Below are 67,187 nucleotides of genomic sequence, written 5' to 3' on the forward strand. Positions count from 1 at the left end.
GTGTATTTCCTTCTTATTGCTTGAAGTGAGCCTTATTTTCCTTAGTCTAGTTAGCTTTAGAATAAACATCCCTGGGAAATGCAGGTGCTGTTTTACATCTTGGCACTGTTTGCAGATCTGTACCCATCATTATCACTTCCATCTAAGTGCAAAAAGCCAGCGTATGCTCCAATAATCGGTGTCTAACCTACTAGGTTAAATCCTTGCGATGCTGAATGGTTTTATCTCAAGTTTTGCCCACACCTTTAGTTGATACAGCGACAAGATTACAAAAGAGAACACGAAGCACAAGGCAGCTTTCTTCCTTGCTTGTAGGAAGCATTACATTAGGCTCCAGTTAATCCTCATCAGCGATCAGCGCCGTAAATCACTGAGCACACGTTCAGTGTTACACTTTTGAGACAGAAATCTATCAGCATCCAAACCAAAAAAGTTTAAGATTAAGGAGACTACTTTCACTTACAACTTTGCAAGCAGTTTTAAGGGAGTTCTTTCTTAATCTAAGAAGGGACTCTTTAAGTACAGTTAGTATTTTTTATTGAAAGACTGCCGCACTCAGGCAGTGTGCCTGCAGCTAAGTTTCATAGACAGTATGTAGAATTACATAAATTGTAGTGCTACTCAGACTATTTTTCTTCTCCTATAAGGGAACCCTATAGTCAAAACCGATTATTTTTACTTAAGTACAATAGCTAAAAAACCACATGGCATCAGGATAACAAACTGACATAACTGCACGGACAAGAAGTTTAAAGTTTTCAAAATTAGAATGATCAAGAAATACGTTTTCCACAGCACCAGATCTTTCCAAGGCCATTAGTGCAAGTTATCAGATTTAGCAAAGCATGATAACATACTTTTTTTTATTTAGGATTTAAAGACACAGTTTAGGCATAAAATTGTCTGTCTTATTTACAGGTATACTCTCCAGAGTAAGACCCAATTTGTTACAGTATTTCAGCATCACCAAACCTAACTGATAATAGAAATGGAAAACTCTTCCTCTCTCCTGCATTTAAGGCGAATAAGAACTTTCTGCATAAAAAGGCCTTCGGTGTATCATACCCCATACTACAAATTTGCTGCCTCCTATAACATACTACACTCCTAGCAATGAACTAAACATTTTCAGTGCCACTTTGCCTAAAAGTACTCACAAACATGGTATCACAGGCTAATCTATAGCACATAGTAGTGCTATAGATTGTATGTATGTAAAACAGAAGCAAGGGCAGGCCAAATTCTGCAACAATTCCTGAGCAATGGTTAAATACCATTCAAGGGCAACCCACAGCTTGCCAACGTCCATCCCGCTGTCCAATGCTTTCTAGTGTAAACAAGGCTTTATAGATAACTTCAAGCATATTTCACAAAATTAAGTACTTACTGCTACAAAATTTCATTCCTGCCACTTTGGAGCGGCACTCCAAAGTAAATCACAATCTTCAAACAAGAAGAGTGGAATTAAATGTTTAAAGATAGCAAAATACTCTCACGATCCCTCTGAAATATCTTTTCTATCCATGCTGATCTACAGACTGTAAATACATGTCAGTCCTGTTGCACATTCAATGTTATCTTATTCACAGTCTTGAACACGTAAATTAAAATGAAGTAACCAAAGAATCACCTTTAGTTATTCTCTGTGATGATCTGGTATTCCAGCAAAACTCAAAGCCTTCGTACTTTTTAAGTGTCATACACAGACAATGTGCAGCCTATAAAAGTTAAGCTCACAATTCATTTAAACCAGCAGAATCTCAATCATTTTAAATAGGACACATTTAATGCTGCTGCACACACTTCCTGACTTGATTTAAAAAAAAAAAAAAAAAAAAGTAAGAATCGGTGCCTATGAGAAACGTAAACACTGACTCCCGCGCACAGCTGCTTTAGCTGCAGCAGCAGTGGCTATAGTTATACTCTTTGGTGTTTTAAGGTAATATTCTGAAACCGTAAAGCCGAGGTAGGCTAACCTCCGCTGCAGGGTGTAGTCTTCAGTCACAAAGAGGCAGCAGCGTCTTCCTGGCTGTATTTTTTCATCACAGCTCAACTGACAGAACCCAGAGCATCTCACAAACATATAACCAATATCTCCAAACACTGTTCTCTTACCAGTAACATGAAAAATGACCACTGCACACAGAGATTATTTTTGATTGAAGGTAATGGCATCTACACATCTGTATATATTCTACAACTCTGTAAAGTCAGTTTAATAGCAAATACTACGGGCTGACATTCGAACAGGTGCACTATTATAGCTAAATTTAACAAGTATCTAGTTGCACCACAGTTAATTCCCTAATACAGTTACATTTAAAGCAGTTTAAACCTTGTTTACATCTGCGTAGCTCAGGATGACTTGAACTACAAATGCACCTGTATTACAGGCTTGTGCATACTGGTATAGTTTTCTCTCACCAATTTAATATTTTGTTAGCGTAAATATTTCAGTGCCCACTAGACCTGTAATCCAGTCTCAAAGAAAACGCCAGTTCAACAGTTTAACTCTTTGCTTGGTTTACTTTAGTCTCAGAGATCACCAGACCTTGAGCTCTAACAGGGGAAGGAGTCATGAGACTCACCTACTTCAAAAAAAAAAAAAGAGTCTGATTCAAAATACAATCATAACTAAAGCCACAGTCAGCCAGCGTTCCCCAGGACACACTCACACAACTCCTTCCAAGAGTTGAACTATGGAGACAATAATAAACAACTTCAGCAAGGAGAAAGAAAATTTTCTACTGGCACAGGTATTTGCAAAGCTAGCGTGTGTGCTAAAACTGTAGCTGTACGACTTCAGTGCATGTTGGTGCCCATGTGCTGCCATACACATTTTTTCCCAGCAAAGGTGAGTATAAAGATGCGCTTATGCTTACTTTAAAAAACCATGGTGGTCACAACCAAGCCAAACCCACACAAAGGCACTGTAATTAAATGCAAAATGCAATTATGAGATGAGTTATAGAAACTCAAAGGAAAACTCCTCCCTCAGCAATATTAGTATTACTGCCCTGATAGGAAAGCTTTAGTGCTGTGTGTTTCCTAGACAAAGGGAAGGAAAAACATTTAAAGGCTTTTCTTGTCAAAAGAAGGAGAATGTATTTGCAAACTTTCCAACAAAAACAAAGAAAAGCAAATCTCATCGTATAGACAAGATCTTTTAATTAATAAGTATTTTTGTACAGTAATCCACAATAGCCACAATGACAAATACTGTATCAGCAAGTTGCAAAACTACTTCTGCTTCAGGCAAAGTCAAACAAGCTAGTTCATACTTGCCTTCGCTCGATTTTAAGATGGTCCAACTGACTTGGCTTAAAGGCGTTTAGAGAGTACTTACCCTGTCCCTTCCACCAACAAAGCTGCGGTATAACAGTCTCCCACCAGAGGTGGTGACAAATAGCTGTGAATACCACTACCTTCAAGTGGCTCAACTGTCAGCAAAATTAACACCTCCTTGGCTTAAAACGTGCATTTAAATTGTACCTTCAATTAGACAGCTGTAACAGGCAGATAATACCTGTAGCATTTAGGCATAAGGACAAAGCAAGTCAAGACCTTTAAGCAGCACTATAAATAAAAATAAATAAAAAAATAAATAATAAAGGAATGTAGCGGCAAGAAGGGAAGATACCTGGCACAAGGTATCTGTACAAGGGAAAACAAGAAATATGGCCAAATTTAGGGTAGCTCATGAAACCACACAGATAAGTAATTTAATACCCTAACAAGTAATAAAAAAAATCTGCTTAATGGCTAGAATTCTTAATTAAAAAAAATATTGTGGACACTTAATAATTCTTCGGTGTTGAGGACTAATACTGAACGTTACAAAGAGCACAGAGGAGAGTTTTCATTATATCGTGGTAGTAGTACATACCAAGAAACGTATACTGAGGAACATCTCCCCCTTCTCTCATGACTGCATAAATATCACCAACATATTATAGATGTACAATAGCTATATAATAAATACTGGATTGATTACACAGAACATTAAAAAGCAAAAAATCCAGAATTTTTCCAATTTAACATCAGAAAAATGGAAAACCATATCACATGACCTACCACTAAAAAACCAGAACATTTTAAAAAATGGTCTGGGAAACAGCACCCCTAGAGAAAAGCCTCTCAGCTATTCTTTTCTTCAAGGCAACCTTGCAATTTACTCTAGATAAAATGCAACAGTGAGATGGAAGCATTATTTCTTCCCTCAAAAAGCATCACAGCCCTGAAGACAGAATTAAGAGGATAGACTGACAAAAGGATTACCAGCTTCGAGTAACATTGGCATTTACGCTGAAACCACATGTCTGTGCCTGCTCTGTGGTCCAACAGCAGCACTGACAGAACCGCACACACACAAAGAAGTCACCTATTACAACCTCCTGCTCAGAGAAGCGCCAAGAACAGCAGGTTACCCATGGCTGTGTCAACCTGGGTTTTGAGCACCTCCGGGGACGGAGACATCTCTGGGCGGTTCTTCCAGCGTGTTGGCTATCCTCACAGTTACATGAAATCGGAATTTCGATCTTTGCAACTTGAGTCCATTGTCTCTTTTCCTATTGACAGAAAAGCCTTACTATACCTTCTCTATACTCTTGTTAGGTATTTGCTCTTCTTAAGCTGAACACATCCAGCTCTCTCAGTCACGTGCCTCAGCCCCCTAATCATTTTGGTGGCCCTCAACTAGACTCACTCCAGTATGTCAACACATTTTTGTATTGAAGAGGCCAAAATTTGACACAACACTCCAGATGTAGGCCTAGAAGTGCTGAACAGAGTGGGAAAACCCACCTCACTCAACATCCTTCCCACATTCTTACTAATACCGCCCGGTATGAAGTTGGCCTTCTTCACCTCACGGGCATGCTGCTGACTCAGGTTCAGATTACTGTCCAGCAGGTCCGTGGGATTGTTTTGTCACAGATGAAGGACCTGAAGTTTGATAAAGACAAATACTAAGAGGTTCCTAGCAGCCCATTTCTGTCAAGATGCCTCAATGGCAGCCCTATCCTTCATAATACGATAGGGTGGACATTCCCCCAGTCTGGTATCATCTGGCAACCTGCTGAGGATGCATGCCATTCCTTCATCCCAGGTTTTTGGTAAAAGTATTAAAAGTAACAGTATTACCAGCCCAAATATCAACCCCTGAGCGCCTCTATCAGCAACCAGCTACCACTGGAACTTTGTACTGCTGATCACAACCCTTTGAGACCAACGGTCCCGCTAATTTTCGAACCACTTTACAGACCACATGACAAGTCCGTATTTCACCAACTGGACTACGGGAATAACACGGGAGACCGCGTTGAGGGCCTTGCTAAAGCCCAGCTAAACAACACCCACTGCTGCCCACAGAGACAGCCATCCCACTGTGTTATGAATTTGTTACACAATGCTACGGTAGCCCGCACCTGCACCGATCTGAAATAGCTCTGCTCAAATTTTCGTAGGCATGCAAAAGAGATTTTGAACTCTGTCCTCTCACAGTCCTTAGAATCAGCAGCAGCTCAGTTCCTCCGCGGCAGGGGAGCACGAACCGGTTCTAATTACTGACTGGAGGAATAAATAACTCTCAGGAAGTGATGTGCTGCCAGCAACCAAAGGCAATTTGCAGTGTCCCAGCTAACACAGTCAATTATTTCATCTGCTTTTTTCTTCTCCTAAGATACCGCTCACTAATATTGTTTTTCTCCAATACTTCACAGCCTCCAAGGCTGTCATGACAACACTTTGAAAGACAAAACCCAAAATATTAATAAAATGCTATAGCAATCATCCTCTACAATTTGTTGTACCACTGACAGTACTGTTAGCCTAAACGAGAGAAAACTGTCAATATCTCCTTTTAAAAAGTTCTTCCCAACTAGCATACGTTTTTGTTTACAGTAGCAGTAGAAAGACAAGTACCACGTTTAAACACCTGTTTTGCTAAGACATTTTCATATTGCTGGGACAGAGACAGAACCTCTGATGTTAACTACTAGCCCATTCTTTTAAAACAAATTTTTAAATACACATGAAGCATTTCCTCAAATATATTCATTTTAGCTCAATGTGCTAGCCTACTACTAAACCAAAACAAGCACAGAAACGCATACAAGTATAAATACAACCACCTAAGCATGCTTCAAGGTGCAATCCTATTTACAGGAGTTAAACCAATACAGTTATACTTGTGAAGGTCTTTACAGACACTCTTAATAAAGATTGGTTTTAATTAATATTTTCCCATTTTAGGTTTATGAAACATTACCTAGTTTACATTACTCAGTATGATACTCTAGGAACTCTTTATCATGAGAGTTTCAAAATTTCCTCCCAAAATAAACCTGGTGATTTTTAAGATTTCTTCTGCCTGCTGCCTGCAATCACTGCCCACCAAGAAAATCCCATGCATACATCAAAAAATAGTTTACAATTGGCCTACCTTCAAGACAGTAGCAGGTGACAAAGTAAGGATTTAGGCATTGCTGCATACAGTTTAAGTTCCCAATCCCGTAGCTATTGCATCCGGGAAGAATCTTACCTGATGTCTCAAGTGACTTTGTGAAACTCACCAATCCAAAAGGAGCTTTCATGACCAGGACCAGCAAATGTGCCTTTCAATGTGCCTTCTGGTCCCCTCTTTCAGGTAATATCCTAACTACATCAGCACAAGACCAACTACAAACATGCAGAAACTTACGCTGGTTTCATCAAGGAAAACATCTTTGGACTGTTTCCTTGTATATCAGTGTAGCACATCTACATTATAAATATGCACAGGCACGTCCACGTGTAAGAAAGAACAAAAATGTATCGCTCCCCAGCAGAAGTTTCAATCTACAAATATTATATCTTATATCAAACAGCTCTAAGCGGAAGCTTAACATAAACATATAGGTTTATGGGAAGGTTATAAAGACTTTTCAGATAATTGTTTTTTCTCATGATTAAACCTGCTTGTATGAGTTTAAAAGTATAGGAAGGTCAAAGTTCTCTGACACTTTCATTTGAATGGTTAATTATCAAATAAAAAATAACAAAAAAAGTTATTTTACTCTCTTCTCCTATAAGTCACATTCAGAATCTTTGAAATATCTATGTTACCTGGATGAGAAGACCACTATTCCAGGCCAAACCAGCACATGCGTGCACACGCAAGCGCAAAACTAAACATAAAATTAACAATAGGAACATACAGGTACTATACTAGAAGCTGTTTAATAAGTCAACAATGTAAACACTCATCCATTAACACATCCACACTAGTAATTCCAATCATCAGTCTACCTAAATGACTAGGACAAACCAGCATTTAGAAGCACTGGGGCCGCATCCAGGAGATGAAACCCAGATGCTGGCCACAACAACTCCCTCACTTGCATGTGCTTAGCTCTCGAAGCTGTAATTTTAACCCAAGTGCCTAAGCTCCTTACACAGTACAGAAGGAGGCTAGGTATTTCACCAAGAGATGGCTGAGTAAACAGGTAGCGTGCTAAGCTCAGCATAATCTAAAGTCAACACATTCAGCGTGGACCTGTCAACGTTGAGCCACCAGGAAAGCACTGTGGCTTTCAATGGGCAGGGACTCCTCAATTCTAATCCCGGGATGCCCAACCTAGAGATACAAAAAAGCTCTTTTCTTTCTGTGGATTCCCACCCACAAACCTTCATGATGGGTGAGTCTACACCATCTTTACTTAGCAGTGCTGCTACTTTTTATTTGTTAGTTTGTTTTATAACATAGCTGCTGACAGCGCGCTTTCTGTAAGGCAGGATGGTAGCTCAGAAGGGAAAATACCAGGGTTTAGTTCCTTCACTAGTGTGGGAATCTGTACCCATACCTCCATCTTCCAAAAGAATATGCAAGCTGCAAATCAGTCTTCTCTTCCAGACAGCGTCTGTTCACCTCTCCTATTTGAGTCTGGTTTAAAAAAAGGCTCTAGATTTAAAAAAAAACACACACACACAAAACTATTGAAGCATGGCTTTAAAGTGTTATGATCAGGCACTTGGGGAGAAAAGGGCAGGAAATATTAGGCTTTCCGTGTTTGCTCCAAGGAATATCTAACATAAACCAAGTAACTTCTGAAATCAAGGATCAGAGCCTGCATGTCTCCAGTCCTGGAGGGCATCTTCTTCTTCTACATCCTCTTTCTGGCTAAGTGAATCATGCATTCTTTTTCTGGATAGTAACACAGTTTCAGACAGGAGAACTGAAGACAACACACAGCTTGGAGACTAGGATATTCGCGCGGAAAGTGGAAGATGTAGGTTGATCCATCCAGGCAAAAAAAGGAATCTGAAGCAGGGTCTACCACATTCTGGATAAATGCTTTAGCTAATAGTCGTTAAACAGCAGCAGGACCAGCACCTCCTCTTCCAACTGTCTTCTAATGCTGTTGCTGTACTTTATAGAAGACTGACTCTGCAGCACACATTGGGCGTGACTGGAGAATTCTCACCTGACTGAACTCCCCAGGAGACTGTGGCAAAATAACAACATCCAGAAAGCAGACAATCGTGAGCCAGGCATCATGTTAATCACCTCTCATGTAAATTGAAAAAAAAAAAAAATCTGATATCCTAGGATCTTTAAAGCTATTAGCTATACTGGGTACAGCGCTTAGACACCTTCAGAGCTTGATGATAAGAGACCGAGTGTTTTCAGGACCTCAGTTTTGACTGCAAGCACCTAGAACAGTTCTATTTAAATACTTCTATGAACCTACTTACTGATAATAGTTAGGGGAGAGAGGGATCAGAATCAGAGGTATAACCTCATGTCAGGATTGTACCAAGCACTTTCATGTCTTTCCTAACTCATTACTGAGAGATAATTAACACCAAACCACAGAATACTTCTGCAGAGTGGACATTATAGGGAAAACATGAACACCTGTCAATTAATTCCAATTGAAGTTAGCTATCTACCCAGAGCTCATCTTTTTATGTAATGCAAGTTAGAGAGCTGCAGAGGGTTAAAAAGCTATCCGTTATGACAAATGCACATGCCTGACATCTGTCAGTTCACCTACTTTTTTAATCATTACAATTTTTCCCCAATATATTACTGTTAATTTGATCTATGATTTGCAGCATCCATTCTCTGTGCAGAATCCCACAGATATCCCCAAGCACGTGTTTGCTTTGGCACATTGTTTAAATAAACCTACTGGAAAACGCACAGAGATAACAGACAATAGAGGAGTCAGAAAACCATCTACACTAATTATTTTAAATTCACGTGTAAGGTTTCAGTTATCTACACAGTATGAACACAAGCAATGTGGTAATTTCAACATTATTCTACCATTCGCATAAGAGCTTTCAACATTTGCTCTCTAAGTGCAGTGATCCTTTGTATGAAGCATCACCGTGCTAGCTATACAAGGACAACACTACTGATCAGTATGCTATATAAAAGACTAAGCATAGCACTTCCAAAATAATAAAAACTAATTGAGCAACAACTCATGCGTAACACTCCCTCAGTTTTGCATATACTATTCAAACCCCTAGCTTATGTTACCAATTTAATATTGTACAGGTTTTGGCTGAACAGTCAGCTTCAGGTTCATAAATACACGTGGAAGGCATTTCCAGAGCACTGTCTCTGGGCACCTTGAAATTTTTTAGCAAACAGTAATTGGGAAAGATCTCTGCTTCTTTCCCTCCAGCCACTGTAAACGGCATGGGATTTTTGTGTCGAAATTTACAAACTGGCTTGGTTTTTTTTTTGTCACGCATCTACTCTATCCTACAATATGAAGGAGAACAAACGCCTTATGAATTACATTTCGCTTGCACTGCATCAGCACATTTAGGCACGGGCAAGCGACTGAAGAAACTACCAGACGCAGACCTGAGGGTTCTGCATGCAGCATCATACCAAAAAAAAAACAAAAAAAAACAAAAAAAAAACAAACAAAAAAAAACCCCACACACAAAGCAAACAATCGAAGATGCCAAACTTACACAGCACCCTCACCAACTCACTTTCAATTTGAGACTTGTCAAGAAAAGCAAAATATTCGATGCGATGCACTTAAATACGAAGAGTAACTCACACTTGGCAACCCAGCATCATCAATTTAACCGGGGGGGGGGGGCGGTCCCGAGAGGGCTGCATGCAGACAGCCAGCACAGATTGCTCTTTCTGGTGCTGGCCCCGGGGTCCTTAAGGGATGGGACAGCCCAGCCACAAAACGACCACCCCGCGGCGAGGGAGCCGGCCCACCCCACCGGCGGGGCGGCGAGGCGCACGGCGGGGGAAGGGGAACCGACCCCTTCCCTGCCGCCTCCTCCTCCTCCCGCCTTTGCTCCCTGCCGAGCAGGGGAGACAAAAGGGAGGCGAGGAGCCCCCCGCGGCCCAGGACTGCCGGCGGGGGCGGGAGCGGGGCGAGCTCCCGGAAATCCCACAATCCCCACGGCCCCGGCGGGAAACCCTTCCAACCCCCCCGGGCCGTTCTACCGGGAAACCCCGGCCCAGAACCTCGCACGTGGAGGGGGGGAGGGGGAAGGGGCGGCTCCGCCTCCCGCCGCTGAGGGGGCGCCAAAGGAAGGAGGGGGAGCACCGAGTAAAGGGCTTCCCGCCCGCCCGGGGGTGACCCGCAGCCTCCCGCCGCCGCGCCTCACCTGCTTGCTCCGGGCATAGGGAGGCTTCGCGGTGCCAAGGTGGTACCGCCGGGTCCGGATCTTCCCGCCGCCGACCCCCCCCCCCGCCACCACCGTCGCCGCCTCCCGAGGCCATGCTGGGATCCGGCCCTTCAGCTGCCCCCGCGGGGATGGGTCCGGCCTGTCCCGGGCCCGGCCCGGCCTCCTCGCCGCTCCCTCCCGCCCGCCACGCGCGGCGCGGCCTGGAGCGGGGGCTCCGCGGCCTGCCCCTCCCCGCCGCGCCGCCGCCGCCACCCCCCCCCGCGCGCGCGCTCGCTCGCTCGCGCTCTTTCCCTCTTTCTCGCGGGCGGGCGCGCGCGCTGCTTCTCACGTCCCCTCTCCGCCCGCTCCCGGCTGGCGCCCGCCGGCCAGTCCCGCTCGCGCTGCCCGCCCGCTCAGCTCGCTCGCGGCCGAGCCGCCGCACCCCTCCCCCCCTCCCTCTCTCTCTCTCTCTCACGGCCGGCCAACCAACCACACGGCGCCCGCCCGGGCGGCCGCGCGTCACTAAAGCGCGCGAGCTGCGTCAGAAGAGCGGGGACCTCCCGGCAGCCCCCGCGCGCTTGGGCACCGCCCGCTGGGGGGAAGCGGGACAGGAGCAGGCCGCGAGGCGACGCTGAGGCGGCCGCGGCCCTCGGCGGGCAGGGCCGGGACCCGCCAAGGGACGGGCGTGGGGGCGGAAATACCCGCCCCCGGGAGGCCGCAAGCGAGCGCGGCTCGGTGCGGGCTGGAAGGTCGGGAGCAGAGGTTTGTGACGGTGGAGGCCGCGCCGGGTTGAGCGCCGGTGACGGCCCTGGGCTCCTCTGCCTCCTCCCTGGGGCGCTCCGCTGACGCCGGAGGCACGACTTACCTACGCCGTGCCGGGCGTAACTGGAGTCGTCCCGTCCCCCCGAGGGATGGGGGTTCCCTCGTCCCTGCCGGGGAGGGGCAGCGTGGGGGATGGCGGCGGGAAAGCTGGAGAGCGGCCCTGGGGTCGCCGCCCTACTTTGGGGCTGCGTAAGCGCTGGGAACGACGGCCTGAGGGACTTGCCATCGCTCATTCTGGGCAGATGGGAAGCAGGTGGGGGGAAAAAAGGCTTCGACATAGATGCTTCTTCCTCAAAGAGGAAGAGGGCATTACTATTACAAATTTTAGAAATGTAAAGTATTTAAGTTTCTCTAGACTCTTTTTATTATTATTCTACTAGAAGTACAGTTGAGAAAAATCTATGGTTCTACATCTTGCATAGAGCATTGATCTGCCCTGGGAATGATGGGAGCAGACCACAAACTCACAACCACCTTCCCTGTGTAAAGTCATTAAAAATGTTCACCCTAAAAAAACCAAAACAATGTACTAAAAAATTACTAATTAGAATGAGATGTAGGTAGAGCTGTGATGTAGCATGCACTTCTTCCACCAAAAATAAAAGCGTGTCACAGCATGCATCTGAAGGAAGAGTATATCAAGCACAGGGGCTTGGGGGAACTCAAACCAGGAAGGGCGATTCTAAAGGCCCGAAGAAATGCAAACCAGCAGGAACAGTGGCGAGGGAACAGCTTTTAGAAGGAATTTTACTGGGGAGTATTGTACTGCCAAGTCTTTGTTTCATGATGGCTTTTTTTAACCTCATTGGTATCTTCCCAGCTCTCCTACATGACTTGCTCCTGCTCAACTTCTTAGTCCTGCTTTCATAGTTATCTAAAGGAGATAACCATTTCCAAAATCCCAGAAGAGTGGAATTGCTTTCCAGGCATTTCTCCTCATGAACTGCACACCTTCAGAACTCCCACAGTCTCTTCCTCTCCTACCCTACCCCCGTGAATAGAGCTTTTCATGCAGTGGGCTGACTTGCAGTGATAGATGATCCCTTCCAGGATGTGGAACACATGGATTTAGGAGTCACCTGCAGGAACCACCTCATCTTGTGTAATATGCTGGTGTGTTACATCTGCAGACCAATTTTAGGGTGAGGCTGTGTTTCTACAACATGCTTGTTGAAAGAAATCTACATCAATATAATACTCAAAATACACGAAAAATAGTATTTTAGCCTGACCTGGTAACTCTCTGTCCAAGAAACAACTAATCATGCTAAGTTTCACCTTAGGGGAGGGAAAAGAAGGGTATCATGATGTATTTCCATCATGGGAAGAGCAAAACTTCGAAAGGGATATAAACCATGCCCTTTGGTAACATTCATTCATCAGTAATAATGCTGCCTTCTGAAACAGCACCTGTGTGGAGAACTAAAATTGCTCCTGCACTGGATACGTAAGAGCTGGGCAAATTTAAAATGACTCCTGCACTGGATACGTAAGAGCTGGGCAAATTTTAAACAAGATACCTTCTTTCTGATGCATGCTAAGGATATCAAGGTAACCTGTAAACACGATTTTTTCTTCAATGTATGCGTCAAAGGCAGCTACACTATGTTTGCTCTGTAAATTCAAGTGCTGCTTTATTTACTTATTTTACTTCCATTTTACTTATTTAGAACAATTTCCATATGGTGACATGCCTTTAATGACACTCATGACTCAGAAATACTTGTCGATGTAGTCAAACAACATCTACTGACATGAGTCACTGAAGTTAAATAAATGTTATTTAGAATGAGACAAAACAAAAGGCAAATATATATATATCCAGCAGAATGATAGGGATCATCACCATTTGATCAATCTTCCCTGTGAGTTATATCTGCAAGTTACTTTGAGGTAGCGCTAGAAAGAAGCTGTTGGTCCAAGAGCATCCCTGCAAAAAGAAACATTCATGGCTTAAGTACTATTTAACCTTTTTGTACCCTTTTAAGTACTCCCTACCCTTTTTGGCCTGTTTCTTTCTCCCTGTTCACTGACTGCAGGATTAGTAGCACCTCATACCACCCTACTAAAGCCTTTCTGTTTAGAGAGGTGATAGAAAACAAAACCACTACTACTCTTGAAGAAATTATCAGGTTTTGAGTAAAGGCACTATCTATTGCAGCTAGGCACAATGAAGAGTTTCTAAAACCAATACTAGATATTCTTGCAAAAAAACCTTCATCAAGCTTAAAAAAAAAAAACAAAACCAAAAACCAACTACATTTCAGCTGGGTAAAACAGAGACAAAACAACTGGAAAAAGTGAAATATCATTTTGTTGAAAAAGTTGCTTCTAAGACTTTTTTTTTTTTTTAAATGCTCCCACTGCAATCGGACCTTTGTAGAACTGACAGCAGGCACCTGCATGATGCGTTCAGGTCTTTGCATAAGCTAGCTAATGCAGGCTGATAGTTGTAGAACGACTGTTAAGTACTCAGTAAAAAGCCTCAGCAATGCATTCTAACAGTTCTGATGCACGCACTTTCTCCTGTATTTGGCATTCACGGGGAACACACCGATAGGAAGAAATCCTGCAGTCGGTATCCCTTCACAGTAAAGAACGTGCACATCACCTTGATCGCACATATGCCCTCCTAACTGGGAAGAGGAATTGGCTAGTAAGGCTCAGGAGACAGAAAAAAGAGGTCAGAGAGCTATTTTAGAAGTGTCACATGGGCCGCAATCAACACACTCTCTTCCCTCTGTTTTTCTTGTGTATTGACTGGAAGAAAATACACCCCCAATGTTTCTCAGGTTTGGAGAACTAATGGCCCAAACAACCTCTTCCATTGCATTACATAAACAGTGTTTTCCCTATACATAGGCACTTTAAAGCCCAAAACAGAAGGTGCATGCCTGTTGGGAACACAGCCTCCAATGCAAAGACCTTGTTAATAGGTAAAATCTGCATAAATGGGGTGGCTACAGACTGTGGCTTTTTTGAGGTTTATGTACTGTGGTGATAATAGTGTCAGACTAAGTGAAAACACAGCTACATGGGCCCCTCATTACACACTTCACACATTGATCAACCTCCTGAATGCCAAAAATCAGCAGATAGTCCACAGTATTTCTGCTGAGCCAACGCCCATCCTTAGCATAACATTTTTAACTGATAACACAGCAAAAGGTTTCCACAAATTCCTTGCTGCAACTTAAGTACAGTGTTAGGTGATGCTATGCAAGCCACTTCAGAGCAGGATATAACCCAGGCACAGACCTGGAAGCTGTCTTGCTGCTTGCAGTGATGGTACTTGCTAGATACAAAACCCTTTGCTCAGCAGACCAGTTTGTACTACCAAGCACCAGAGCTATGCACTACAACTGAAGTGGCATCAAATCCCATACAGTTCCAAAGCATTAACACTCCCATCCAAATTCAAGGGGCCTGCATCTAGTATCTTGATTTTTCTCCCTATTGCAGTCCCCTGAAAGAATTACATACATACACACAGGTACCCCCTTTCCCACCCAGATTCTATTTGCTTCATTTATTCCACTGTCTGTCACATTCACATTAATAATCTCCCTATCATCACCCTCCAAAGACCCACCAGTTCACACAAGGGAAACATTCACCCAAGAAATCCATGTTTCTACCTGCCCTGCAACTAGCTCTCCCCAAAGCAGGGGAACAGTTGCTAAAACTATGATGCTACTCCCCCCACCTAGATGAGGGGGTTGTTTTCTATCTCTTCCTACATGTACATCTGCACAAAATCCAGGAAGAATGAACTTCCTATAGTACTCCAAAAGCTTTTTCTTTTTTAGAGCATCTGCATTTCATGGGTGGAACTTTGAAAATATTCCTATCTGAAACTACACTGCGAAGAGAAAAGAGGGAGATTCTGGTCAGCAGCCAGAAGTGACCTGCTGGTGCCGAGTCATCACTCTGCAATACAGTATTTGTTTTAAATTTAAGAATAGCATATAGGTTATGATCACCACTTTAATTACATTAAGTCATAAAAGAGCCAGAGAACTTTATTCCTATCTGCCATCATAGCAATTATGGTTCAGATTGGCCCCAGAACACACATGGCAGTACCAAAGTGTTTTGACCAGCTTTAGTAGCTTCCACAGCTATTAGCTATGATAAATCCTGCTATTTTCCTTGGAAGAGTATTTTTCCGTTTCCAGCCTCACTTATTTTATCATTATGTACATGAAGTAGTAAATACTTTTTCATACACATGGGCTTAGGTAGTTCCTATGACTGAAAAAATGCTATCGCCCTTTCAAGATGAGAACAGTTTAGAAGAAGTCACTCAGAAGTTGCTAGCTTAAAGCAGAACTTCCCACACTGCCATCTCCCCTAGCTCCTTTAATACTGAAAACTGTCATCCTACTGAAATTTTATAACATCATCATAAAACACCTGAACACAAAGAGTGAACAAATTAGAGACGTAACTTAGTTGAAGAGTTGTTACTAAGATAGTTTTTTTTTGTTCCTGATGAGTTATTTTTCCTCCTTTGAGCCAGAAATTTATTTTTACAAGAGTTTTTAAGGTTTAAGAACATGTATTATGTTACACCGGTTTCTTTGCTGTAAAGTGTCTGTTGAGAAGACTAACAGTAAGAAGGGCAGGAATAAAATTGTCAGTAGGGATCAACCTTAATCTTTGGAATGCTTGCAGCTATGGCAGCTGAAAGTGTTTAAAATAACGTACTGATAAAGCAATTCTAGCTGACCTAGCAGATCAACAGTAGTACAGTTAGCACCAGATGACTGCAGGAGAAAGAGTGGGCCCAAGCATTCCTATAACAAACCCCATGAGTCTCTCCCAAGTACACAGATAATCTAAGCAAGCATACCAAGAGAGCAAAAGATTACCTAGGTAACTTGGAAATCCACGAGAGCTAGTTTTTGCTACTCTCCTGATGCCCATACCAAAGACAGATGAAATACCCCTACTGCCTCAGCTGAATTCCACAAGCCAGAAGAGAACGTGCTTCACATATGTAAGTAAAATCCCTTGCTGGCAGGTTTGCAGAAACAAAGTTTTATTTACACAGGCAAGTCTATCTTTAGACCCCATTGAACTCTTTACATTTCTAGAATATTTACATGATTTCAAGATGCTCCAAGAGTAGAGTGATGATCAAAAAAAAAAGATTACAGAAACTGTCAAAAGCATAGCAAAAAAATCCAACCTATCATTGTGCTTTAAAACTTATGATCTAGAGTAATGTAGAAGAAATGTAGTTTTAGCACCTTGGTCATAACGGTCATGCTATATAAGACACTTAAATAGCAGGGGGGATGTCAGAAGTGACCGTATCCAGAGGTTGCCAGTGACAATTCATGAGGGAATCATAGAGTTCTTCACTTGTCTCCATAAATTGTCTGTTCATTTCATCAACATCCAAGTAAAGCTGTGGATCTGAAAATAAAAGCCTGGTAAGTACAAGTGTCAGGTCTTGAGGCATGCACACAAAAACCTGCCATAAATGACTAATAAAATGTGTTTTAACTAAATTTAATAGATTTAATAGTAAATGTAATAAGACGTTTATTCACCTAGAATTTTAACAAACCAGAAAAGTCCTGCTTCTTTTGGAATTTGTGTATTAGAATGCTAGGATTATATTAGTATTTCAAGATAAAGAGCAGATTTAACAATAATTAACCATGAAACTCTCCCAAATTACATTTAATTCATTTTTACTACAATTTGTGTTATGCGGGATAATGTTTCTGAACACTAACAAGAGATGTCTCTATGCAAGGACCTATCTGCAAACCTTCCAGGCCAAACAATTCAGCACAACTTGAATCCTCCTTTTAGGACCCGCAACATAAGCGTTTACCTCAGGGTTTGGAAAATGAAGCTTTTGCCTATTAATGACTTTACCACTGAACATGCTTAGCAGGATCAATACAAAAGATATGAAAAATCCTGTATTAGAAAATTTTGGAATGAGAATGAAGGCAGAGTTACAAGAAACCTACTGTGAAACGTGTCCCATTCTACTTGACATGGTGTACACTATCAGCTTTAAAATCCTGTCTCATCTCAGCTGTAACCCATAGAGAATCCCAATACATCAGCTGAATTTCCAAGATATCCTTCATCCAATAGTCATTGGCTTGTATTGTTAAAGGACACAAGTATGGCTAAATTCAAGTTGCAGGATAGAAACATTACCTTCAGTTATTAGGTCATCATTGATTTCAGTCATAGCTGCAGTTTCCTGAAGAAAAAACAAAGAGAAAAGAAAGTCTTGTGAGTGTCATCATAATCCATTTCAGAAAGCATCACAAATCCAAAATAAGTCTGTAGTCCCAAATCATTCCCTCCTCCCACAACTACATAAAAGAGAGGGGATTTTTGTGTTTGTCGCGGAGGGTTTATTTGTTGGTTGTGTTGGGTCTTTTGGTTTGTTGTTGTGGTGGTTTTGGGGGGTTCTTTTGGTTGGTTGTTTTTAAGAAAATTGTAGTATAGTTCAGGTTGGAAGGGACTTCTGGAAGTTGCAATCTGTAAGTTGGGTGATCTAAGATAAGACTATCTTACACTAACTTTTTAATTTGCTTGAAGCAAAGTACAGCAGAAAAACAGGAGGAGAGGAAGCCTACACAATTATGCTGTCAAAACTGTAATTTGGCATATATGAACAAATAATGGCGTATAAACCTGTAATTCTACAGAGGGACTACTTAAGCACTTAAATCAAAGATACCTCTGAATGAAGCCTGCTATTCTAACCTCCACACTAAGCAGAAAGCATGATTTCCGTTTTAGGACATCTTTTTGCTCTGACTTACGAGACTTGTATAACTTATTATTTGTTTGTTTTTTGTTTTTTTTCCTTTAAAGCAAGCATGTAGTATCTTTACCTCAAAAACAGCTGGAGCCATAACAGCATCTCCTAAAGAGCAGTCTCCAACAGCTTGCATGCTGTCATAGGGAGCATAGGAGCTGTAGTTGTACTCAGCATAAGGATCATAACCCCACTGTGAGTAGTAGTTCTGATAATCTTGGTAATAATCATTATAGTTGTACGACTGGTACCGCTGGAATTCTGCTTTAAGTCTGAAACATGAAGAGTTATATACAGTTAGTTTGAGTACAATAAACTGTAAACCCAGTTCTGAAGTTAAACAACTTGCCAGTTTACACACTTCAAAGTTTAAAAGGAAGATTTTCTAAGTAGTTGCCTAAGCAACAGTCAAAGTCAAGCACAAGATCTCATGTTTATACAGAAGCAAATGCTCTCACCTGGGCCAATACCAAAAGTAATTATTTCTGGATTAAACCTGAGCCATGGTGCCTGTATTCGAGTGGTTTTGCTATCTGTATAAGCAAGCTACTGATAAATTAGTTTTTAGCAGAGCACAAAGATGTATTAAGACCAGAGACATTTATCGAGCACAGCTGCTTTAAAGATGCATTCAGTCTTAATTATCCCTTCTATCATTTGTTTGGTTAATATGAAACCTTATTTCCAGAAACAAGGGAGTGAAGTCAGATTGTCTGTTTCAGAGGAGCATCTGACACTGCCTGCCAGTTCGCCATGTCTACCTGCACCTGCTATATTTTTAGTCAATGAAGCATTCAACAGTTGTCAAGAGTATAGCTGTCAGGTGAAGTCAGCACTGCCATAACTCAGTATGAAGCCCAATCAGTAGGAAAATGACAAAAGTCATTGGTTCTTAAGACCAAAGGGCCAGTTGATTAGTTTTCACTACTTTCCCTCTCCTGAGTAGATTTTTTCAGGGAAAACTTCACACGAAGGACAAGAGTCAATGCACAAGTGTTATCTGTACTAAAACAGAGATACGCTACATGAAATACATTCAGATAACCCAGCTGCACGTTCAAAAAAATCCTCTATGCTTAGACATTTCTACACTGATCATGTACAGGCAGACCTCCTGTGTTTGCAAGAGTCCGATTTGTCTGCACCTCCACTTCATCTGACTTTTCACAGAAGAGTCAGATCTAAGCTTTTTTGTCAAGAACACAAACTGAAGGAGCTCAGAAATAGAGTTTCCAATATAAACAACTTGGTGACTAACTACTCTGACAGCTGGGTGTTTTGACACTAGGAGAGCGTAGTACTCAGCCATTCAGAAACAGATAGATTACTGATGTGTATTTTAATACCTACATTCCATTTGGTTTATTACTGTAAAGCTACACATACATTCTAGTAAATAGGTATTCTATTGTCTTGCTACTGTAGTAAACAAATGACTAGACATCTCAAAGCCACCTGCTTCCAACTTCTCTCCTACATACATCTCTGTAGAAAAGAAAAATCTGAAAATACTGTTTACATCCTTCTTGGTAGCAGAAGTGAGGAAACCTGTTTCTTTGTGACCTCTTCTTGTTTTCAAAATAATTTAGAGCAATTCTGGACAGTGCCCTCCTGGGTAAGAGCATTTCCACTCTAAATCAGAGAGGCAACATCTGCAGAATTATATAGGGTAAAGAGAAACAAAAGCTGTTATTTTTACTATTTAACAGAACATACAAGCTAGCCTCATGAATACACTGAAATTGTTTTATCTAAAGTTCTATTTTTTCTGTATCCTGGATCAGAATTTATGAAATTTGGGATTGAAGTTCAGAGACTTGAATTACCTTAAATAACTGAAGGAACTGAGCCGGCAGAGTAAAAAACCCTCTCAAAGCCAATCAACTTTAAATTGCCCGCTGCACCAATATGTTGAAAAGCAAAGAACTGTACTCTCAAACTGTCCCAGTAACATCTCCTTTGGCTTTTCCTCCTCCACCAGCCTACTGTAAAACTAGCTATGTGCTACCTTGCCTGAACTAGAGAGAAAGGTCTAGAAGAAAAGCTCCCTAGCATACAAACCCACTTGTCCCTTCTACCGTCTCTTCAGGCCCAATCCTGGAAAATATTTATGAATGCACTCAGCTTGGCTACTATAAGAATTAAGGCTGGTTACAACAGCAGCTAAGCCCAAATTACATTCTCTGGCTAGACTCAAGAGTTGGATTCCCGCCAGCAATCCTGAAAGAGGTTGATGAATCCAGGGAGTCAAAACATAATGCTTCTGTATTTTTGGTTTTGTAGAATGCATCGTGTGTACAGCCATTATTAGCAAGGGCCACAGACTTTACAAAGGCAAAGCTACAAGAATCTGATTTATTTAGAATTACTGAATCAATGCACAACTCATTTGTTACCTTTTAGAAATTCCTATGCTCAGACGGATTCGTTTTCCCCCCAGACCTGGTGCATTCTGGCAGTCTTGCAGTGCCCTCATCTGATCACCTTGCTCACCAAATCTGACAAAGGCATACCCTCTACAATTTTCAAAAGGGAAAAAACAAATTCTAGTATGCATAACAGTTACAAAGCTAATGAATTCAATTTCTGTCTTCTACAAAAATAGAAGATAGCAGCTACTATAGCTTCTATTACCTAAGCAACCTCTCTGGCATGTGCAAACGCACAGAAGATGTTTTCACCAAATTAAAAACTTGGGCCAGAAGCACAAAACCTCGTTCTTTAATAAGCACTAAGATGTAACTTGCTGAGAGACAGCAAGACAATACATTTTAATGGCTATCTGCTTAAGTATCATAGAATTGTCAGGGTTGGAAAGGACCTTAAAGATCATCTACTTCCAACCCCCCTGCCATGAGCAGGGACATCAGATTCCATATTTCTGCATTTACAGCAGTTAATTTATCAGTTAGTATCAACCCACTCCTACCACTGTTTGGCACTAACATTCTTTTTATACTCGTTTTAAGTTTCTCAAATTAGTCTATGACAGCCAGTATTTGAACAGCAAACTTGCTCATCCCTGCTTGACTCACTGCCTTGCCAGTGCAACTTCTGCAAGGCTTTGTTTACTTGTATTAATAGGTTCAGTCTCCTGACCCCCCTAAGACTTCCCACGCCTTATTGCTTTTCTCACACATGTAAACAGGGAATTATTTTGTCTTCAGTAATGCAGATGACTAAGTGGACATGCTGCTGTAAGTAAGCACAGCAGCACAGATTTTAGTGCACAGCACTCCCTTCTCCCACTGTCTAACTTCTTACATGCAGATATGCATATGGCTAAATTGAAGCTTATCACATTAACTGCTTAACTAACCAGAAAGTTTTAGAAATGCAAGGATTTGTGTTGTTAAAAAAAAAAGTAATGCTAGAGACTAATCTCTCTTCCTGCCTCTGAAGAAGATACAGAAACTATTCCAACACAAGCTCTTATATATATTACTTATAGAAGCAAATATATTGACAGCATTACAAATTTTCACAGGCATTACCTGGAATATCCCAGCAGGTCTGTTGCTATTTTGCAGTCAATACATGAGGGGTACCTCTTTAGGAAATAGTCATAGAGCTGGAAATCATCCACTTCTGGAGTAAGCTCCCCAACAAATATTGAATAATCTGGTCTTTAAAAAGATGAAAGAGAGCAATTGTCAAGTTTGAGACTAAGGTAGCTGACTGCAATAGTAAGATACCTAACATAAGGAGATAGTTATCACTGTATAAATAAGGAGATGAAATCTGAAGAGAGTTACTAACTGCAAAACTGCGCGAGTAATGTACAGAACTGCAATGCCATCAATCCAGCATAAAGTTCTCAATTTCTCTGGGTCCATTCTATTACTTTTGTAAAAAAAGCATTTCAAAGACCCATTTTATAAAAAAAAAAAAACCCACACTTTTAGAAGTTGTTTTTTTAAAATAAGTAATTAATTGTCGGAGGGGAGGGGAAGGGCAGGGGGGTGAGCATGGGGCACAAGAATACCAACAAAAACTATTAACTCAAGTTCCAGCCACGGTTCAATATCTTGCCACCACTTCTCAGTGATTATGGGAGAGATGAACTACAAAAATGACCTTCATTACTCTACTGGCAATACATTTCCATAAGCGATACTTAGTGTATAAGCACCAGACGTGCTATTTCAGGATTTTAAAAGTAAGTCATGGCACTCACTGGTCACTATCAACTTAAACAGATAAGGCATCAGAGCTTCTCTTTCCAAAAGATCTTTACCTGGCTGAGCTACTACTAGGGACAAACTCTATTCTTCCTGGTTTTATTTTGTTCTTTTTCTTCCGTTTCTTCTGTGGTGTTCTCCACCAGCTGTAGGCCTGGAGACATTCTCTTTTTTTCGCCATTAAGTCCTGTTGGGAGAAAAAAAATCACCTTTATAGTATTTAGCCTCATTTACATTCCTCCCTCCCACTCCCCATCACCACAGGTGATTTCCCCATATTCACCTTGCCCTTGAAAGAAGCCTGGGGTCCCATTTCTCCCTCCGCCTCCCATGAGGGAAAGCAGCCTCTGGGGAAAACGCCTGGCAAAAATAACAGAGCCAAAGGATTGTATGAACAGCCATATTCCCCTGACTTGTCAAGCTGGCTAAAGGATTGACAGCTTCCTCTTGGAATTAGGGAAAAAGCAGACAGCCCTTCGATGTTGGCCAATCCTAGATGTTAGTTATCTTCATGATGGGACTGTGTTCCACTTGAGCTCCAGGACTCAAAAAAACCCTGCCGCAGCACGGTGCGAGTGATGAAGAGGCAGGGAAATCACCACTCTTGCCTAGAGGGGATCTCAGCTGTCCCTATCTCCCCTCACCTAGGAATTCTTCTTCTCCTATGTGAGATGCCTCTCCTCACTACCCAGCTGTGAGTCACTCTCCCAGGCCAGGAACAACAACAGGAGGCCGATTAATGGAACGTAAGGAGAAAGCAGACCAGGAACAGGCACTAGAGCTTGGCTGAGGGAAAACTCACACCCAGACAGAAGGCCAGGAAGAGAGAGGCATAAAAAGTGCCTCTCAAAAAAAAAAAACCAGAAGAAAAACCAAAATCCCAAAAAACACCATGAAAAAAGGAAGTGGGTCAACTACACAAAAGAGGAGGGAAACAACAGCCGTATTAACACAGGTTGCCTCCCTCACTTAAGATTCTGAAGAACGAGGATTTCCAAAAATAAGAATGGCATTTCGCAGCATTTTTTACTTACGCAGGCTTTAATGTTCTTCCTCTAGAACACCTCTACATACATCTTATAGAGAGTGTTACGTGCAAGGTCCTTCAGAAGAACTCATGCTCAAATAATCCAAACTGCAAAGCTTAATGTTATGCCCCCAACCTGCTTCAGTTGATACAATTAAGTGTCCAGAGGACAGCCACCAATTACCACATTACCAGAAGAAATCATAGGACTAAAAGAATACCCAACTCAGAGAAAGCTAGCTATTTCAGCTTTACATTTACTAGGAATTCTGAGTATGGTTCTGGAATCCATTTAGGCACTGCAAGCCTGAATTTCTGACCAAATTATCTTACCTGGCTTGCCATGCTTCAAACTCTCTTCTGTCTTTCTTGAAGACGACAGCTGCACAGGTTGAGTTTATTGCACTCCTTCAGCTGAAAGATGTGGGGGAGGAACAAGAAGATAAAGAATCTTAACCTTGAGATTAGTTACTTTCAAAGATGTTCACCCTACCTTAGGTTTTTAACATTATTAATTCAGATCTTAGAAATTTAAGTTCTGACTTGTAACTACTAAAGCAATGGAGATAAAAAGGACATATAGCCAATGGGATTATGATTAGAAGTCATCTTCGCTTTCTTAAACTTCAATAGTCCACAAGCTTTCCCACTGTCCAAAGCACCAGAAAATTACAGAGAGCTTTTAAGTCATCTATACCTTATACTTATTTCTGAAATACCTACACATTACATAGTAATTGAGAAGACCCATGTTCCAAAATAGTTAAAAACAAGGCAAAGATACAGGCCTCAGTATGTTTTGTACAACCCCTTACTTTCTCCCCTTTTAGCCAAATTGAAAGTTGATTTGCATGTACCACAGATTACACAGCTGAAAACAAGCAGTGGTACTTCCTCTGTGCTAAAGAAGAGAAATAAAAGGGGAAGAATGTACAGTAAATGTGATCTTTCTCTGCATCTTTTCTTAGGTTCTCTCAAAAGAGAACTCTTTTGCCTCTTCCATAGACACGTTTCCCTCACTACCAGTGAGTTAGCAACAACGAACAACCTTTTACTGCTATCACTAAATCAGTGGACACACTTTCCTGAAGAGGTATGTGCCTCTTTGTTAAGTCTCATATACTTTTTTAAGCTTTTTTCCCCCTAGTCATCCAACCAACATAAGTCAGTGCAGAAAAGCTTCACTTGCAAAATATTTTACATCTACTCCTATACGCAGCTGTTCATTCACCACTGCTGACTTTTTACATCCAGCATTGCTCCTTTTATGCACACACTTAGTGCTGAAGTTTTAATCCTCATTTCCATACAAGAATTTATGTAATGTTTTACATACTGGCTAGTCAAATCCACATTCACATAATACAATAAATACAGAGTGTTGGTAATGCCTTAAAGGCTTGCCCACACAGGGGAACAGTTCAGAGCACTACTTCTGAAAATGGATTAGACTAACCTAACACAGGAGAGCCATATACCATAATTAGAGCATCCATGCATGGTGTTATTCAGGATAACTATGCACTTCATCCCCACGCTCATTCTGAAGCCACAAAGGTAGTCAAGTACAAACAAGCCCTTAAATACAGGCATATATCAGTAAGGTTAGCATATGCCCTTTTATTAAACCTAACTGTGCTCATTATAAAGAATTATCAGCAGCAATTTTTTCCTGTTAAATTAGGTCATTATTAATAGAAATATCCATAGTGATGTTCCTTTAAGTCAACCATTACTTTCCTTAAGAGGAAATTAACTCTTCCATAACCATAAACTCCTCTGTGCTCTAAGCACTGAAATACTAATTCTTGAGCTTACAGATGCATAATGCTTTTTTTTTTTAAACTTACCGCTCTGTATTTGTGCGGATTTAACAGAAGATGGCATGCACTACAAAGCAGTTTTATTGCAAGAAACAATCAGAAGGCAAGCGATGCAACTGTTTCTCAATCACAGTTATCACAGACTTCTATGTGAAACTGCCTTTTTATACTCTTTCACCATCTGATGTTGACTGTCACCTCTTGATGTTTTCACTAGGAAAAGAAAAAATATTTAAAAAGCAGTTAGAACATCACATATCAACTTTTTTTTTTTTTTTTTTTTACACACACACTTGCCTTAAGTGTAGCTACAGTCCCAGCTGGTTTATCATTTAAGCAGTGGGGCACCTTTAACCTCTGGAATTCAAACACCTCCTTAATTGGATTACACGTGCATTTTACCAACCCGCTTATTCCATGTTTTTATTATTATGTTTGTACTGGCAAAAAAAACCCCCCACAAGTGGTGTAAGCTATTTGCGAATAAAATCGCCCGCGCGAACCCAAGCACAGGATAAGCCGCCCCCTTTCTGCATTAACTAGGCTGTCAAGAGGAGCCGGGTCAGGCCGGTGGGCTGGGGGAAATCTCCCGGCGCGATGACCCCGGCCGAGCCGCCCATCAGGCCCTCAAGGCCCGAGCCGCAACCACACCGCGCCGTGACGCATTTTTATTTTTTTTTTATCAGCCACTCGGCACGACGGGAAAAGCCACGGCGCCCAGCAAGAAGTGCGCCCCGCCCGGCCGCGGCCCTCCGCGGCGGCCGCGCTGGCGCCGAGGCCTCGCTTCCCGTTTATTGTGCTACGCGATAAGGGCCAAAAAAAAAAAAAATAAAAAAAAAAAAACACGACGAAATAAAACAAGGCCGCAGGCGCCCTGAGGGCCTCGGCGCCCGGCCGGCAGCGGGGCCGTTGGACCGAAGCACCCCCGCGTCCGGTGAGCCGTTGACCAACGGCTCACCGGGCGCGGGGGCGCTCCGGCCCAACGGCCGCCCCGCCCCGCAGGCCCAACCGCCCGTGAGGCGGCGGCTCCGGTAGAAGGCAGGCCCCCCTTCACTCCCGTTGCGCCGTAAACAGATTCAGACCCCCCTTTCCCGCTGGCAGAGCCCACACCGCGGCCTCAGTCACCGCCATTCCCCCCCACCACCGCCCCGAGCCCAGCACTAACGTCTCTCACCCTCCCCGTCGCCATAAGCAGCGGCGCCAGCCCCGCTTCCGCCCTGCTGAGGACCCCCCCCGCCCGGGCTGACCGGCGCGGCGCCTGACCCGCGGAGCCCACGCCCTCGCCGACCCCCTTCCCCACCGGTTCCTCCTTCCCCAGCGGAGGCCGCAGGCTTTCCCCGAGAAGGTTCGCTGCCGCTCGCCAGCCGCGGAGCCAGCCCAACCCAGCGCGGCGGGCTTCGGCGCAGGCAAGGCGGAGGACGGACGACGGCAGGGCCCCCGAGCTGGCGCCGTGCGTGGCGGATGGAGCTGGTAGCGGGCTGCTACGAGCAGGTTCTCTTCGGGTTCGCCGCTCGGCCCGCTGAGGTAACGAGGGAAGGAGGGAATGTGCGCGCGGCGGCCGTTAACGGCACCCTAACGCCCGCCCGCCCTGAAAGGAAGAGGAGCGCGCCCCGGTACTCACCGACTCGTCTCCCCGCGCTGGCGGCGGGGGCTGGGCGGCGGGTGGGCTTTTAAAGCGCGGCGGGGGCGGGGCAGCCTCCCGCAGCCTCAGGCTCGGCCCCTCGCTGCCGGCGCAGCCCACCGACACCCCGCTGCCCCGGGACGGGCAGGCGGGAAGGGCCCACCGGGAGCTGCGGATCCCTGGAGGTCCGGGAAGCGGGGCGGGGGGGGCGGGCTGTGGTGCCAGCTCGTTTCTCTCCGACGGTCAGCGCGGAGCGGAGAATAAACAGCTGCGCAGGGGATGGATGCCACATTGTTTCGGGGGGAGGGGGGCCGGAGCCAGGTGGAAGGCGTGTCTCCAGCCTGCAATGGTGGAAAAAGGGAGAATCCGCCTACGTTGTCCATGAGGTTTCTCTCTGTGCTGATATTTGCTCACATACGGCTTCATCTAAGCCCCAACACCGATTACAAGAGGCGGTTTGCACACTTAAATCGTTCGGACTAATCTCCTGACAGCACATTAACTCAATAAGATCCCATTAAACTTCTAGCTAAGTATAACTCCTTTTCATTTTACACATTCTACTTTTTCAAGTTTTGCTTTATTAAAAAAATAAAATAAAATTACAGGATGACGAAGCTGAATGTTTATTTTGCATTTCATTTACAGTCCTGGACGGTTGTCCCTGATTTTACACATCATGCCCACTCTGCCTCATTGTCAGCAGTAGCAGTGAATAACAGATACGTGGTCACTGGGAGCAGGGATGAGACAATCCAAATCTATGACATGAAAAAGAAGATAGAACATGGGGCCCTGCTGCAGCACAATGGTAAGGGAGCTTTTCTTTGTAAAATGCATTAGTGATGGAAACTTATAGCTGAAAGAAAAACTGGCCTTTGCCACAAGAAGAAAATTGAAAATTTTTTTAATAAGTCTTTAATAGTGATGCTGTTGCAGCCATGATGGTCTGATGCTACAATCAAGGTAAGCTTTCGAGCATAAATATCCAAAATTAATTTGGAATGTTAGCCCACAAATATAGCTGCATCTTTTGATTATTTTTAGTTTTAACTGTTTCAGAACTTACAGCCCACAAATGGCTCGTGAGCCATTTTTGTTCTACCAGAACAGTTTATCTAGACCATGCCGACTCACAACAATCTTTCCCAATGTCCTTGTCCTGTAACAGATGTTGATGGGCCACACAAGAGGTAGTTTGTGTGTGAGAGCAGGTTGCTGCTACCAGAAGAGTTAACCTTGTACAATGACCATTTTATGTGCCTTCTGAATTACAGCTGTATAATACGTTGGTTAATGGCCATCCAGATAAACATGTGGGGTCATTTGTAGCTCAGCCCCAATTGTCCTTTTTCTCCTGATAACCAAGAAGTACCCGGAGCTAGACTGAACATGGTACCTGCGTTCAACTCACGTATGATAAATCTATTGCTTGTGGGAAGCAGCACGTGCACTAAATTCATCTGTGTGTCAAGGGCAGGGCTTTGACATAGGAACATTCCTTATCACTGATAGAAGCTCTGTGTTACCTGTGCCACAGTGGTGGAATACTGCCATTTCAGGGAACAGACCAGATGGAGTTCAGACTTGTATGGCTATAGGGCGGCTGATAGAACACATCAGTGAATGAATATAACAAGAAAGTTCGGGGGTTTTGTGAAGAAATGCTTAAGAAATAATTTGGATTTCCCCAAGGCTAGGATAGTAGCTGGCATGTTTTATCTAGAAGCTTCTTTGTTAATTCGTATGTTCTCTCAGTGGTAACTTTTCAGAATGTACAACATTGCTAATAGCTCTAGTTTGTGTTTCTAGGTACAATAACATGTTTGGAGTTCTATGGTACTTCGCATCTACTAAGTGGGGCTGAAGATGGACTAATTTGTATCTGGAACACAAAGAGATGGGAATGCCTGAAATCCATTAAGGCACATAAGTGAGTTTCTTAAATCTGCATATTCACGTACATTTTGCTGTTTGTTTTCCTTGTAAATAATATATGTGGCTAATACGATGTTTTATTTTTGTCAGGGGGCACGTGACATCTCTTTCTATTCATCCTTCTGGGAAATTAGCTTTGTCAGTAGGAACAGATAAAACATTAAGGTGAGTCGAAACTGATGAAGCAATGCTGAGAATCGTAATTCAGTAACTCTTAGTAAATTGTTCAAACATCAGTTCTGTGTTAAGACTAGATCATGTAACACTGATAAACTTATTTGGACATCAAATGGTTCAAAGATCCATTGGTTTGTCTTTTAAGTTCTAGGTATCGGCAATATTTTAAAGTATTTAAAAAATAGTCCTTGCTGTTCCTAGCTTATTGTTGTGCTCTGACTCTTTAGTCAATTGTAGATGTATAAATACATTTGCATTTTGGAACACAATTTGTTTAAACTTCGGAAAGCTGTCAGGTTTTGTTTAGTGTGAGAAAAGTAATTTTTCACTGGAGTGTGTATACGTTGCTGTATATATGTTTCAAATATATAAAAACGCTATTTTAAGAGCACAAATTGGTATTGAGCTCTGCATTGCAAACAGTGGTTTATAAATTAAATAGCACAAATTCAACAAGCAATATATAAAGTCATCATTTTCTCTTGCATTAAGAATGCAGTAAAATTCATAGAGATGCTTAAAAGCTTTCTTTGGATGCCTCATGTCAGCACATAGGACTTCAGTTTCACTGTGCTGTTTTTAACCAGAATGCACATTATCTATTGTTGTCTTTCAGAACTTGGAATCTTGTAGAAGGACGATCAGCCTTTATCAAAAACCTGAAGCAAAGTGAGTTGATCAGCTTAAATCCACTAAAAAAGTGAAATTAGATAGTTTTATTTTTTTCTGTAAAGAAAAGTAGACTGAATTAATCAACAAGTCAGTTAATTGCAAGCAACTTTCACAATGTCTTTTTTACACACGTAGGCAAGCCTATGTAAGCTTATATCCATAATAATTTATCAAAAGGAAGACATAGTGACACTAAAGATTTTTTTTTTCCTTGAAATTTGCTGTCAGGACATTTAAATAAATGTGTTTTGTTTTGTTTTTCTTTATATACCTTTAAACATTTAAGAGCATAGTTTTACTTGCTTATTCTAGGTTATTGGATTTTTTCCTGAATTTTTCTCAGGTTCAGGTAGAAAACACTGTCTAACAGCTTATAAAGATTCTTACTTTTAGATTCTCATGCAATATAGAGTGCAAAAAACCTGTGTACGTGTGGATACAAATGTATCAATGTGTACAGATGCCCACATAGTTAAATGGTCCCCCGATGGAGAGAAGTATGTGACCGTGATAACAAATAAAGTGGATATCTACAAACTTGACACAGCTTCAATCATTGGCACTATCACAACAGAGAAGAGAATTTCTTCACTTAGATTTATTACAGTAAGTACAAAAAAGAAAGGTGCTGGGAAATTTACTGGTTTGAAACACGTGAAATTAATCACACTTGTGGTTTTTTTTCCCATTCCAAGAATTCTATCCTTGCCATAGCTGGAGATGATGAAATTATAAGGTTCTACAGCTGTGACTCTCAAAAATGCTTGTGTGAATTTAAAGCTCATGAAAACAGGTATTCTATATTTGTTTACTATTAAAATATTTATGGCAATGCTGAGTACTCAGTGAAGTTCAATGAGTTGTGATGTTCAGCATATTTTACTATTGGTCTTGGTTTGTGAAAAAGTGAAATTTATTGTGAAAGGCCATTTATATATGTACTAAAGTCACAATTTGGGGCAGACTTGTTTGCTTTTAGTAGGAGCACAAGTACTGTGCTGTCCATGCACGTTATAGAAACAAGGGGGTAGAATTGGAAATATTACAGTTCTAAATTTATGAGAGAGTGTGTATATCTGTGTGTAAAAATAGACACACACACAGAGGTACACACTTCATGGGGTCTGTGCATTTCTGAAATTGGATACCAGTATTTTCCTGCAAAGACCATCTAAAGAATGCTTAACCAGTTTTTACAGATTCTGACTTTTTAGAATGCTTACATAAAACAAACCAATTGTACTCAGTCCAGACAACAGGAGAGTAATCACATATTCTCTGTTGTTGTGGAATACCAAATATTTGTCCAAATGCTGCTTTTAATTCATCCAAACACAAAAGCGTTAGCTAAAATGTCATTGATGTGGTTAATAGTGTGTGCTTAAAAGTATTAAAGTATTCTGAATTAAATCCTAACAAGCCTAGCAAAGGCAAGTGTTCTTACTGTAAATGACAGCACACAAAATAGATTACTGTTCCAAGTTCCTGCCTGTCATTTGTGGGTTTTCTGTTCAAACTGATTTTTAGACTGTTGCCTATTCATCTTTAATTTCTGTCAGCTTACTGTTCTGAAGTGAACTGCCATGCTGTAAAGTAATTAAGTATTACATTTTCTTCACAGAATAAAAGATATCTATAGTTTTGAAAGAGATGGACAAAATGTTATTGTTACTGCATCCAGTGATGGTTATATTAAAATGTGGAATCTGGATCTTAATAAGGTTGGTCTATTAAACTGCTTGTTACATTTATGGAAAAATATCAGACAACCAAAACTGCAGACAATTCTTTTATAAAGGATTAATTTTACTTGAAATCTGGATGTTTTGATTTTCCTTATGTTATGTGCAGTAGAGATGTATATGTCTATGCACATATTTTTGTGCACTTGTATCTTTTTCTCTTTGTAGTGTTTTTTTTTAAACAAACTATAAAATCTGATGATGTTACGGAGATTTCATCTCCTCTTTATGTAAAGTCATGCTTCCCTTCAGACCTACCTCTCCAGACTTATGACTGTTTTAATCAGTTATATATGTTGTAAGGACTGCTAATTTTTGTAATGTTGATGACTGTTGCTACTCTCTTAAAAATACAAACTGTATGGTTTGGGGGGTGGGGCGGTTGTTCACCTAGGCAGAAAGAGTTCTCCTTCTGAAAAATTTGAACACAAAGTACTGGGTACTTTTATTTCCTGTATTTTCAAACAGTTCTGAGTAGCACGGTTCAACAAGGAATCACGTCTTGCCTTTAAAGTTTCCCATGTTTATTGTTTGCTCTGGGGTTTGTCTTTTAAAATCATAATTAGATTTTTTTAAATTTAATGCCTAGTAATATGCCACTGCAAGTATCTTGGAATAGTTCAAATAAATATCTCTCAACATTTATACACTTTATATATCTCATCTGTATTTGCCCATTTTAAGTTCACCCCCACTGATTAGTGAAAATCCCTCTTTTGCATTCATCTCAAATTTCTGTTTGTCTTGCACATGATTGACATAGTGATCAGGGAACTCTTTACCTTTTTCTGTAACATTGTCTTTATTTTGACCAAATGTATGATTTTCTTCCTGTGCAGGCAAAATTTTGTAAAACTTTGTATAACTCTGTGGGCGGCTGTGTCCAGCTCTGTGAGGTAGAATATCCTAATACAAGTAGTTTCTGATGAGTTGATGCTGGTATGCTGCACATGTTTTTGTGACACTTTATCCTCTGTGTTGTGGTTTAACCCCAGCCGTCAGCTGGGACCATGCAGCCACTCACACAGTTCTTCCCCTTTTCCCCCAGAAGGGCAGGGAGAAGAGGGAGAAAAGGACAGGAAAGGAAAGGAAAAAAACTTCATGAGTTGAGATAAAGACAGTTTAATAGAACAATAACAGAAAAAGGAAAATAACAACAACAACAATAATAATAATAATGTAAAAGAATATGCAAGATAAATTAACACAACCCAAGTCACTCTCACCACCTGGTGAACCGGTTGCCCAGCCCATCCTGAGCAGTGGTCGCGCATTCTTGTTCCCCAGCCAACCCCCACTTATATACTGAGCATGATGTCTATGGTACAGAATATTCCATTGGCCCTGCCATTGTTCTGTCTATGCTTCTACTCAGCTTCTATGGGAAGCTGAAAAAAGTCCTTGGATAGTATAAACATCAGCTAGCAACAACTAAAACAATATGCATTACTGACGTTCCTTCCATACGAAATTTGAAACACAGCAACCAGTGGAGAGAAAATTAACTATCCCATCTGAAACCAGGACACCCTGATATCTCTAATAAGATAGTTGCTCAAGTATTCCCAGAGCCGAGTGATACAATTGCAGTTAAGCAATTTGAAACGCACTCTGAAGAGATTACTTTTAATCAGTGGCCTTGTCTTTATGAGAGAGAAAAGGAATCTGATGCAGTAACTGAATTGAAATTATTTTGGCTGTACCAAAAAATACCTATTACTCTGGAGAAACTTCTGAAACCATTAATTTTTATTTTTTTTTGTGGCTCTATTATTCATCTAGTTATTCCTCAGGTTAAAGTTAGCCCCATGTGCCTGAAACCCACTGATCTTGCTTATCAATATAGGTTCTTAAAGCTATTGGAAGTTTTTTTGTAAAACCACTGCTGAGGAATGGTATCAGGAACAGGACTGAAACAATGTGACCACTAACCTGTATACAGCCTCTGGTTCTAAACATTGTTGGGCACCAGAAATGAAGTGAAAGGTGGGCAGTAAGATGCTTTCTCACTTCATATACTTCAGAAATAAAATAATGTTTAATTATACTTTTTCTATATTATCTTCAGATAAAAGGTGTGCCGTCTTTACTGTGTGAAGTCAATACCAAAGCTAGACTGACGTGCCTTGCAGTATGGCTTGACCAAGCTTCAGAAGTGAAACAAAATTCTGATAAAGCTGCAACATCATCTCAAGGTAATAGAACTGTCTGTGTTATCGGTTGTTGATGTGACTGTGAAATGGAATATACTAAGCGGGAGGTTTTTACTGTATGGATTGGAAAAAGTTTTGGTATCTTGAAGAACTGTGGATATAACACTGGCAAGTGATACAGGTATCCTTACCAACCTGGTAGTACCTCAAGGCTGAATGTATGTTGGAGGACATAAGCCTCTCTTTATTATATGAAAGTTTTGTTTCTCTCGACTGGAATAACATACTGAGGAAGACACTGTGAAGCTTTTGAGACAGATAGAAAAGAATAAACAGTTTGATAGAACTGCATGTCCTGTTTTCTATAAACAAAATTAGGTATCAAACTTAGTCTGGCTTAGTATATTTTTTTTCTGTTTTTTTTTCCTGTATTATAATCTATTTACATACTTATCTTTAGATATTTTTGTATCACAGACAAAACAAGCATAAATGGTACATTCCACTGTAAATAAAAAAATCATTTATAACCCATTTTTTAAAATGAGATACAAATAAGTCTCTGTGCCATTTTAAACTACAAAGACTGGACATAAATATCAGGGTGAATAATTTCTTGCTTTTTTTCAGCAAATGAAGATGAAATATCATCAATACTCAGGAAAACCAAAGTTTGTTGGACTGATAAAAGTGATAAAATAGCAAAAAGAAAGAGAACAATTACTCCAAAGAAGCAAAATTTGGAAGCTCCATTGCAAAAGAAGAAAAAGAAACGGAATAGCTCAGCATGAAGGCAGTCACTTTCTCTTCTGAATAAAAAGTAAATACCGGTGTTGCTGTAGTTTTTATAACGATGTAAACCTCTGACAGGACAAATACCTACAAACTGATCTGTTGTTTAAAAGTAATGAATGTTTTTACCCTAATAAACTGATTATTTTGGGAAGCAGCAAAAGAGATGGCAACTTTTCCTAAGTGAATGAGGCAAAAATAAATTCATAACATGTAATGTTTATATTTTTCTATTAACAATAGCGTACACTTTTTAACTGGCTCTGAAAAAGCGAGATAAAATTATAAAAATAGCTGCATGTGTCTGTTACATTTTTGTCTCACATAAATGCATATTAAAAATATGTACACTTCATTTTAGTGTGGAAAAGTTGTTCATTTGACTCAAAATATGATCTGCCTTTATCATGATGCCTTTTCTTACTGTAAGAAGGAATATGTTTAAATTACTTAAAATATGATGATCACATTCAGTTCATACATTCGCAGAAAATCGTACTTTCTAGTTCTTGACATGGAGTTACACGTAGATTTTGTAAGCAAAATGTTTGGGGTTTTTTTACCTTGTCCATTCTTCATGCATTTAATTCCTTTTAAAGCATTTGCTTTTAAGATTGAAATCTACAGTAAAAGAACAGAAAAAATCCTTTGTTCAGAACATGATACATATTTTTAGGTGGAAGAGTTTGTATCAACAAGATTTTACCTTCTCTTTCCTCTTCCCATAGTATTTTTTAAAGTTCTTGATCTGAGCTGTATTGTTAAAGAAGAAAAAAGTCTAACATTTGAAATGTTTGTCATGCTGACAAAATGTCACCCATCTGTTTTGCACTTAAACAAAAATTGAATTCCTGATGTTCTCAGTCAGTGGGAACAGGATTTTATCATAAGTCTTAACTGCAAATATACAGTGGAGAAAAAGTTGAGCTGGAGAGAACAAGGTCAAATAGCTGTACTAAATGTTCTCTTTATTTCTTTTAAAGTAAGGCATTTTAATGTTGTTTTCTGCACTACTGCAATAGTCATTATTTCTTCTGTTTTCAAAGAGTAATTGGATTATGCTTCATTCTGATTCACTTCAGTAATAATCGGTTCCTTCTTATTTGTGTAGCAAGAGAAAGGCAGAGAAAATACAAAAAGATTGAGCCAAATCTGGAGGTAGGAATGCAGGCTGTCTTAGGGATATAAAATAGGATAGAACTCCAGATCATCTCTGTATGTTCTGACACTGAATCAGTGTGAGCATCCTTGGTGCTGTTATGAGATTGTTCATGGGGCAGCGGCGGTGTTCTCTTGGAGGTGGGTGTCTGTATTTATCTTCTGTAACTGTTTCCCTTATTTAGATAAATGATCACAACGCCTTGTCTGAATATTCAATATAGTTGATTTATACGAGCTCAGTTTAATTCAACATTCAAGGGATTTCAATTGTACTTTGAACTTACACAGCTTTTAACTTCAATAATACCCTGAATGTGTGTGTACACAAACGGGCAAATAATATAGGACTGAAAATGGTTTGTAGACTTGTCAGGAAAGGTACCGAATCAGATTTTTAATTGATAACCAGGCTCCTATGGTAAATATAGGACTTGCAAAGTATAAGCTTAAATAAGGGAATCGTGTAAAGTGTTTTCACTTACAAATGTTATGTCTTTTCATAGTGCTTATCATACGTCCTTGACAAAACGGCTGCCACTACTAAAACACTTTTTATTGTTTGAATTTTTAAATACACGAGCTCATGGCCAAGAATATCATAATTAAAGAAGCAAGCTGTCATGAGCACCAGGAAAAATCCAGCCTGCACATAATTTTAAGAATTAAAAAGAAATTCCATGGAATTTTGGTTCAAAGTTTTAGACTTAGAAGTAAATATTCAACATTTGTAAAAATCTAAACTTCCTGTGTAGTAACAAAGAATTATGCATGTCAGAACAATTTGTGAACTGGAGACAGAGAAGACAAATCCTAACAGCTTTTAAGGTGAAATACAAAAAAAGTCCAGAGAGAACTCATATTTTCTATACCTTGAGTGAATGCTCAGCTACTAAGCAGTACTTGGCAATTTTTTTTTGTTATTTCCTTGTGCACATCTTCCTTTTCAGAACATTTTTCCTTCTGGTTCTTAGGGAACTGCTTAGAATGATAGAGGAGAGGCAGCAGTGCGGATAGAGAGATGTCAGCAGAGAGAAAGCTCTTGTGTGTCAGGAAGGGTGAGCATGCTTGAAACCGGTAGAGTAGACGGAGCCATAGCTGCAAGAAAGGACAGGCCAGCCAGCAGCATCTCGGCTGGGCCCCAGGTGAGTTCTGTAGCGCCGGCAGCTGCGGACTTCTTCCTCCTTCCCCTCTTGGGGAACCACAGTGCTGGATTACAAAACAGAGCCCAGTGAAACTGGAACTTCATAGCCATTACACAGCTTGAACAGAAAAGGGAACTCCATCCAGTATATCTTAGATTCATGTTGGTTGTGGCACTTTTCAGGGAGATAGGTTTAAATACCACTTAGGCCAACAAGGGAATTAAGCTGCTCTCCACTTTCTCACTGTTAGGCTAATTCATAAAGATGGGAAAATTCAAAATGCAGCTAGAGAAAGCTCCATTTTGCAGAAAGCACAGGCCTCCTATGCTTGGTGCCTTGTGTTATGGAGAGATGCTGAAGCCCTTCAGCTCAGGGACCTGGCTGGAGGAGTGCTGGTTCTTTCTCTATGATTAAATGTCCGTGGAAGGTAAGTGCATAGCCAACTGGAATAAATCATGCAGCACCATTTAAATGAAGAAAACACTTGAAAAAAGAAAGAGTTTCTATTTGTAGACAGTTACAAACATCTCTCTGCATTTTTCCCAATTAAAAAAAAGCAAAACAATTTCTTTACAAGATGTTTTGCAGCTCCCACTGTTGTGTAATTTCTACAGCAGAAGACTCCTTTTTCTGTTGCACTAGCTGTGCTTGTAATTTGAAGATTATAAAATCCTCTACATCTTCCATAAAAGGGCTATACTGGAATTACCGATCAAAGCTAGAAGCAGCCTGTTGGCTGCCCAAACTTGTAGCTCGTGCCATGCGAAAAAACCCAACCCCAAATTCTCAAGTGCACCACATCCCCCCACTTGTGGTAAAGGATTAGGATGAATTGAGTGCACACGAATGCAGTAATGAAGGAGCTTTGTCCCTCACTGAAAACAAGCACACAAAAACTCGCCAGCACCGAAGCCTCTCCCGATCTGTAGGCACCCGGGTTTGCCCGTGCATCCCCGATGCCCCCCGCCGGGGCTGGGCGAGTTACCCCGCAGGGAGATGGGAAGGCACCAACGCTTTCTCCTCCCCAGCCCCGGGCTGCGGGACGCACCCCACCCTGCCTGCTGGGGGTTTTTGTTGTTGTTGTTGTTTGTTTGAGGTTTGTTTTTTTCTCTTCCCTCCGAACAGCCGGAAAAGGGAAGCTTTGGGCGGCGCGTTGCTCCCTCGCCTCCCCTTCCGCAGGCTGCTCCGCCCCGGGCTGCTGCGGAGCGGGGCCGCGGCGCAGGTGAGTGCCGGGCGGGAACCCTCCGGTACCCTCCCCGGCCGGATGACGCCGAGGGCCGCCCCCAGGGCTGCATTCCCAACAAATCGGGTTTCATCTCTTGGAGTGGGTTTAGCGGGTTTAGGGCTTAGGCTTTAGGGAGGCCTTCCTCGTGGAAAAGCCCCCCCCCCCCCCGCGGCAAAATGTTATTTTTCCCTAAAAAATTCGGAGATACCGACGGTCACCCCCATTTCTCTTTCAGTTTTCAGCATGGCCGTGGACTGGCTGGGCTTTGGCTACGCCGCCCTGGTGGCATCGGGAGGGATCATTGGCTATGCCAAAGCAGGTACGGTACGGGAAGGGGCTTGCAGATCCTTCGCTTCCCTCCCACCCCCCAATAACTTTGTGTGAGCTGGGCAGCTTTTTACGAACGCCTCCTGTCTCGGAGTTCATGCAGATGTAAAGTTTATCAGTTTGTGCCATGTGCTGATAAATTTGCTCCTGTCGAGGTGTGGCGCTTTTTGCGTTGAGCTGCTGGTTTGGGTTGATAAGCCCACAGTCTGCTTTCTGATGGGTGCTGGTATCCTGCCTCCGTGTTGTGCTCTTTGGGTGAAGTGATGCAAGTCTCCTTCAGAAGGGCTTTTCCCCTGTTATTTTAAATGTGTTCTGTACGTTCAAATGACATAAGTCATCTTTTTTTTTCCCTTGGAGATTTATTCTCAATGTTTGATGGTAACAGTATACAGCAAGCTGCAGAAGGATCCTTTCTCCAAGTCAAGCTGAATAATGCAAATCAGTTTTTAAGCTTGTTCCTTTTCTGGTGTCTGCATCATAAGCTTACCCTCTGACCTAGTGCTTTCATTTTTCTGAGTTTGCCCTCCTCCGGACAGAATTGTTGATTCATCCCTGCTGCAATACTGTCTCTTTCAGCTTCAAAAATCCCTAAGCCATTTTAGCGTTTGTGATAAGAAGGTGTATTCCTGCACTGCTGATGTCGGTAGTAATCTTACCAATGCATTTGACTACATAGATGCTAATGCCTGTTCTTATCTGCTTTCTACTGGCTTTCTTTATCCTTTGGGGTGTGAGTGGAGTTTAGGACAGGAGGGACCATAATGAGAACTTAAGTAACTAATTGCATCCGCATTTCTCTGCAGCCATGGTGAAATAGTAGGTGTCTTTCTCGTCCTCCGTTCTCAGATGGGAGGACATGGTCATGCTGAGGCGAGGGAATCCAGGTCACAGGAATTTTGAAGGGGAACAGGAACTTGTATGGTGACTTAAGGGAAATTTAAAAAAAAAAAAAAAGGCAATCATATCCCTACTAATAATGTGGAGAAACTGAAAGAAAATGGAATTCTCACCCATAAAGCTAAGGCGGTGATCTGTTCTTTTACAACCAGGTCTATTTACCCACACAGACAGTGGTCAGCAGTAGGTGCCTTTGGAAGAGTATGAGAACAGGGCAAGCAAAAATTGATTTATTTGTTTATATTCTCTCTTTATTTATTGAGTTCTCTGGGTCTCAGTGTTTTGAGACTCAGCAACTTCCTGAACTAGAGGTGATGTAGTTGTCCTAGTATGTGCTTAAAAAATGCCTTAAGGTAAAATTCAAGGATATGATGGCCATTTCTTGGCTCTCAGCCTTGTGCAAAGAATTGTAGCTACCACATGTTGGTTACTAAAGTGTATTCTGTCCACAGCAGCCACTTACTAGAGTGTGTATCTTTTCCTTGCACATGTACAAGAATATCTGGTGCTTTCTATCATCTTCAGCTCTTGCTTTTTATACCAAAAGCAGGATCTGAAGCAATGTTACAGCTGCCTTGTTGATGACTGAAAACTGATTACTTTATGGTAGCGATATGCTATCCTCCTGTAACACTGAGAGATCTTTATCAGCTTAGTTTTGCAATCTCAAGTCCTTTTAAACGTGACCTAAAAAACGGAATATATAAAGAACCACCCTCAGTAGCATTAAGTCCTGAATTCTCCATTAGCCTTATTGAGGGCATTTACCACTCGCAGTGGTCATGCCACTTTGATACTTGATGTCATCTGTAAATCACCAATTTGGATGCAGTATCCTTTATCTTCTGGTAGTTTGGGATTATCATTTATACTGAGGACTTGACCCAACATTAGGCAAGTCCAGGGAATCTTCTTCCAAAGTCTGCAGTTACCTTTGGATCAGATCTCAGGTGTGCTTAAGAGATATGCTCTCCCTTATTTGAGCCCTCTCTCTTCTTTGGCAACTACTTATTTGTCTAAATGCTCTCCTGCCCAGTTCAGTTCACATGTCCTTTTTCATTCTAATCTTAAACCCTTACTATTTAATCCCTTTACTTTACTGCCTCTCAAGAAATTCTGGAATTGCTGTGTTGAAACAACATGCTTTGGTCTGCACAAAGAAAACACCAATTCTTTTGTTTTTCTCTCTATTCTTTCCATCGTAAATATGTTAATGGCTTTGCAGTTAAAGCATTAGATACTAATGCTATTTGTATCTTGTAAAGAGTATTTAAACACATCTCTTGGTTCAGATCAGCGTGGTTTTAATACCTTAAAAGAAAAAAATCTTCTCTATTCTGCCTTATAACAATGAATGACCATTTTTCGTTACTGTTGGTGTTTTTCAAAACAGATAAGCTAATGAGCAAGTTTATTTATGAGCTTCTAATAAATGTGTTATCTTTTACTTATTCAGGTAGTGTGCCATCGCTAGCTGCTGGCCTTTTCTTTGGGAGTTTGGCTGGACTGGGTGCCTATCAGCTTTCGCAGAATCCGAATAATATTTGGATTTCCCTGAGTAAGTAATTTACAATTTTAATTAGAAGGGGTTATATTTACCCTAAAAAAAAAACCCTGGATACTTAAAATGAATACCTGAAAGTCTTTGCAGAAGAGGTAAACTGATGGTGTTATAAATCTATTTTTAATCCAGTCTTTAAACTTGTGTTTCAATGAAAATCTCTGTTAGTGGCTGAATTCCAGTGTTCTCCCTGGAATGTGAATTTTTAGCATGATTTAATTATTTTTGTAAATAATGTATTGAGAATGCATATGAAAGACTGCTTGTTTTGATGTGTCTTACTCAGCGATTTCTCACTGTGTTCTTGCTTCCCTTTTGCAAGACATATAAAGTGCTTTGGGTGATAGTTCAAACTTACAGTTTTGTTCCTCTGCTACAACAGGAGAGAAAAATACCTGTTATTTATTGTTAGGGTTTGTCTTCTGAACATCAAAAAACCTGCAGGTTGTGAAGGAATATGTGTGTTAGGATAAAGTGAAACTTATATGGTTTAAAAAGAAATAAATAAACCAAATACAATTAATTTACACCCTTCAGCAAAAAAAAAAAATCAAATAAGCATTTCGTGTTTAAAAACTTGTATTTAGTATGGTGTGAATCTCCAAAATGCAATTTTTGTCTTTCTGCCTTTTACTATATAGAGCTCAGGGTTGTGATCAAGTTAGGAGGATTATCCCCTATCACTTTAACCTGTACATGCCTAAAGCTAACTGTGGAGAGTCACTGCTTGGTCAGTGCTTAAAGAGCTGCCCCTGACTATAGCATTTGTTCACTGAAGCAGTAGCAGCTCTTAGATATGCGAAAGTCAGAAGTGAAAGGGGAAGGCACAGTGTTTCTCTGCATTTCAGCATTGTCTACAGTGCAGTCCACTTTCGCTTGCGTCTCTACTGGAGAGGTCAAAAGCTATGCATGGTCAAGCCTAAGTAACTGGGATCAACTGCAAATACAGAAAGCTTAGCTGGAGTGAGACCAGGTATTTTCCCAAATAGGAGACAGATACGTTTCTATAATTCAGTAGCATATGGGGTCTTTTCCTCCTGCTTTTCAAGCTTTAAAGTTTTTGGAGGAGGCTTGCTTTACTGCTGTCTTAGACGAAATTACATTTAGTGGTGTGTGCGTATTTTGAAGACTGGATACTGATTAGAGCTTGATATATTTGAATACTGAAGTGTTGTGTATTAGACTATGGTCTCAGTCTTTTACATATCTACTTATATGAGACTATTAGACGTTGTTAAGGACAATATTTAGGGTGGTGTTCGGGAGAAAGGATGCCATGGCTAGGATTGAAGATGAGCTGGGTCCTGCAGGACCAGCCGTCACACAGAAGCAATGGTAGAAAGTAGGAGTGGTTGGAACATGTTCATGTGTAGCTGTTACCACTGAGTAGCAGATGCATGCTAAGGCTAAGGATTTAATTAGTATGTTTTCTTCTATGTTTTCTCTTGGTATTCCGTCTTTCTTTGAGATACAGTGTTCCAGGGATTGCCCTTTCTATTTTACTGGCTCGGTGAAACTGCGTGGCTCCTGCCTCTATGTCAAGTGGTCAGGGTGAATAGTTTTAACTCTGTGATCTTAATGAAGGTGATGCAGGGCTGAAGTGGCTTGGTAATGCTTAGCACTTACACATAGCACACTTGCCTTTCAAAGTCTCTTTCAAACACAAATCAGTTAATTCTCAGAACGTTATGAGAAGGTGCACAGGTTTAGTGATTTGCCTGTGCACAGGGAAGGAGTGAGTTCCAGAGCTGTGTAGCATAGATTATTTCCAGACTGCAAAGAAGAGCGTTTTGACAAAGAAATTTGAGAACAGTCTGTGCAGAACCATATGGAGTGCATTGTCTGATAGAACTTGATATAGAATACTTAGTCTTCACATACTGAGGCATTCCAAAGTTTACACAATTTATTGACTCTTATAGTCCATCTTATGAAATAACCTTGTTTCACTTTTTACTTCGCTTTTATTTTTTACTACATCTTCTCTCTGTTCTGTTAGTTTTGAATTGTAACATCTCTCTCACTCACATGAATCTCTGCTGACTGGACCGTATAATCTCTCATTTAAGTTACATCTGGAACACTGACTGCCGTCATGGGAACAAGATTTTACAACTCTGGAAAATTCATGCCTGCAGGGCTAATTGCTGGTGTCAGGTACAACACGATACACTTCTTTTTTTTAACCTCATATGTGTGATTTCTTATTTGCTTAATTAAAATGAGATAGAATCAGTCATATTTTGTGTATGTGCTTTGTTTCTGTACACCTGTTACATGGGAAGTATTTGAAAATGAATTGACAAATTATTCTTATTGTTGTTTAATTCTGTGTTTTTCCCCATATCCAGTTTGCTAATGGTTGGAAGATTAGCACTGAAGATGGTGGAAAAGCCCCACGATAAGTAACTGTTCATTTTACAGTTTAATACCTGGATAAGGAAACCTGATAATGAAGTTGCATGAATGCAGAAGCAAGAAGGTGGAACAATATTCTATATCAAGACAATTTTTTTCCTTTTTTTATATGAAGGGGGGTAGAATGATGGGACAGACAGTTTACATACAGGGTGCCATTTGTTTCAGTGATCTGGTAGAGGTATTATTATTTCGTGAGAAATTGGTCCTGGGTTTGATTTTTGCAGACACATTTCGGTGTGTTTTAACACTTCCAGTTTTTATATTCCAAAATATACTGCTGACATGTATGAAGCAGACAGGACCTGCAATTAAGAAAGTATCCACAAAGAGGCACCAGGAGTAATTGGCTAAATACAACAGTGTATCTCATACCTTTCATACTGATTATTACAGTATCCTTTACCTGTTGCACTCTGCGTTGATGTCTGTATAACGCCAAACAGATCTTACCTTTTTATTGTGAAATGATGCTAGAATGTTGCTTTTCTACAAGTAAAATCTATTCCAAAACTTTATTTGTCATGTTTTTATATCCTTTCTGTGTGTATGGGGGTAGGGAGTTCTTTTTGTTATCCAAGTGCTGTCTTTCGATGATATTTAAAAATAATTTTTTAAATGGAGGGGCAGAAGCTTAAATTAGGGGCCTGCATTAACACTGCATTAAAACAGCTGTTGGTAAGGAACTTACTCTATGGATTAATTGAGCGAGAACTGTGCTAGGCTAAATGAACACTCGAAGGTGGTCTGTCCAAAGGACTGTATAACTAGAATAAAATAACTTAACATTAACACTATGTAATTCTGATCTGACAGGCTTATCTGACAATATAACGTAGCAGCATTTTATTTTTATCACTGAGGGGAGCGGCTGTGCCTCTTCAAATCTGGCTTTCCTAGTAAACCTTGGTTTCAGGAGAGTTCCTGGTTCTGCTGTGGTGCCTGAGGACTGAAGTGTGGAAGAGGCATCAGTGGCATCTGGTGCCTTTATTGTTACTCCAATCTTGATTGCTTCTCCTGCGCTGTCTCCTGGCTCTGTTAGTGCAGGGACAGCTAATGGAGGCTTGGCATTGTGATGAAAAGGAGAGGCAAGGAATGTATGAAAGAACTTTATCAAGTTATGCTTTAGCGATATATGATCATGGATATACTAGGATTCTTACAGTGTGTAACTCATACTTTAAAGTGATCATTTATGTAGTGACTATTTTATTTTTTACTTTGGGACCTTTGTATCACTGATTCTATCAAAACTTTGTCAACTGCGTAACATAATTATGGCAAAGCCGGTTTAAATTAACTTACACCTTGTGCACAGTATTTCCCATTTTGTAGTGCTTAAAGGAATTTGTAACAGTTCTCTCAAACTGCAAATCAAATATTGAACTACATAACTCCTCTATTTCATTGGTCACTTCAAAGCTTGCGTTTCCTATTCTGAAAATGGCATTTAACAGTATTGAGCCGGAGTGACATTTCCATTGTCGTGGATCAATGGAAACCCATATGGGAGACTGGAAGTTGTAGTAGAAAGTAGTAATTACAAGCAGATCCATAGATGTTGGGCAAATTGTGCTCTGTCTTACTAATTCTCTTAGCAAAAGTTAAAAAATTAATCCCAGGTTTTTGAACATACTTTGAACACGTTTGAACATATTTGAACATATTGTAACCTCCTGTTCCCAGGCACTTAATCTGTAAATAACCTGATCTATACAGCGTGGACCTGCAGGGAGCAACAACAAAAACATGTAAAAGTATGTCTGAAATTCTAGTCTCAGTTAAATCATAGTCTCTTTTGACCATGCTGTAAGCAAAACCCAGTATAAGTTTTGAAATTACCTTTATATATTTTCAATCATCCTATGTAATGGAATAGAAAATTCCATCCCTGCTATAGAATTTTCTACAGACGTTCAAGAATTAAAGACATTAATATCCTTTCTCCAGAGTGCCTATGCTTTTAGGCTGATTGTTGGATAATCCTACAAATTTTCTTTCTTATTTTTATTGTGTAGGTTTTGGTGTTTTTTTCCCACTGAGGGTGGTCTTTATGTAAATTGAGATAATTACTTCTGCACTGAATTAGCTGTGACCATGCCACGGCTTCAGTGAAACTTCATGCTGTGAGTCAGCTTGTGTGTGGATGTAATGTTTGGAAAGAGGGATTTAGTTATTTTTAGGAAATGAACTGTTAAAATAATTCTTAAATTAAGGCTACTCTGTTCAAAGCACACTCTGAAAATAAAAATAGTTTAACATTACTTACAGTCTCAGCTGTCAGCATGAGCTGAAATGAGTACTGATTTTTTTTTTTAGCGGGACATGGGAACAGGAAACTAGTTTTACCATACACAGTCTGAGTCACCAGGATTCAACAACTCGGAGTTTAACCATGCCTCCGGCACTCAAGCACACTATAGCAATGACAGAAGAAGAGAGTTTGGGTTATCAAATCCTCATTTCCTGGAGTGAAGACCCAGGCCGTCTATTCCACGTGTTGCTGTCATATCCACAGTGCCTGGTGGAAGCTGGATGTCAAGTATTTCACCCCTCTCCTGACGGGCTCACTTGAGACTAGAGGAGGAAATTGCCTATTCGCTTCAGTAGATAAATGATCTCTTGAAATTAGGAGCTTGCCCTAGACTTTGTAAGGTGGAGGCATAAGCGTACCTGTCTATGTAATAGCAGTTGCTTACTATAGGTCCTGGAAAGTAAGAAATGTTGGTCTCCCTTCAGTTCTTGCTCTGGATGGGTTCAAGCTCCCTTCGCAAGGGAGGGCTCTCTGCCTCAGGCCGTGAATTATCCCATGGGGGAACTCTGCATAGGGAAGCCACGCAGCAGAGAAGAGAGCATGAAGTTCCTGGGACCTGTGGGAACAGGAGCAACTATTTTTCTTAGTCTTTTTTTTAAAGCTAAATAGTAGCTGGCAAAAATACAGAAACATCCTGAAGCTGAGAAATGGAACGCAGGTTCCTCTCTGCCCAGGTGGAAAACTCATGGGGCAACCTAAGTTTCACCTAAGCTCTGGCTAACCCTGGGTTCTTTCCCGTTCGGGATCTTACCTGTCCCAGTTGCTCATGCTGGGGCAGCACCAGGCATGTACAGGCTGGGAAAGTTACAAAGCACCAGTCAGTTGAGATGTGAGCAAAGATTTAGCGGCGGGGTGTCAAAGTCTTGTACGCTTGGGTGCCTCAATTGTGCCGTAGTCCTTACAGATGCAGTACAGAGACCTCCAATACAACAATGATGTACAGAGGGTCAATTGCAGCATGGAGTTGAGGGGAGGGAAAGCAGTCTTTTTACGCACCCATCAACAGATGTCACACCCTAAGCTGTTCTTTCAATTAATGTGATATCCACAGGTAGCAAAACGCCTTTAATTTAGTACAAATCTGTAGTATAGTGTAAGAATGTAAGTTATGTTACACAGGTAGTACAGACAACTGTCTGTTACAGACTAGCAAAGGGGAAGAATGAGAGGAGGGTGGAAAATGTTTCAAGCGAAACGGTTTATAAGGGAAGTAGTCGTGGGCTGTCCGACTTTATCCCTTGTACTAAGGATATAGTACATGACTGCTTTTAATGCAAAGCCTATCCCCTAGCTCTTGTTCTGCTGGGGGCTTCGAAAGTGCAATTTGCCATGTCCCAGTTCTGTCAGTCATTGTGCTGGGAGCTGCTGGTGCTCTGTCATCCCCAGCTGAGGGTCAGTCTGTGCTGAAACTAATATGGCCTGAAGTATTATGGAATTATCCTTTTGTGGTGTTAAAATTGCTGGCTTCTTGGCATGATAGTCATGCTTTCTGACTGCGCAATTTAATCACCTGGAAAAATGGAAGGGGAAAAAAAGGTCAGGAGAACCTCCGGGCAGTTATGACAGAAGGAGGAAAGTCTTTGTTCCTCCAGAAGCCCTACCAGTACAAATGGCAAAATGTTGCGTCAATAATGGCACAGAGACATCTGGACGCATCTCATCTCCTGCTTCTTTGAAATGCCGTGTTGGAGCAGATCAAAATGCTTATGGTTTTGTGCCATATCCCCAGCTCAGTCCGGAGCAGAAGCGACTTTGTGTCTTCTTTTTAGTCTTCTTGTGCCTCTCTTCTGAACCTGTGAAATGGAGATAATGTTTTCTGTTTCACTTCCCTGCGTGTCTTCTACGTTGCCGTATTGCACAGTGCGTGGCATAACATGTTCCCCACCCCAGAAAGCAAGAATTGGTAGGTCTGATACCATTTGGTTGCTGGTAGTTAATACAGCCTGTCCTTGTTTTAATGTAATACTCTTAAAAAATATCTAATGAAAAAGGTTGTGGTAGGACAAATCTATATTTTCCTTTTATCATTTAATTAAATGTTAGCATTTGCATAGTACTTTGAGATCCTGTCCTGCAAGTACTAGAAGTTGAATTGAGTTTTAGAACTAGTACTTAGAATCGTAGAATATGATGAATTGAAGGGGACCCACGACGGTCATTGAGTCCGACTCCTGACTCCGCACAGGGCAACCAAAGAGTGAAAGCATGTGTCTAAGAGCGTTGTGCAAATGCTTATTGAACAGCGACAGGCATGGGGCCATGATAACTTCCCTGCGAGCTTGTTCCAGTGCTTGACCACCCCCTCAGTGAATAACACTCTTTTTCTTTCTTTTCCTTTTCCCCCCCTTTTTTTCTTCTTTCTCTTTTCTTGATTTTCTTCTTTTTTCCCATTTTCCTTATTTTCTTTTCCCTCTCCCCCTTTTTTCTTCTTTCTTCTCATTCCTCCTTCTCCTTCCTCCTTCTCCTTTCTCCTTTCTCCTTTTTTCTTCTTTTATTCTCTTTTCTGCTCTGCATCTCTTTATTTGTCTTCCTTCTCCTTCTTCCGTCTCTTTTTCCCCTTCCCTTCCCTTCCCTTCCCTTCCCTTCCCTTCCCTTCCCTTCCCTTCCCTTCCCTTCCCTTCCCTTCCCTTCCCTTCCCTTCCCTTTTCCCTTCCCTTTTCCCTTCCCTTCCCTTTTCCCTTCCCTTCCCTCTTCTTCTTTCGTCTTTCTTCTTTCTTCTTTCTTCTTTCTTCTTTCTTCTTTCTTCTTTCTTCTTTCTTCTTTCTTCTTTCTTCTTTCTTTCTTCTCTTTTTTCTCTTATTCTTTTTCGTTGTTGTTGTGCTTGTTTTGGTTGGTTGGTTGGTTTTTTCCTTGTTTGTTTGCCAGTGGCTGCCTGTGCTGGGAATGCGGAGGGTTCGGAGCGTCCCTCCGTCCCGCGGAGCCGAGAGAGGGCGGCAGTGCCGCTCCGATGGCGGCTCCCGCTCCTCCCGCCGAGCTGCCAGCCGGGGGAGAAAGATTCCCCACCCCGAGACATGGGAGGCGGCGATAAATAACAATGAACAGTCCTTACCGGCTTCTAATTTGCGGTTTACCCACCCGCTCGTAGTTATCTGACCCGGAACACCAACTATGTTCCTTTGCCCGCTCAGCCGAATATGAGCGGCTGCCTCTTTATCACCTTTGCACCGGCCTGAGGAATGAAAGGAAATGATTGAGGGGCAAAAGGCTTCTCTCGCCAAGCCTACTACGCAATCCCAAACTAGTGCTGCTAAGGAGCGGCTAATAATCGCGTGAAGAAGGAAAATAACCTCCTGCTACTCTTCCTACGCCTCCTGAAGGAAATCGCTTCCTATCTGCGTTGGAAGATCAGCCCAGCCTTTCTCACGCGTGCGTTTACAGCAAGAGGCAAAATTTGCAGGTTGTCGGCCTGAATCAGAAGCAGAGGGGATTTAGCAGGACAGGCCTCCATCTCTAACCACTTTAAGAAACACAAACGTTATAGTTTTGTAAGCTTTTGCAGTACATATATAATCAGAGAGAGGATGCTGGATATGTTTCTTTGGCGGTAGTGCTCTTTCAGCAGCAGTACAATAGGAAATGGCTGGAGTCAAATTATCTGCTGTTACCTGAAGGCATCCCATCGGTGGGAGGGGGATTGGATGCGCTGAAATTCCTTCTCGCTCCTCTGTTCCCCAGTAAACCTGCGCGCAACTTCCTCTGGGGATGGGCCAAGTATTGCTCGATTAGTATGCAGCACCACAGCCAGCAGGACAGAAAAATACACACCAGGAGGACAGAAAATAGATGAAAAGCAGCAGGAGCAAAGTAAACGATTTTAAAATCTGGGCTGAAATCTGCCTCCACAAAGATTCCTGCTGGTCTGTGGGGTCGTGACAAGACCTAAAATATTCTGAGGTGAGAGTGAGGTTGCTCCCTTTACCCGAGTTCTGTTTTCAAAACTAAAATGAAGCCTGAGCTTGGAGGTAGGGGAAATGTTTTGTGATGGATTGAAGAACCCAAGGATCACAACAATGGGCACAGAGTGGCAACCCTGAAACCCCCTGAGAGTATCCTAATCCATAAAGCTGTTATGAAAATGATTTTTCTGGTTCTCTGGGTAGTTACCCGTCCCTGGTGTTTAGCAGTGTGCCCGATGCTCCACTCTGCAATGCATTTATCTTACACCCAGCAACACCTTCAGTCCCCAGGCGCTACCTCACCTGCCATCCCTGCACCGTTTACATCGTGAGGGGCTGTTGCCAGGTTTGCTCCCCCGTGTGCCTCTACCGTCTCATCTCCGCCAAACAATAAGGACTTTCTCTTCAACTTACTCTTATAAATATCATCTATATAAATTTTTTTTTATATAAATTCATTTGTTTATGTGACGGGCAGCTAGGTAATTTGGCAGCCAGTTCCTCGGGCAGCAGAGAGAGTCCCTGATCAACACAGACCCAGCTTCAGCTGCATCCTCCTCACTGCCAGGTGTGCATTCAACACACACATTCGTGCATGTGCACAGCAGCACACAGTACCACGAACGCACAGGCATTTTATTTACAGATTTTTAAAGCATTTTGTTGGCTTATGGATGTTTTTGGTATTTATCAGTGGATATAACATTTATTTCTGTATGTTCCATTCCCATAGTGTCCATCAAGCAAATATTCCCGATAGTCAGTGGTAAAAGCCTACAGACTTTCCGAGACAGAGTTGGCAGCAGCCTGCAGTTATTCCTGTTCCTCCTAGCTGTCAGCCATCAGAGTACCAGCTTCTCTAGGGAGTGGTGTGTTGCACGGAGGCAGAAAATAGCCATAGATTTTGTTAGACGTATTTGATTTATAGAATATATCCCATGGGATGCCCTTCAGGATCACAACTTTCCTCAAGAGTATTCCTTGCATGTGAGCGTTAACTGTATGGTGTCACCTATAGCTTGCTTTAGACGGCATTCTCTGTAACTTCTAGCAAAAGACCTGCGAAAAGAGGATGTTAAAAGCATTAAAATCCTTCCCTATCAACCATAAACAGGGTGTGGTGCATATGTTAAAAACCAGCAGGAAAGAGAAGAGTTAACTATTTAAAAACCGTGTTAAGTAAGAACTAATTAGTGCTAATCTCCGTTTTTCTTTTTCGCCCCAGGAGCAGTAAGTGTACACAAAAGAAGAGGAGGTTTGGGGGAAGAAGGGTAGGAGAGGTCAGCCTGCTATTGATTGCATCTCGGTTAGCTCGGTCGCTGCAGTTGACCTCATTCAAATCTTTAATTGACATTTTGGTTTAAAATCCAAGATGGCAACACCATGCAAGGTTTGTGCTCCCTCGGAGTCCTGCCGTCTCCATTAGTCTCATTCTTTACTGAACATGTATTTCATAGGCAGCCAAACACTTGTACTGCCGTGCCCCGCCTGGTGCTGGGTGCCGCACTTCCACTTCATCCAGAAAATGTGAAGGTGGTGTATGCCCCTGTTTCCATCAAATCTGCACGGAAATAGGATCGTGCAGCATCCTTGAGAGCAAGGAAAAAAAAATTAAAAGACAGGTAGTTAATTAAAAAAAAAAAAAAGGAGAAGTGAAACATCTGAAGTGCTGTGAAGATGTCGCCTGGACGAAGGTTTCCGAGAAGATTATACTGGTGCGTGGCAGGGCGAAGTGTTGCTGACCTGAGGCGTGCTGTGCCAACTGACCCACCTGGGTTTCTCTCCTTCTGTCTTTAGTTTTTCGCTTTTCAACAGAGAGATCTGGCTGTGGTCAGTGGTAAATCTGTTTACAGATCTTTTGAAAAAAAACCTCGCAGAAATCCAAGTATTTCCCTACAGAGCAGAACATAAGGAGAAGGTATTTTTGTGTTAATTTCTCCTGAGGTTGCTCTGAAATTTACGGAAGAGGAGAAAACTGAAGAAATAAGCCTTTCTCTAGGTTCCCCTGGAGGCATCACTGATTCAGGCTTAGTTTAATCACCATGCCTGGGTAGACTAATATTCACTAATCCACTGAAAATTGTATTTTAAAGGAGATGCACTTACGGGATCCTCTCCTTGAAGACAAGAGGGTCCGAGGCACCTTCCACTCAAACTTCCTGACTAAAGGGCTGCGAACTGGAGCAGGCTGGGATGTCGAGATCTGAGAGTCCATATCTGTTTTCCTCTCGGTCAGGAGAGTTTCCTGTTCACTGTGAGTTCCCTCTGCGTGGGAAAGGAGGCTCTGCGTGGCTTTGGTTTATGAGCAAGGCTGAAACTGGATAAGTCATCGGTAATTTTAGGCTGAAGTTCCCAACTGCACTCAGTTTTCTGTACCCATGGCAGAGCCATCTGTGTGACACCTGGCCAGGAGAGGGGGCAGCGCGGCTGTTGGCCCCCCCCCCCGTAGTTAAAGAGCTGCTGTAAGGCACGCTGGCCACTCACAGCTTGCTGGGATTGGGGGGCAGCTGAGAATGACACAAGTGCCATCACCCATTGCTTACACGTTCTCCAGCCCCTTATACCTGTTAGGCACCAGCTCCTCCGGCGTAGTCTTTACTATGCCGGAGGAGCTCTCCTTTCCCTTCATACAGACTGTCTCCTACAGAGGGATTGGACCAAATTTTAAAAGAAGTCATCTTCTTGGAGGAGTATTCTCATAGCCTCTTCTGGAAACTCAGTATGTTTTATTATCTGGTTTCCCAAAGAATTGAGGGATATAGTCATGCTATATCCGTCCAGCCATTCCGCTTTCTGCCAAAAGTTTTGAACTTTCTGTCACCTTCAGCCAAATTCCCCAGAGAGGTAGAAGTTTCAGCAGCTTCAGCTCTTTAAGATTTTTGAAAACCATTAGCTGAATAGAGGACTAGAGGGAAAATTCATCAGAGTCTGTTTGACGTCTCCAGACCTCCCCAAGCAGCATTCACATGGCCTCCGACCAGTCACGCCATGTATAGTCTCCGGGTGGGAGGGTAGAGACAGAGAAGGGGCAGAACATTTTGGTGGGATCTGGAGAGGGGCAAAAGGTCATGGGAAGGTATTGCACGAGAGGGCTTGGGGAACACAAGGAACCGGGCTTTGTTAGTCCTGCTGCTGATGGAAGAACCGGAAAAAAGACTGTAGATAGGCTTGGAGGATTATCAGCACATTCATATCAAGAAGAGTGATTTTATAGTGCTAGGATATAATCTTCTGTTGCTCTAGTGTTACCGTTATCAAACCACAGTAGGGCGTAGAGCCCCTAGTGGAGATGGAAGTTGGTGCTTGGCGCTGTATGGATCCTCTCCCAGAGATCTTTCACCCTGCAGAGACCCAGGGGATGGAAACCTGAGCCTGGAGTTCAAATCTTTACTGATTGATTTTGAAATTGGTTTTAGGGCATTTATTTCCAGATCCAGGAAGAATGAAGCACGATTTTGAGCCTGAGTGTATCCAAGGGGATACTCGAGAAGACCTGAGCTGAAAGAATTGGCCTTTGGAAAGGGAATTGCTATGATTGTGGTATCTTGGGGAAAGATGCCTTTTTTATGCAAGCCTGAACTATCCTCTAAGGCTATACAGCATTTATTTGCAATGCTCTGCTGTTCGTTTCTGCAGGTGTTTGTCAGGGATGCTTTTGGGTGAGAAGCTGGCAAAATGGTGAGGTACGGAACCCTGGAGGGAGGGAGGGAACATTTCTAGTCTGGTGAATGCAGAGAGTCCTGGCTGGGGACCGAAGGGAAAATGGTGCAGCACAGTGAAGTACATCCCCTGGCTCAATGCGAATTCTGCAGTCGTGAGCGTTAGACTTTTTTACAACAGGCTGCATTGGCTCCCCTTAGCTGCTGGAGGAGGCTGTGGGCCTGAAAGCTTCATCACCTCAGCCTAGTGGGCTCTTCCCTGTTTTATTGGTGTCAACTCCAGAATTTCTTACCCCTTTCCCTCTTCCCTCATGTTTTTGACCCCTTGCTCTCTCCGCCCTGTTAGGTTAGGTGGTAAAAGGCTCATCTCCACATACACAGGGGAAGGAACCCAAAAACTCCCTGCCCTGGCTCCTCCCCAGGCTATCTCCAGGACATCGCAGAGACCGAGGGGGTCCCTGCTTAGGGGTGGGCGACTCATCATGAGGTGCAGGGGATGGGCGTCTTGGGATTGCCCAAGACTTATTACGAGAGGTTTTGAGGAGGATCCAAAGGTGAGGATAAGGAGGGAGCGAAGTGGTCTGGGGAGGAACAAGTGTGGGAAAATTTGGTTTTAAGGGTAAGCAGGGGCTGGCCAGGATGCTTGTCTGCTCCTGACCAGTGCAGTCTGTCCTGTCTCTGTGTTAAACCCTTTTTTCCTGGGTGAGGGTCTCCCTATCAGTGTGTGCCTGTCTGTACAGGGTGCAAGTGCTAGCTGCTGGAGTGGGACCAGGGGTCACAGGCACCCAGGCATTCATGGTGCCAGCAACTGGAGCCAGGCTGGGCATGTATGTTGGTGTGTCATGAGGAGCAAATACTGAGATGGACTAGCTGGATGGAAGGGTAAGTGGCCAGGGAGCTGGGTATGGAAGTGGCCGTTAAGTCTGGGCTGGGTGTGCATGTGTCCTGTGCGTCAGGAAGCTGGAGGAGCTGGTGACCCAAGGGGTCCTGGCCAACTTGGGGTCTGCTGGGAGACCTCTGTGTGTGTGTGTGTGTATCTGCACAGGAGGCAACTGGAAGTGAGAGGATCCAGTGCCAGCTGCTGGGCAGGCTGAATGTCTATGAGCAGCTACCAGAGGGATCCACATTTTATTTATTTATTTATTTATTTATTTCCCCTGCTAGTGGATCTTCACCCCTGATCAGGGAACAGGACAAGGCTGTTGGTGCTGCATGTGTTTGCGTGAATGCTGAGTGTTTCTGTATTGATTTGTGTGGCTGGTCGTGTGTATCTATGTATATAGGTGGTGTATACATACATGTGTTTGTGTGTGTGCCTACTGGGAATATATTCTCAGCTACGGTTTGGACCTGGGGGAGTGGAGCTGTGGTGGCCTCTCTTCTCTCGGGCTGCCAGATCCGTCAACCCCTAACTCTATCCCACTGACCCTGCTGGCGGGTACCTGCAGGGTGCTGCGGCTCCTCACCTTTGGATTTGGGCCAAAATGTCCATGTCTCAGTTGTGCAGCAGGCAGGCTCCAAACAAAACCTGTGTCCCTTGCTCACCCAGAGTGGTGAGCGCAGAGAAAATATCCCTCCTGCTGCTCTATGTGCCCAAATCCTTCATCTCTCTCTCTGTTTCCCTACTCACTGATCCGTGTCCTTCCAATGCATGTGAGCAGAATATATATCTACGACGAGTGTTTTCCTTTACATTTCTGAAATACAAGAATTACCAATTGTATCAATCAATAAAAATAATCTACTTTTTGGCTGGAGTGAATTCTTATAAATGATAAAGTGCTCTAGAAATACGGCTCTGAACAGAAATCCTGACATCTCCTTATTCCTCATCTCAAAAACCTTTCTCATATAAACATACAACAAAGTGCAGAAGTGCCAACAATCTGTCTCTGACAATAAATGAAATTCAGGTGACAAAATCAAATACGATTTCTTTCTTCAGAATCATAAGATGATATGATGGCTGCAGCACGGTGGAGTCACCGTAACGTGCTATAAACTTAAACGAAAGGCGAAGTGGGGAAAAAAGTAAAGGTGGCTTTGTTCAGGTCATGCGCTTTATGAAAAATAAATACCAATAAGCTTGCTTTCACCAGGTCTGATCACATTTTAGATTTCCAGGTGAATTGCTACACATACATTGCTACCAAGGCTGACACCAAAGGTTAACCCAATGCAACTAAAGTGGAATCTGGCCGTGGGACGGAATGGAGATTGTAACTCACCTCTCCCCATTCCTGCTCCCGCCCTTTAATTAGTTGTTGACCTAATTTATGTAGATAGGCCTCTTTCCCAAAGAAGCAGCAAAGTGAGAGCTTGTAGAAAAACCAGTCTTGTGCTCTTTGAACATTTGTTCTTTTCTTATGCAGTCTATCATATCTGTAGTTGGGTGGCTTTGACTGGCCAGAGGCGTAAGTAGGACTACACATGTGCATGAGGTTGTGCACAGCTGGAGACCTGCCAAAATAAATCGCCAGGCAAAGGACGCCCTCTCACTGAAAATTGTGAGGGGGTGGGCTGAGCTTGCTGTCAAACCCCTGGGTATGGTGCAGGGCACCCAGTGATGGGGGGGAGGACTTGCAGAGGCAGGGCTCAATCCCTGCATACGCGTCTCACGGGGCACACATTGGCTTCTGCATGCTGTGGCTCAGACCCCTCAAGTATGGGCAACTGCTCCCCTGGACAAAGTCTTAGCCCTAAAACCTTCCCAGGGCAGCGGTATGTGGGGGCTGGGTGGCTGGGTACCCTCATCTGTCTGCGCCATACTGCTTCCTGGGGTGTGCCACCGTCCCTGGCGTCATCCCGGTCACCTCGGACACCCCTGCTCAGGACAAGTGATTTTTTTGGTCCCTACTCAGAGCAAATCCAGTAGTTCAGTCCTTCACTGGGAGGAGGTACAGCTGGCAGCAGGCTGCACTCACCAGAGCAATTAACTAAAATTAATTAAATTAATACAGAGCAATTAGCATTGCCACCTTCCTGAAGCCTGCGGTTGCATGAACTGTCCATGGCTGGGAAGTCCCCGCTTCCCTTGGGAAAATAGTGCCTGGGAGTACGTTGCCCCTGCCAGAGCGACCCGAACTGAAGTGCTCATTAGGGGAGAGTGGTCTAGTGGGAGGTGTCCCTGCCTACGACAGGAGGATTGGACCAGGTTACCTCTAAAGGTCCCTTCAAACCCAAACCATTCTAAGATTCTAAGGTAGAATCATAGAATGTGTTGGGTTGGAAGGGACCTTTAAAGGTCATCTAGTCCAACCCCCCTGCAGTAAGCAGGGACATCTTTAACTAGACCAGGTTGCTCAGAGCCTCATCAAGCCTGGCCTTGAATGTCTCCAGGGATGGGGCCTCCACCACCTCTCTGGGCAACCTGTGCCAGTGTCTCACCAACCTCATTGTAAAGAACTTCTTCCTAATGTCTCATCTAAACCTGCTCTGCTCTAGTTTAAAACCATTGCCCCTTGTCCTATTGCTGGGATAGGTATCGCTGGAATAGGATAGATGGGAGACAAAAAATACTCCTCTGCCAAATGCAGCCCCCCAGCAGCCCCGTGAGGCGCAGGAGTGTTTTGCAGAGGTAGGAAGGGGCTGATGGCTTGCTCAAGGCTTGGGCTGGCTGTGTCACACCCTGCAGGCTGGCGGGTATGGCTGCCAAGCGAGACTCGCCCTGTGACAAGGTGCCAAGGGGACCTCAGCGACCACAAGCTATGCAGCACCTGTTTGCAGTGCAGCTGGGCTTCCTGCCCTGCTCGTGGGCCAGTCGCTGCCGTCTCCACTTGTTGGTTTGAAGTGTTTCTCCAGCTTTCCCCATAGGGAGCAAAAACGTAAAAGATCTCATAAAAAAGGAAGGGAGGGAGGTAAAGGGGCAAGGGGTAAAACTCAGCCTGGCTGGCCCGTTCAGCCCTGCCGTTGAGACCTGCCCTGACAAAGGAACAAGGTAACGTAACCAACTAAACCCAACCAACTAAAGTCATGAAATTCTATGTTCAGGCTGGAACTTTGCTTTTTAAATGTTTGCCGGGGTGCTTCAGGGGAAGGAGGACAAAGAGAGATTCTGGAGCTGCAGCTGCCTTGGTCTCAGAGGGCAGCACTGATCTAACCATTTTCTGTCTTCAGTGCAGTTTGTTTGTATTTTCCCTAATACGACCATATTATATATACAGGATATACACTATATTTTAAGGAAATATACCTCTGATGAGAATTAAAAAAGCATTTACTTAACAAATTATGTCTGTTTCTCAAGTAAATCTCTGATGTAAGGCGAGTAACTGTACATATTTAAACTTGGAAGTTGCTTTTCTATGTATGATTAACACAGATTTCAGATGTATATGGTGTTGCTTTTCCTGCTGGCTGCAACCTGCTTCATAACCTATAAGGGAAATGCCAGTGCTGTCTATTGAACCGTGACAGAGACAAAGGAAATTTTAGAGGACAAATGAAGGATGCTCTTGAAAACTGGGGATGTTAATTGGTACTCTGCTCTATATTGATCTCAGTCTGCTGCTGCTGAATTTGACTGAGGTTCTGCAACCCCAAGCCAGGCACATTGCCATTAAAGAGTTTTTGTCTGCATTAATCCAGCAGTATTAAACCCTCTGTGGTTCTGATAGCCACCTTCCTTCTCTTTTCCTTGTTCCACCAGAGATGCCCATCTAACAGACTTTCTGTCATCCCGTAGCCTGCCCTAAAATCACAGGAGTTTGCCCATCTGACTGGTCTATTAAAAATTGTCCAGCACTCCCTGAAAAAACACCCATATGGCTTGCAAAGCATCGCTTAGTCTTTTTGCACTTTTATGCTTCATTCTGCAGGATTGATGATGGTGGTGTAGCTTCAAGTTTCACCACATTAATTGCAATGATATTTTTCAGTCTTTTCCTGCCAACCGAGCTGCTGGCTTTCGATCAGAAATCACATGTGTGCTAAAAAGAAGCAGCGGATTGCTGTCAGCTGGCTCCCGTCTGTTTTGCCATGGAGGGAAGGGTGAAGTGCGCAACACGGGGCTTCTGCAACTGGGGAAAGAAAAAGTATAACATACATGGGGGATATGAAAGTAAGTGGCGAATAGGGGCTTAAAAGCCAAACAACCAAGCCCAGGAGCCCCTGTTTATACAATACTGGACTTGAATCAAGTAGACGTTGGTTTTGTCCCTGGATTCATTGCTGAGCTGAGACCGACCATAGATTCGCCACCTACCTGCGCCTCAGTGTCCCCATATGTGAATTGGAGATAAAGATGCCAGACTCATTTATAAAGTGCTTTGGGATCTGCTGATGAAACGCTGGTGGCATTGCGTGAACATGAAATGCCTCGTTTGTCGTGATGTGGCATCTCACACAGTCATCTCTGTGGGCACATTAAAAATTATTTCTGCCGGGTGAAAAGGCACTAATACATATGTAATAAATAGGTGAAGGATCAGGCAGAGGTAAGTAAGGAATAACACAGCTCCCACTAGCTTGGCTGAAAAGAGGCATCCCACGCAGCCTGTTGGAGCCCAGCCTGCGCACCAGGTGAATTGCGGACACAGGGACGTGCGGAGGGGCCATTCAACAGGGACAGCCAAGCCTTTCTGCGGATGGAGGAAGACCCATGCGGAGGGCTGTCATGTTTCTCCCTAGGAGATTTTGGGTACAAAGACGCCCACGTGTGCAACGTAATGCCTCCTTGGCAGCCCTCAGGTTTCTGGAAAGCCATGAGTGCATTGTGTGTGTGGGGTACAGATGGTGTTTGTGTGCTGAGTACACACAGTGCCGCCAGCGAGCGTCGGACCTATGGCATGGCCGCGCAGTGATGCTGTGCCCACGCATGGGAAAGGCTGCATTTATCAAGCACTCAGGGCACGTCTGGTCAGATCCTGCACTCCAGAAAAGCCCAAAATGTCCAGCTATATCTCCCATGCAGGAACACCAACTGGTCTGCCAGACGACCCGGCAAGAGGGTCCAGGATAAAAGTAAAAACCTCCCTCAGATGCTGTTTTGGCACAGTGTCCATGCAAAGGCAGCAGGAGACATTCAGGCACCCTATCTATGCCCCAGCTGTGGCTCTTCTCCTCCTACTACATTTATTTGGTTGTTGGTACCTTCTGTTTCAGGCTTCACAGCCAAGGGAAGGACCGATGGGGTTTTGCCGCATGGCTAAACCTTTGCCAGGGGGTTTGGGAGACTTCTGGGTTCAGTCGGGAGGGCTGTAAGGCTGGCGCGTTGGGGCTGATGGTTACCCGCAGGGATACGATGCAGCCCTCGCACAGCCCTCATGCAGCAGCACGCCGCTGCCCGACCCGTTCATGAAGGAGCATGAACCCCGGTCCCCTCTTTGCCTCTTCAGGGAGCCTCTGCTGTTGCAAAGAGCTGGGTTTTCATTTCAAGTGGGAAGGGAGAAGAGCGGTCCCCAGGCACGAGGTTATCTCCAGCTCCTTTGCTCTTCCCCACATGCTGGTGTTGAGGGGAGCCCGTGTCAGATCAAAGGAAGAGGAATACTTCAGGGAGGGGAGGTTACCAAAACGCTCTGCAGTCCAGCTCACCAGCAGCAAACAACAAACTCACTTCTTCCCTAGGGGAATTGCAGGGAGTCCAGCTCGTTTGGAAGGGAGGTTTGACAGGACTTGTGTGATGGATAGTGTGAAAAGTTTCCAGCAAGCAATTAAAAAGAGGTGGTGGTGGGGGAGGACTCTTTTAGCATTTTTCCATGACTCTTTGGGTAACTGGAAGAGCTCTTTGTGGAACTCTGAAGCAACAGTGAATTCCTGGAGAGAGAGAAGATGCCCCAAACGCTGCGTTTCTGACAAAAACTGTTCTGAGTTTTGCTCCCTGCAAACAAAAAAAAAGTGAGCAAATGCCAGCCCAGTCCTACAAGTAACTCTACAGTTCTGTGCTTGTTTTATGCCGTCTCTTTTGGGGACCTCTTGTAAAGAGAGTTTTTTTCAAGTTCCCTACTTTTCCCGTCCTACTTGGCATTTCTTTTGAACATCTTCATCTTCCTTTTCTAAGGCAGCAAATTCTGCTTCACTCTTGTCTCTCCCCTTCCCTTGCATCTTCTGTGAAGAGCACCGAAATTTCCTCCACATATCAATAGGGTGTTCCTGTCTGGGTAGTTTCTGTTTTGTCTCAGGCAATCCAGCGGGATTGGGTGTTTAAAAGGTAATGACTGTACGTGGTATATATCTCTTCTCCTACTGAGAAGACTTTTCTATAGCAGTATATTGGACACGGCAAAGCTCTCTCAACCTTGGAGATGAACTGAATGTAAAAAAAATTATCCATTTGAACCAGGCTTTCAGAAGTCAGTTGAAGGAGCACTAAACAGTTACAGGCACAGAAACTGGCAAGATCACATTTTGCCATGCAAGCTGCAATTTGATTAATGTGGCAGTTATTTGTCAGGAAATTAGGAGAGAGTTTTGGGAGTCATGAGAGGAAATTAGGCCATCTTATGCTTTTAAAACTCTTTAAAACTCAGTGGTATTCCTCCTCCCCTGGAGGTTTATGAGGATGCAGGCAACTTCTGTATTTAATCAAGAAAGCAAGCACAGCACAAAGGCTGAAAATGTTTTCCAGGGGCAGTGGGACAGACCAGAAATCTTGGTTTCTGGAAATCTTGACCTCAGCATTTTGGTTTGCACAGTCCAAATCCTCAGTTATGTGTCTTGCTTCACCCAGTCCTGAGGTCTAATTTAGAAGCACTCTGCAGTGTCAAGTGCTGAACGTGGCCCGACTGGCACCTCTGGAAGGGTTGACCCCAGAGGCACCTCTTGACCTCAGAGGGATCTCTCAGTAGGTTGGGCTGTCTGTCCAGAATGAATTTGGGTTCCCTCCTGCAGAGGGAAGTAGCCAAGGCATCTGAACTATGATGTGGAAAAGAAGGTCCCATGGTATGAATCATCTGCTTCCCCTGGTGGAAACGGGGTGGTTCTAATCAATGTGTTTGTTACAAAAAACCAGAGAAACCTCTTTCCTGCGAATGATCAACATAAGCCGGCTGTGCAACAAGTCTAATTCAAGAGGAGTAAACTTGGAATCAGTCAGCAGTGTTGAGGGTGCCTTGGAAGCTTCTTGGTGTTAATGGAGGTTTCACTGGGATTTTAAGACTTTAAAACTGTGCTTTTCTACCAGACGTGGGAATGCAAAATTAATGCAGACGCAATAACCATAGCCCAGTGGAGAGGTTTTGGGCTGGAACTCAGAAGATCTGGTTTCTGTTTTGGGATGTGCTGATTGTGACATGGGAAAATACTCTGTGCTAGATTTAGGAGGGTGAGATGGCTGCTTGAGTTTAATATTTTTGGCAGTCGCAAAATCGAGTTTTAACCTTCTGTGCTCCCAACCTTTCCATGCGCTTCCCAATGGTTAAGTCCTCAAGATCAAAGCTTTTTAACCTCCAGTCTGGAAACTACTAATAGTCTGTAAGATATCAGAAGGTGATCTGAAGGTGTGTGTGAAAGCACCACAGTTTAAAAACAAAATGAAATTATCACGCGTGACAGCGTGAACAGACAGAATGGGGACAATACTGAGCATCCCTAGTTGTATTTGGTTGCAAATAAAAGCTACTGTGGTGAATGCACTAATTAGCCTTTTGATTTGTTTCCTGAAAGAAGTAAGTTGCTCTGGATTTGAGAAGCGTCACTCTCAATGCATGGCTCTTGGCTCTCCAGGCAGCTGAACGCGCACATCTCTGACAAGGCTGAGCTGCACGTCTTGTGTCTAAATGCCAGCAGGGTGCCCAAACTGGTGCCTCCCCAGCCTGTTCTGCACCTGGAGGCTTCATAAGGCCTAAGTTCATCTCACCACACCCTCAGCAAATCCGGAGGCCTTTGGCATTTTCCCTCTTCTGCACGAACTCTGCAGTCAAGGCAACTCTGCAGTCGCAGAAGAATCAAATTTAACCCCCGTATCTGCCACGAGGCAACGTGAAATCTCATCTCCCACCTTTTGGGAGGTTGTTCTTGGTTTCAGGCTCCCGGCAGCTCTCAGCTTCTCCCTCCCAGTAGAGCCCTCCCACTCCCTATGGAATATTTCCATCTTTCCTAAGGCAGCTACGACCTCATAGCTCACAAGAGAGGGCGACTGCTTGTGAAGAGGAGGGGAGACCTGAGGTCCAGTCCGTCCTCACGTTAAAAGCTCAGTGTTTTAGTAACACGTTTGCTAACAAGGTTTTAAAGAAAGGCAGAGCTCTGAAATGGGGAGCCAAGGCAGTAAGCAAACTCCTGGAACAGCCACTTGTTGAAGTGATGAACAAGCTCTTTTCACTTGGAGCCTTTATTGCAAGTGAGGAACACATATTTCCTTTATTTCAGTTTCTTCATTTTAGCTTGGTCAATGACTTGTTCATTAGAAACGAGAAATTAATTACAGGTTAAAAAAGCTAGAAATTTCTTTTTCTTACCCGTCGGTCTATGAATAAACTGAGACACCAGGGCTGAGATCTATTCATTCTAGGCTGGTTAAGCACTGGTTCACAGTTATTTCACGAACATCAGTTTTCTTTGCTTGATAGTTCACTTAACTTTAAATACACGATGTGTTTTGACACCTTCTTCTTCTTTCACATACAAATCACTTAATGTGACTTTATTTGATAATGAAAACCAATGTTGCCATTTTGTATGTTATTATAGCCTAATTTCTATCCAAAGGCAGTGCAACATAACTCCTAGGAAAAAAATTGAATTACCTAGTAAACACAAGATATAATTTGCAATTTTCTAATATAATAAAAGGTAAACATTAAGCGTTTGAATAAAAATTTAAGTTGTTTAAGTATTTGAATGTGTATGTATCACATTCTAAGTTAGCAAAAAAAGAAAGTATGAAATATAGCAAAAAGCTTCAGGTGCTATGGAAGAAATCTCAGTGGTTACCAACCACCAGGCATCAGCTGTTCTTTGGAAAAATGATTAAATACAAATGCAAAATAGGAATAAAACCTGATAACTTTAACCAAGGTCACTTGCTTTCTCCTCTAAGTGACAATTAAAATAGATCGTTCAAATCCCACGCAGATGAATCGCTCCACCCAGCTCATTTTTCACAACAGGAGGTAGCAAGTTTTTGTGCCTCTGTGGTCAGGAAAGAGGGGGAGAAGGAGGCAGGCTGCTAACCCTGTCGCTGCTGGCTGCCGTTTCGGTTCACCTCCACCCACCCCCAGCCCTCCCTCGCAAAGGGCTTCCGGTGAATGTACTTTTTGCCTCACGTTTCTCTGTACTGCCTTTCTGAGGAGCAAGGCATTGTGTTTTCTGCCTGGCCTTTCCCTGCTCCAAACACCCATCCCTCTACCTTTGTCTTGTCCCGCTTATGCTCCCCACAGATCTCTTGTGAGGGAGAGGTACCTCTGAAACCATCAGGTAGGTCTGACCAGAAACGCTTGGAAGAGCCCGAGATATCTGTGGAGCAGTAAGTCACAACCAGTGAGGTCTCTAGGACTGCAACCTGCTGCATCTGAAGGGAGAAAACCGGAGAAATGGAGTTTGGCATCCTGGGAAGTCAGGGGATGAAAAGCGAAGCAGCCTTGATGCATCAGTTCGTCCCAGGGAAAGAGATGCTATTTACTAATGTGTTTGTTACCTGGGACTCGTCTGCTCCTTCCCTCCTTTCTGTCCAACTCTCAGAGTCACTCCAGCATTACACGTCCTGCCCACGTTTTGTATTAATCCAGCCCAGCCCAAACGCAGCATAACTCCTGTGGGAGAGTTTCAGAATCCCACCGCACTACTCACTGCAGTTGCATCTTCTCCCAGGAATTGGAAGGGCTCGGGCTCTGCGGCATTTCCAAGGACAGCCTAGTCCTTCTGCCAGGATACTGTTGTGCGTGCAGGTTACCAAACTCCCTGATCCCAGATGTTGCCTCTAAATTATTCCAAAACCGTTTAGAATTTCTTTTGGCTTGCTTTTTTTTTTTTTTTTTACCCCCCAAAATAAACATGCTGAGTGCAGCATGCTGGCAGCCCTCATTATTCACATCAAATGCCACTGCATGATTCGCTGCCCGGGGGATAAAAAGAAATAGGAGATGACATTGGGGGCCACTAGAACTTGTTAGCGACTGGTTAGCTCTACTGCAAGTCTGATGTGGGGGAACCGACTCAAGGCAGGTTTGTCTGCCTTGAATGAAAGGCATAACTGCAGGATTGTAAAAGCCTTGTGACTGCGCTTATGTGCAGAGTTTAACACACGGCAGAGCAGGATTTGCATCCACATGAGACTGCTCTGAATCTACACTCAGGGCATTTGCTGTGGGAAAAGAATTAGTATTTCCTTCTCCTTACTTGTCATGAACATGAGACACAATTTAATTCTGGGCCATTTTCTATGCCAAATGAAAGGCACGGTGATTCTTTGCTCAGATATCTGAAATGATGGAAACCACGCAAAGATGAGAACGTCACATTCCAACACTCAAATCACAGAGCTTCTCCTTCCCTCGACTGCCATCTGAAATGAGTGCGTTTTTTCAAGTGTGAAATGAGTGAAAGAAAATGCAAGCATCCCTCCTTTCAAGATGTGCATGATTTCATGGCAAGTGCTTCGTGCTTATTTTTGACTTGCCTTTGAGCCTTGCCCAATCACAGCGTTTACTACACTGAAAACTATTTCTCTGTGGAATCAAATCCGGTTAAGTCTGAAGTCTGAGGGTAAACGCTCTAACCTGGATTTGTAAAATGGTTTGCAAATGTGATTAAAGCCAGCCTAGCTTTTCATGGTAAATAATAAAAATTATGCATCTGACAGAGATATCCAGCTGAAGGCTGCCAGTGACTGCACTGCCGTATTCAGCACCCACCTTTGTCTTGTCTCGTGTTAGAACAACAGGAGCAGAGTCGTACATTTTACAGTGTCCCACATAGAGTATATGTGGGATGCGGCCCGATGTGTACTGCATTAGTTTTGTGACTCCATAATGTCCTTAATAAAGCTGCCCTACTTTCTTTGTTGCTATGCTTTTCTAATATTAGAAGTGCTGAGTGCTATAGCATAGCCTCATTAAAATAAAAAAATATATATATTCTCCTCTTACTAAGTGATGCTCATTCATATACTTTCGGTCATTTGTCCTACATGGAAAGGTGATGTGTCCTTAAACATCGGAACGGCACGTATGCAGCTGGAACACTATCCCGTGCATTTTAGGTGAGATGTGGGGTAACTGGAAGCTCCCTGCTGCAGCCCTCACTCTGATGAGAAATCATGAAGTCCTTTCATGAGGGTTTATTTAATAAACCGCAGTTGCTGCACCGGTTCCTAAAATGCTAAGTAACCGTGTTATTCCTAACGATTAATGCCCGAAGCCTGATGATGATATATATATAGTGATCTGAGCTGTTAAAATACTTTTGAAGAAACATTCTCCTCTTAAATAAAGTTCCTTTGAAAGAGCCTATTTTCATTTCAAGAGAACGATTAAGCCTTGCTTAAATATTAACAGGAATTTCTGGTGTGGAAATTATCTGTTTATCTTGAGTTGGGAGTCAGTCTCTAGCTGTTATGATTTCAAAGAACATCTCAAAAATGTAACCTCATTAGAACCCGTGCCCGGTTGCCTGCCTCAGTTTGCAGATTTCGTGCCAGCCCCGTTCTCTCCTGTTCGTTTTGACGGTGATGATTCTGGCCTGGACACCAGAAATTGCTGACTTTTACCGTGTTGCTTCGGGCACACCAGGGAAGGAGCCGTTCTGAATGACAGCAGGCACGGGGCAAGGCAGAAGAGGAAGGGGAAGCGATTAAGCCTGATTTCAAGAAGGAAGTCTCCAGCTCTGAAGAAGCCAAGAAATACATTTGGCTCTTAGGAGAGAACGAATTAGAAAACCATCTGATTGTTTCTTTGTTATAAGGAAAACAGTGCTGCAAGTTTCCGATCCCCTGAAGCAGTTGACAAACATACTCTCCTTGCCCCATGTGGAGGGGGACCTGAGGGACCCCAGGGATGGCCTGGCCTCCTTGTCCGACAAGGAGATTTTAGTGCTTTCCTGAGGAGCACAACGCTCACCTTCTTCACTACAGACATTACACACGTTCAATACTTGCCTGGATTGAGGAAAGAATCTCCAGAAACACCCTGAAATAATGGTTTTACTATTGCAGACAAAGGAGAATTTGCGAAGAGACAGTAGCCTAGAAACTGAACTGGACTGAATTTACCCTTTGCGCAAATAAAGAACACATGGTTGGGCATTATTGATTCAATGAAGCAAGGTCACAGGGCAGGTAATGCAGGCCAGGCTTCAGCACGATCGCATCAGCACAGTTGGCAAATCTAAAGCCTGAAGTTTAACAGCGTTACAGTCTTAAAGAGCATGATTTTCAGGGAGCAATAGCTGTGCAGAGGCACGGCAATATCTGAAAGCAAACTGCGCTAACCCTGCTTGTTCTATGGCACTGGCGTAGACCTGAAGTGTTTTCTCACTGTTTTTTTTTTTTCGCAATCCATGAAAAAGAAAGACTTGTTGACTTGCATTTATTTGTTCAGATTGAATATAACCACAGTACCAATCCCGAGCTCCAAACGCATGTGCCATAAATTCAAAATCAAAATGGAAACAAATAGGGAAGGCTAGGATCATCCTTCAGGCTGGGAGGGTCTCAGTGGGTAATGCAGTGAAGTACCTTTCCCTTCAATAGCCTGGGAGAGGAAAGAGACGAGTGGCATTTCAATGCGTTCAGGAAGCTAAAAAAATCTGGTTTCGGACAGATCATAAGAAAAGTGCAAGTTTCTGTACTGAGCATCATAAAAAAATATAGGTGTAAAAACCAGCAGCAGGACACAAGCCTGCATTAGAAGAAAGAACTCTCCAGAAGCAATTAGCTGGGTTCATCTGTTCCCAGGAAACAGATCCTCCTGGGATTTGGTATATGCTTAGCGCACACAGGACTTGGGCTTGTTGCAACAGGTAGACAGAAATTCCAGCCTACCCTGCCTGTATCACCGAGCCTTTGTCAAACAGCAGCAGGTTTTCTGTTGTAAAATGTAACTGATTTGCAGCATCCTGGAAGGCTGTCCAAATCTGCAGTATTTAACACGCCTAACATTCAAAAATTATTCCTGCAATAGATATATTTTGCTTTAAAACCAGTGCCATAACTGTCACCGTTGAGACTCCTTTCAAGTCCTGTTGAAATCCCAGCTGCTTCCAGGGAGAGGACACTTGAGGAGGGGGGCAACTGGCTCCAGCACGGAGCAGTCTTGTGCTATGTTCCCATAT

At 42.8% G+C, this 67,187-nt stretch overlaps 4 protein-coding genes across 12 annotated transcripts in view; 2 read left to right on the forward strand and 2 right to left on the reverse strand.

Moving 5' to 3' along the window:
* Window positions 1–10,893, reverse strand: part of NUP153 (nucleoporin 153) — a 45,295-nt gene extending 34,402 nt beyond the window's left edge. The window contains 2 exon segments of the mRNA XM_063325852.1: window positions 10,636–10,707; window positions 10,709–10,893. Coding sequence (XP_063181922.1) covers window positions 10,636–10,707; window positions 10,709–10,750 — 114 coding nt within the window. The 5' untranslated portion in view covers window positions 10,751–10,893.
* A 2,172-nt stretch (window positions 10,894–13,065) lies between these two features.
* LOC134511626 (tRNA selenocysteine 1-associated protein 1-like) lies at window positions 13,066–27,051 on the reverse strand. 7 transcript variants are annotated; one of them, XM_063325891.1, is made up of 11 exons: window positions 26,912–27,051; window positions 25,318–25,503; window positions 23,801–23,881; window positions 22,724–22,800; window positions 22,497–22,627; window positions 21,754–21,885; window positions 20,656–20,775; window positions 18,336–18,531; window positions 17,647–17,692; window positions 16,713–16,881; window positions 13,066–13,387 (listed from the first exon to the last, which is right to left on the reverse strand). In XM_063325891.1, the coding sequence occupies exons 4-10, from the start codon at window positions 22,751–22,753 to the stop codon at window positions 16,745–16,747; spliced, it is 792 nt and encodes a 263-aa protein (XP_063181961.1). In that variant the 5' UTR covers window positions 22,754–22,800; window positions 23,801–23,881; window positions 25,318–25,503; window positions 26,912–27,051; the 3' UTR covers window positions 13,066–13,387; window positions 16,713–16,744. The 7 variants fall into 7 exon arrangements, with proteins under 7 accessions (XP_063181961.1, XP_063181957.1, XP_063181962.1 ...); XM_063325887.1 differs by having other exon boundaries at window positions 13,066–16,881; XM_063325892.1 differs by lacking the exon at window positions 26,912–27,051 and adding an exon at window positions 26,591–26,611 and having other exon boundaries at window positions 13,066–16,881.
* On the forward strand, window positions 26,584–34,740 carry PAK1IP1 (PAK1 interacting protein 1). 3 transcript variants are annotated; one of them, XM_063325884.1, is made up of 10 exons: window positions 26,584–26,814; window positions 27,560–27,722; window positions 28,724–28,844; window positions 28,940–29,014; window positions 29,643–29,695; window positions 30,159–30,304; window positions 30,394–30,491; window positions 31,320–31,419; window positions 33,509–33,635; window positions 34,224–34,740. In XM_063325884.1, exons 1-10 carry the CDS (start codon window positions 26,752–26,754, stop codon window positions 34,382–34,384), a joined length of 1,107 nt encoding a protein of 368 aa, XP_063181954.1. In that variant the 5' UTR covers window positions 26,584–26,751; the 3' UTR covers window positions 34,385–34,740. The 3 variants fall into 3 exon arrangements, with proteins under 3 accessions (XP_063181954.1, XP_063181955.1, XP_063181956.1); XM_063325885.1 differs by having other exon boundaries at window positions 26,763–26,903; XM_063325886.1 differs by lacking the exon at window positions 26,584–26,814 and adding an exon at window positions 26,974–27,096.
* A 1,852-nt stretch (window positions 34,741–36,592) lies between these two features.
* On the forward strand, window positions 36,593–43,634 carry LOC134511627 (transmembrane protein 14C-like). The gene is made up of 6 exons (XM_063325895.1): window positions 36,593–36,688; window positions 37,814–37,910; window positions 38,149–38,232; window positions 40,594–40,695; window positions 42,768–42,855; window positions 43,050–43,634. The coding sequence occupies exons 1-6, from the start codon at window positions 36,608–36,610 to the stop codon at window positions 43,105–43,107; spliced, it is 510 nt and encodes a 169-aa protein (XP_063181965.1). The 5' UTR covers window positions 36,593–36,607; the 3' UTR covers window positions 43,108–43,634.
* The last annotated feature ends 23,553 nt before the right edge of the window (window positions 43,635–67,187 follow it).

The sequence above is a fragment of the Chroicocephalus ridibundus genome, chromosome 2, assembly GCF_963924245.1.
Source record: "Chroicocephalus ridibundus chromosome 2, bChrRid1.1, whole genome shotgun sequence".
Lineage (NCBI taxonomy): Eukaryota > Metazoa > Chordata > Aves > Charadriiformes > Laridae > Chroicocephalus > Chroicocephalus ridibundus.

Bases quoted from the DNA above. Each gene is read 5' to 3' on its own strand.
- LOC134511626 (XM_063325891.1), bottom strand. From the start codon at position 22,753: ATGGGACCCCAGGCTTCTTTCAAGGGCAAG. The intron at 22,628-22,723 runs GTGAATATGGGG...TTCTCCCAACAG, and splicing joins AGGCTTCTTTCAAGGGCAAG to GACTTAATGGCGAAAAAAAG. The intron at 20,776-21,753 runs GTAATGCCTGTG...TGAAAATTGTAG, and splicing joins GACCTGCTGGGATATTCCAG to AGGGTATGCCTTTGTCAGAT.
- LOC134511627 (XM_063325895.1), top strand. From the start codon at position 36,608: ATGCTTGAAACCGGTAGAGTAGACGGAGCCATAGCTGCAAGAAAGGAC. The intron at 36,689-37,813 runs GTGAGTTCTGTA...CCCTCCGAACAG, and splicing joins GCATCTCGGCTGGGCCCCAG to CCGGAAAAGGGAAGCTTTGG. The intron at 40,696-42,767 runs GTAAGTAATTTA...CTCTCATTTAAG, and splicing joins TAATATTTGGATTTCCCTGA to TTACATCTGGAACACTGACT.
- PAK1IP1 (XM_063325884.1), top strand. From the start codon at position 26,752: ATGGAGCTGGTAGCGGGCTGCTACGAGCAGGTTCTCTTCGGGTTCGCC. The intron at 30,305-30,393 runs GTAAGTACAAAA...TCCCATTCCAAG, and splicing joins CTTCACTTAGATTTATTACA to AATTCTATCCTTGCCATAGC. The intron at 31,420-33,508 runs GTTGGTCTATTA...TATTATCTTCAG, and splicing joins GGAATCTGGATCTTAATAAG to ATAAAAGGTGTGCCGTCTTT.